Here is a 72089-nt window from a genome sequence, read left to right as displayed (position 1 = left end):
AGAAAAAGGAACGCACAGAAAAAGGAACGCACAGAAAAAGGAACGCACAGAAAAAGGAACGCACAGAAAAAGGAACGCACAGAAAAAGGAACGCACAGAAAAAGGAACGCACAGAAAAAGGAACGCACAGAAAAAGGAACACACAGAAAAAGGAACACATGCGGTGACGGGACGAAGACGGACAGCGAACAAGGAGAACGGCTAAAAGACACAGACCTGTCGCAGTTCCAAATTCTCACATACAGATGCAAAACAACAGGAGAAGAAACGCACTAAAAAAGGAAAGGAAACACATGGAAAAGAGAACAGAAATCGAAGTGAAACAAGTAGGTAATCGTGACTGGCGGACTTCTGACCTAAAACCTAGGTGAGCCAGTCACCCAGCAGCACATGTTACAGTTGGAAGGGTGAAGTATGGTTATCAATTGCAAAACTGCTACATTTTATGGCAACCGCTTTTGAAATTCCTCGGAAAATTCTATTTGAAATTTCTTGCCTGTTTCATGGACATCAGAACGTTCTTCTGGTTTAAGAACTCGTGCCATAAACTGAATTTCATAACCAAAATACAAGGCTGACGTATGCATTAGGTGATTTTTAAAACGAAAATTAGCGAGTTCGTCATTATACAGTTTTTCTGACTGTATGGTAACAACAACCTTTCTGAGTAGAGATCTGAAGAACGGAAAGACGTCCTTCAAAGACTCTTAACATCAATAACCTCACTCTGAAAAGCAAATTAAATATGCATATCTATTTTCATTCATTTCCGAGAAACGTCTGATACGATTTTGTATGCTGGAGAATCCACTATCTAAAAATTGTTCGGCCATGTATTTATCGTCGCTTCTGGTGAGAGAAAATAAGAATTTAAATTCTTCCCATTGTTTCAAAATTTTATCGATAGCAGAATACGTATTTAGCCAACGTGTACCAGAGTGTTCTTTGATTTTTTAGGATTGCAGCTATCACTTTTCGTTTTATACAACTGTGTGTACTGGTTCAATCTCTCAGGACTGTAAGAAAACCAATAGTGCTTCTCTAATACGGAATTACAGTTGGCGTGAAACGACTGCAGCAGCTTTTTCTGCGTAGATATGAGAATGACAAACGCACACAACAGTTAAGTCAGGAACTATTTCTATCATAAGAGCAGTTAGATAACTGGAGTCCTACCACTAAACTAGCACCATGCACCCGAATTCTTGTTAACTTTCCAATTTTGAATTTAGGACATTTTAAATGGTGTCAGCATTAGAAGCAGTTAGGCTAATTGTAGAATGCAATAAAATTTAGTTATAATGCATTTCTTCAGAACAAAAGCATCTAAGCAAAATGCAAAGCTGCTTCTGAGTCTTTACATCTGTGCTTTCAGAAATTACTAAAGAATACGGAGACATTCCTATTTATAGGTTTAAATCCTCTTACACACTAACTTAACGAGTAAGTTGTTGAGCGGTCGGGGACGTACGTACAATAGACGACTGTATCCTAAAGTATCTTGGGAGAATCCCGAGACTGCAGTGAAACAGATTAAGTGGTTTTGAGTGAGTAAATAGGAGCAGCAAGCTAGAAACTTTGAAATGGTTTCATCTAAGCAGGAATGGAGAGGGCCTACGGACAGTGACAAGAGTAGCGCGTGCGAGCCACCGGGTTTTACCGCCAGGGTAGTTGCAGGTGATAGCAGGACAGCTGCTACGGCAGACAGGTAGTTGGACCCTGAAGTATACGTCTCGCTAACGGCAGACGCGGTACACACCTTAATAACATGAAATGGCAACAAATTTGTCACATTTCTGTTAAATTTGCTTCTGTTTCTAGAACGTAGATAGATAATAAAAAGATAATTATAACTACAGTAGATCGTATAGCGCAATAACATACATAAAAAAGCAGTGACAGCGCAGGAAAGTGTTTAAGTCTCCAATGACATTACATAGAAAAGCAGTGCTAAACATAGCCTGATGTTACCTTTCAGATCAGAGGCTTGACACCCTCCTTTTTTAGGTAAATTTAATTCTCTGTTCCATGTGAAAGTAATAATATGCCATAACGTGTAACTCAGAACTTACAAAGCATGAGAAATACGTACTTCTAACCAAGTGAGACAACACCGTGGGGTTATCACTGGCTCAACACACATTTTGTAAACCATGTTTCGTCAGTTACACTGGTTTGCATCCAGGATATACATATTTATTACTTCAAAATATTGGTTAACTTTCCGTTTTAGTTCTCATGTGAGACACTCTGAGAAATAGCTGAAACATTTTCTGTCAAGGTTTTGGTATTATCAGCAGGAGAGATTCTTCCGAACCAGTCACAAAATGTTCTTTTTGATGACACAGGATAGCGGTAAAGCCACTGGATTTGTCGTCGACACAGATCAGATTGCTAATGATTACAAAACTTCAAAAATTTTATTGAGTTTGAAAATCAAATGTACAATAAAATTATCTAAACCTTTGAAACGGCTGAATAGGTCACTGGAAAGATTTTATCAAATGGTTCAAATGGCTCTGAGCACTATGGGACTTAACTTCTGAGGTCATCAGTCCCCTAGAACTCAGAACTACTTAAACCTAACTAACCTAAGGACATCACACACATCCATCCCCGAGGCAGGATTCGAACCTGCGAAAGTAGCGGTCGCGCGGTTCCAGACAGAAGCGCCTAGAACCGCTCGGCCACTCCGGCCGGCAAGATTTTATCACTTTGTGGTCAGTAATTCTTATTGATTGACGCACTTCGAGCTTAACTCATCAGAATATCTGTCAAAAGATGACAAAAGTCACAAGGTATAGAGTAATAAAGACACAGGCAAACCTTTGAACATACCTAAGAAGCTAAGGAGGAAGGTCGAATTCTTCACACACAGTACGGTGTCATGTGTAATCTAATTACTCCAGACTGCAGTTGAGGTTAAATGCATTACAAGGTAGCAAGGTAACAGGAATGACCTCCAGATAGTGTTACTACACGAGTAAAGCGGCGCTACGAGTGACAAATGGAGGTCTGACGAAACAAGTGTGCTAATCGCTATGAAATGTCAATGATAACTATACTGAGTTCATTATCAGAACAAACCTAATATAAATGTTACACCACGTTCCACGTTCGCTGGAATTTCACTGGGCTTCGTTTCACGTAGAGCGGAAGCCAAGCTGTGTCTCGTACAGTCGAGTACGAGTGTAAGGTCACGCTTTATGCTACGCGTTACGCGCATGAGTCGTAGCACCGGAAAACCACCCTACCGCCGCATTTAACTTTTGACAGCACTGTTCAGCGAGCTGGTCCAACTAACCTGCAGTGATGTGGGAAGTTGAAATTAAGACGTAAAAAGTGACAAGCAGAGAAACATAGTTTTGATTTTCATTTTCAAGGAGAGTGAAATAATGTTCGGCCAAACTCCAGCAATACCGCACGCTTCTTAGGGGACCAGACGTGCTTCATAACATGAAATATTCTCAGCTAACGTAGGAATTTTCATCTCTCTTTTTAATTACAATACTAACTTAAACACAGGGTAATTTTTCTGAGTGATCTGCGTGTGATGCAAAAGCGTGTTGCAGGGATTTTACCGTATTGATTAATACTGAAGCCACTGAACGTGTTATTCACAGTCAGTTGTCTGGCAATCTCTGAACTCACGTATTTGAATCCGAGAAATACTTTTCAATACTGGAACTGCCATCTACGACGTTGATAACGAGTCGATCAACAACAGAATCCCCGAAGCCACCCAAGCGCCACATTTTGTCTCCCCTTTCGACGTAGCCTACGATTTTGTACTTCGCCAGCGTTCGGCAGTGACGTGACAAAGCTGCTTCCATTAGCTTCAGTATCTGGCAGCTAAAATGTCTTCTGTCGAGCAGCAAATCCCTTAACTTGGTTCCAGGTCAGTTCTGTTTGGTTCATATTGCAGTGGTACACTGGCAGTTGCGACGTGCAGCGTTTGCATGGTGTGCTCGATGCTGTGAAAATTTTTTTTCATGTTTCTACAACGTTTATCACTGGCCTGAATGAGACCAAATATGCGGTATAAAATAATGGAAATAGTACAAATGAAGAGTAATTGATTTTTCATTTTTGTTGTAAGAAATTAGCTGCATTTTCTTTATTTAAATAATCTTAATCTTTTTATAAATGTCGTTAATTAAGAATTCTGCTATGAAAACTGGAATTTTGTATGCATTAATTAGAAACGAAAAGACGAGCATTTTTCGTAAAAATGAGTAGATGTGTAAATTAACCAACATTTGATGAATTTTATATTTATGAGACGTAGGTATTCCACACTGAACGAAAAAAGATAAAGACTAACGTGAGATTGGAACCACTGACTCATGGACTGTACCAGGTTACCTTAGTACGTCGCTACCGATTCAGTTGTGCATCCCATAAGAAAAAATAAAAGAAAACCGCTTTAACCGCACTAAATGCAGTTTCTCGGAAAACTTCCAAGTCAATTTCTGTAAACTTGTGAAAAAACATTCAAAACAACCTGTCTGCCACGTTTTAACGTTGTTACAGGCGCGTGTTTCACTTTGTAGCAGCTAGCAACATCAGCCACTTTCACACTACCTATTAACAGCGCGACAATGAGAACAACCCCACAGAGACTGCTACTGTACACTAATTTTTAAATAAAAATTACATAGCCCAGGTGCCATTAAGAAAAACTTAGAGGCTGTTAGTACATTAGAGTATTTTTAAGTTTCATTAACCGTCACATAGTAATAAGATATCTACACTGAAGTGCCAAAGAAACTGGTAAAGGCATGCGTATTTAAGTACAGAGATATGTAAGCAGGTAGAATACGGCCCTCGGCAACAAGTGTGTGGCGCAGTTGTTAGATCTGTTACTGCTCCTACAATGGCAAGTTATCAAGATTTAAAGGAGTTTGAACGTAGTATTACACTCTGCGTACGAGCGATGGGGCACAGCATCTCCGAGGTAGCGATGAAGTGGGGACTTTCCCATACGATCATTTCGTGAGTGTACCGTGAATATCAGGAATCAAGTAAAACATCAAATCTCCGGCAGCGCTGCGGCCGGGAAAAGATCCTACAAGAACGGGACCAACGACAACTGAAGGGAATCGTTCAACGTGACAGAAGTGCAGACCTTCCGGAAATTGCTGCAGAATTCAATACTGGACCATCAATAAGTGTCACCGTGCGAATCATTCAACGAAAGATCATCGATATCGGCTTTCGGAGCAGAAGACTCACTCGTGTACCCTTGATGACCGCACGACACAAAGCTCTATGCCTCGCCTGGATCCGTCAACACCGACTTTGCACTGTTTATGACTGGAAACCTGTTGCCTAGTTGAACGAGTTTCGTTTAAAATTGTATCGAGCGGATGGACATGTACGGGTATGCAGACAACCCGTAGTAGAGTCCATGGAGCCTGCATGTAAATAGGGAACTATACAAGCTGGTGGAGGCTCTGTAATGGTGTGGGGCGTGTGCAGTTTGAGTCATAGGGGACCCCTGATACTTCTAGACACGAATGTGACTGGTGACACGTACGTGAGCATCCTGCCTGATCCACCTGCATCCATTCATGTTCATTGTGCACTCCGACGGACTTTAGCAATTCCACCAGGACAATGCGACACCCGACACGTCCAGAATTGCTACAGGATGGCTTCAGTAACACTTCTGAGTTCAAACACATCCGCTGGCCATTAAACTCCGCAGGCATGGACATTACTGAGCATATCTGGGATGGCTGGCAACGTGCTGTTCAGAAGAGATTTCCACGCCCTCGTACTCTTACGGATTTATGGGCAGCCCTGCAGGATTCATAGTGTCAGTTACCTCCGGAACTACTTCAGGCATTAGTCGAGTCCATGCCACGTCATGTTGCGGCACTTCTGCGTGCTCGCGGGGGCCTTACACAATATTAGGGAGGTGTGTCAGCTTCTTTGGCTCTTCAGTTAATACATAAGTAGGACCTACTTTCAAGAGCGTAACGCCAGTGTACATGAGCTACGGCTACTGGCTGATCATCGCGTTTGTGTTTGTTTACACCTGGCTTATTCTTATGATAAAATATAGACATGTTTCCGAAGGTGTACTTCTTGCATCCTTCGATAGCACAAATTTGGGCACTAGCATTCCGTGTGATGAGTCTCTTGAGCTTATATGTAGGAACCTCTTGCTATTTAAAAAACTGAATGCGGATGAGGCTACCTATCTTGACTATTTCAATTTTAATGCTATGATATACCATCAAAATGATGGTTTGGCCATACGAAGCAATTTTTCAGGTACGATTGCAAACATTACCGAGCACGAGGAAAAAAATTTCAGTTCTCTTACTGATATAAAAAGTAACTTGTTTATAACAGATATGTTGTGCAACGTTTTAGTGCTTTATAGGTTTAATGAGAAAATGACATGAACTTTGCGCTCACTCTCAAACGTATGCACGATAAAATCAAACTTTTTGTGGAAATGGAAGAACAAGGATGCTTAAATTTTTTGAATTTGCAGATAACCAGGCAAGGTTGAAGTCTGCCCAGCTACCACTGGTATTGTTATCGATATGGGATCTTGTTACCCCCGTTCATAAGCAAGCACACTTTTGCTCTATGTTCAGCAGACTCGCTAAACTGCATCTTAGCTGAGACGCTGTCAAACGAAGATCGATATAGTTCAGGCTGGACTAGCTAATGGTTACAATGAAGAAAACCATCCGTGCAATGGGCAGAAAAATATCGCACAGACAGCGGTACCAAGCCTACCTACCGACCTGTATTATTTTGGTCCCTGTTGTAATACAATATGTTAAGTCTCTAAGAATGCTAATGTGAAAATAGGTTTTCACACATGTGACCAACTGTTCGCTGTTGCGTCGTTACCACGACGGTACGCCAGATAAATTTAAAAAATCTGGGTGTATAAAATTCATTGTGACTCGTGCAGTAGTGTCTACATAGGACCAATATTTACATCTACATCTAGATAATTACTCCAATTCTGGAAGAGGATTTATAGAACCACCTTCAAGCTACTTCTCTAACGTTCCTCTCCCTAACGGCGCGCGGGAGAAACGATCGCTTTCCGTGCGAGCTTGTTTTATTATTATGATAATTCCTCCCTATGTAAGTGGGTGCCAACAAAATATTTTCACACTCTGAAGAGAAAATTTTCGTGATAAGGTCCAACCGTAGCGGAAAACGCATTTGTTTTATTGACTGCCACCGCAAATCACATAGGATATACGTGGCACTCTCCCCCCTGTTTGGCGATAACTGAAAAGGAACTGCCCTTCTTTCACATTTTCGATGTCATCTGTCAGTCTCACTTGATGCAGATCCCACACCACACAGCAATACTCCAGAATAAGGCGGATAAGCGTGGTGTGAGCAGTCTCTCTAGTAGACGTGTTACATTTGCTAAGTGTTCCGCCAATAAATCACTGTCTTGGACTAGCTTTTCTCATATTATCTACATGACAGTACCAACTTAAGGTATTTCTAATCCCTAGGTATTTAGTTGAATTTACAGCCTTAAATAATTGTGTGATTATCGAGGAACTGAAATTTTGATTTTGCGGATTCCTTTTAGCATTCTTGAGGACAACTTCACGCTTTTCGTCAATGAAAGTCAATGGCTGGTTCTTGCACCATACAGGGATCTTGTGTAAATCATTTTACATTTGTTTTGATCGTCTGATGACTTTGCAGGCCGATAAATGACAGGATCATCTGCAGATAATCTACGAGGGCTGCCAGGATTCTCTCTTAAATCGTTTATGTAGATCAGGAACAGCAGAGCGCCTGTAACACTTCCTTGGGGGAGTGCCAGATATTACTTTTGTTTTACTCGATGTACGAACTGTGACATTTCTGACAGGAAATCACGAACCCATGCACGCAATTGAGATGGTACTCCATGGGCACGCAATCTGATTAGAAGTCGCTGCTGAGAAACGCTGCCAAAACCTTCCAGAAATTTAAAAATATGGGATCAGTTTGACATTCCCTGTCGTTAGCACTCATTACTTCATGTTTATGAAGAGCTAGTTGTGTTTCACAAGAACGATATTTCCTGTGTTCATGTTGGCTATTTGTCAAAGTGTTTTCTTCGCGGTGATTTATAACGTTCGAGCACAGTAAATGTTCCAAAATCCTAAAGCAAATCAACGTTAGGGTCTGTAATTTAGCGCATTACCACTGTTTCCTTTCTTGAGTATTTGTGTTAGTTATGTAACTTTCCATATTTAGGAACAGATTTTTTAACGAGCAAACAGTTCTATATGTTTGCAAAGTATGGAGCTATTGTGTCAGCGTACACTGAAAAAAAAAATATAAATAAAACCTGACATAACATGAACTGGAAGCCTTGCCTTAGGTGTTTCAAGCTGCTTCACTACGCCGAGGGTATCTACTAAGTTACTCATGTTGGCAGTTCTTTATTCAAATTCTGGAATATTTACTTCGTCGTCTTTTGTGGAGGAATTTTGGAAACCCGTGTTTAATAACTGCTTTAGTGGCACTCATCAGTAACACCGTTGTTCGACATAAAAGCTTTCTGGATGTGGTACCGCGTCCTAATGTATAAAACTACTGCTGCTGAAGAAAAACCAACGTTTCGGCCACGGTTGCAACGGCCTCCTCCTGGGTCTACTGGTGCGTTCCAACTATGCAGTGTCCTTTAAACTTTGTTGTTACTGTTCACTGTGCATGCCATTACATCATGATTTTAAAAAGATAGTTCGTTTCATTGGTGACTTAAGGAAGAAGGAGAGCGAACTTTATTTTAATAGGTTGTTGCTGTGGAGGGAGAACGTAGCCTCTGTTGTCTATTGACTCTTGCGTTATGTGCCGTGACTGGTGGTCACCGTCGAATGAGAAGTTGGCTGCTGTTTACCAAATGCTGGACGTGGGCCGCGCAGCGGCTGTTACTCGCCAGTAGTGCTCGTGCCTCGTGTTCACAGTGCGGTCTGTTGGGCTCTGATTGCTGGCAGCCAAGAAGGAGCAAGCCTCAGTCCATACTCCCTATTCATGTTATTAGGGTGTTTAAGTATTTCGATAGCCCCTCTGATTTTGCGTTTCGACATAACCGGCTGCTTGGCCAACACAGGCTTCGCTGAATTTTCTCTCTTTTCTGCAGTATTGCTGATATTCTGAAACTGCAGTTTTATTGTGTTATCTGCATCCTTAGGGAGCATGTCCCACCAGACATATACGAACTGGTTGAGTTGTGCCTGACTTCAACATGCTTCAAATGCCAAGGAAACACTATGAGCAGACAGATGGCGTAGCAATGGGTCTCCCCTATCTCCACTGGCAGCCGACATGTTCATGTAAGCCTTTGAAGAAACGGTCCTTGTTTCAGCTCCTTTACATCCATGTTGCTGGTTCAGATATGTGGACGACATGTTCACTATGTGGCCTCATGTTGAAACAGAGCTACACACGTGTCATGAATATTTGAACAACATGCATGGGAAGATACAATTCACACTCAAAATAGAGATGAATGGTACAACTCAATTTCAAGACTTGGAAGTATACAGGACAAAGGAGGGCACACTGGGGCACAGAGTATATCTCAAGCCCACACATACAGACAGGTACCCGCATGCCCAATCCTACCATCACCCAGCACAGAACAACTCTGTCATCCTTTCTTTGGCAATATGTGCTCAGTGCCTAAGTGATGCTCAAAACATGCCGAGCGAGCCAGAAAGCCGAGCGAGCCAGAAAGCCGAGCGAGCCAGAAAGCCGAGCGAGCCAGAAAGCCGAGCGAGCCAGAAAGCCGAGCGAGCCAGAAAGCCGAGCGAGCCAGAAAGCCGAGCGAGCCAGAAAGCCGAGCGAGCCAGAAAGCCGAGCGAGCCAGAAAGCCGAGCGAGCCAGAAAGCCGAGCGAGCCAGAAAGCCGAGCGAGCCAGAAAGCCGAGCGAGCCAGAAAGCCGAGCGAGCCAGAAAGCCGAGCGAGCCAGAAAGCCGAGCGAGCCAGAAAGCCGAGCGAGCCAGAAAGCCGAGCGAGCCAGAAAGCCGAGCGAGCCAGAAAGCCGAGCGAGCCAGAAAGCCGAGCGAGCCAGAAAGCCGAGCGAGCCAGAAAGCCGAGCGAGCCAGAAAGCCGAGCGAGCCAGAAAGCCGAGCGAGCCAGAAAGCCGAGCGAGCCAGAAAGCCGAGCGAGCCAGAAAGCCGAGCGAGCCAGAAAGCCGAGCGAGCCAGAAAGCCGAGCGAGCCAGAAAGCCGAGCGAGCCAGAAAGCCGAGCGAGCCAGAAAGCCGAGCGAGCCAGAAAGCCGAGCGAGCCAGAAAGCCGAGCGAGCCAGAAAGCCGAGCGAGCCAGAAAGCCGAGCGAGCCAGAAAGCCGAGCGAGCCAGAAAGCCGAGCGAGCCAGAAAGCCGAGCGAGCCAGAAAGCCGAGCGAGCCAGAAAGCCGAGCGAGCCAGAAAGCCGAGCGAGCCAGAAAGCCGAGCGAGCCAGAAAGCCGAGCGAGCCAGAAAGCCGAGCGAGCCAGAAAGCCGAGCGAGCCAGAAAGCCGAGCGAGCCAGAAAGCCGAGCGAGCCAGAAAGCCGAGCGAGCCAGAAAGCCGAGCGAGCCAGAAAGCCGAGCGAGCCAGAAAGCCGAGCGAGCCAGAAAGCCGAGCGAGCCAGAAAGCCGAGCGAGCCAGAAAGCCGAGCGAGCCAGAAAGCCGAGCGAGCCAGAAAGCCGAGCGAGCCAGAAAGCCGAGCGAGCCAGAAAGCCGAGCGAGCCAGAAAGCCGAGCGAGCCAGAAAGCCGAGCGAGCCAGAAAGCCGAGCGAGCCAGAAAGCCGAGCGAGCCAGAAAGCCGAGCGAGCCAGAAAGCCGAGCGAGCCAGAAAGCCGAGCGAGCCAGAAAGCCGAGCGAGCCAGAAAGCCGAGCGAGCCAGAAAGCCGAGCGAGCCAGAAAGCCGAGCGAGCCAGAAAGCCGAGCGAGCCAGAAAGCCGAGCGAGCCAGAAAGCCGAGCGAGCCAGAAAGCCGAGCGAGCCAGAAAGCCGAGCGAGCCAGAAAGCCGAGCGAGCCAGAAAGCCGAGCGAGCCAGAAAGCCGAGCGAGCCAGAAAGCCGAGCGAGCCAGAAAGCCGAGCGAGCCAGAAAGCCGAGCGAGCCAGAAAGCCGAGCGAGCCAGAAAGCCGAGCGAGCCAGAAAGCCGAGCGAGCCAGAAAGCCGAGCGAGCCAGAAAGCCGAGCGAGCCAGAAAGCCGAGCGAGCCAGAAAGCCGAGCGAGCCAGAAAGCCGAGCGAGCCAGAAAGCCGAGCGAGCCAGAAAGCCGAGCGAGCCAGAAAGCCGAGCGAGCCAGAAAGCCGAGCGAGCCAGAAAGCCGAGCGAGCCAGAAAGCCGAGCGAGCCAGAAAGCCGAGCGAGCCAGAAAGCCGAGCGAGCCAGAAAGCCGAGCGAGCCAGAAAGCCGAGCGAGCCAGAAAGCCGAGCGAGCCAGAAAGCCGAGCGAGCCAGAAAGCCGAGCGAGCCAGAAAGCCGAGCGAGCCAGAAAGCCGAGCGAGCCAGAAAGCCGAGCGAGCCAGAAAGCCGAGCGAGCCAGAAAGCCGAGCGAGCCAGAAAGCCGAGCGAGCCAGAAAGCCGAGCGAGCCAGAAAGCCGAGCGAGCCAGAAAGCCGAGCGAGCCAGAAAGCCGAGCGAGCCAGAAAGCCGAGCGAGCCAGAAAGCCGAGCGAGCCAGAAAGCCGAGCGAGCCAGAAAGCCGAGCTTGTTTCACCGTACCTCCATTTGTCACTGGTAGCGCCACTTCACTCAGCTATTTGGGCGTCATTACTGTTAAAGCACTACCCTGTAATGTAGGTGTGTGCAAGGTATTATGCGAATGTGGAGAGGCATACATCAGCGAGACTGGCAGGCCATTAGCAACGCGCATTCGGGAACATGAGCTCTATATTCGTCTAGGGCAACACAATAAATCTGCAGTGGCAGAACGTGAGCACGACTTTGGAAAAGTACTAAAATTCAGCGAAGCCTGTGTGTTGGCCAAGCAGCCGTTATGACGAAACGCAAAATCAGAGGGGCTATCGAAATACTTAAACACCCTAATAACATGAATAGGGAGGATGAACTGAGGCTTGCTCCTTCTTAGCTGCCAGAAATCAGAGCCCAACAGACCGCACTGTCAACACGAGGCACGAGCACTACCAGAAAGGAACTGCCGCCGCGCGGCCGACGTCCAGCATTTGATCAAAAACAGCCAACTTCTCATTCGACGGTGACCAATCATGGCACATAACCCAAGAGCCAATAGACAACAACCTATTAAAATGAAGTTTCCTCTCCTTCCTTAAGTGACCAATGAAACGAACTATCTTTTTAAAATTATGTCGTAATTTGCATGCGAAGTGAACAGCAACAACAAAGTACAAGGGACACTGCATAGCTAAAGCGCACCAGTAGACGCAGAAGAAGGCTGCTGCGACCGTGGCCGAAACGTTGGTTTTTCTCCAGCAGCAGTAGTTTTATACATTATGACGCGGTATCACACCCAGAAAACTTACGTCGACTGACTGCTCAGTGAAAGCATTGTGTCTTTCCGCTGGCGAACTTTTTGTACTACAACAAACTCTTGGGGTTTCCTGTCAGACTTCGAGGCAGTTTCGTTGTGAAAACTATTAACAGCATGTCACACTGAAGTTCATGCTAAACTTCGAGCTTCAGTAAAAATTCGCCAGTCTTGGGGGGTTTTGCTTTTTTCCATTTGGCATGCCCTTTTCGTTGCTTCTGCAACTGTGTTCTCACGTATTTTGTGTACCATGGAGCACTAGTACCATTTCTTATTAATTTATTTGGTATATATCTCAATTGCCGTCGAAACTGTTCGAGTTTAAGCCACATCTGGTCTACGCTTAGGTAGACTGGGAGGAATGGAGATGTCTCTTAGGAAGGGGTCAACAGAATTTTTTTTGCTTTTTTAAATAGATGTATTTTGAGTTTATTTTAGGTAAGTTTGGATTTCACAGATTCAGTCTAGCTGCAACAACCTTGACACTAATCGATATCAGTCAGGATGCTCCCTATTTGTTTACGATTATTGGTTGCTAAAAGGTGAAGTATGTTTTCGCAACAGATTACACTTTAAATGTGCTCCTGAACCAAGTGTTCAAAATAATTTCCTGAGAAGGCTCTCATTACAATTTGGACGACGGTTTATACGTACCACCGACTTTAGACGTGTCTTTTTGCCAACATATACACTCCTGGAAATTGAAATAAGAACACCGTGAATTAATTGTCCCAGGAAGGGGAAACTTTATTGACACATTCCTGGGGTCAGATACATCACATGATCACAGTGACAGAACCACAGGAACATCGACACAGGCAACAGAGAATGCACAATGTCGGTACTAGTACAGTGTATATCCACCTTTCGCAGCAATGCAGGCTGCTATTCTCCCATGGAGACGATCGTAGAGATGCTGGATGTAGTCCTGTGGAACGGCTTGCCATGCCATTTCCACCTGGCGCCTCAGTTGGACCAGCGTTCGTGCTGGACGTGCAGACCGCGTGAGACGACGCTTCATCCAGTCCCAAACATGCTCAATGGGGGACAGATCCGGAGATCTTGCTGGCCAGGGTAGTTGACTTACACCTTCTAGAGCACGTTGGGTGGCACGGGATACATGCGGACGTGCATTGTCCTGTTGGAACAGCAAGTTCCCTTGCCGGTCTAGGAATGGTAGAACGATGGGTTCGATGACGGTTTGGATGTACCGTGCACTATTCAGTGTCCCCTCGACGATCACCAGTGGTGTACGGCCAGTGTAGGAGATCGCTCCCCACACCATGATGCCGGGTGTTGGCCCTGTGTGCCTCGGTCGTATGCAGTCCTGATTGTGGCGCTCACCTGCACGGCGCCAAACACGCATACGACCATCATTGGCACCAAGGCAGAAGCGACTCTCATCGCTGAAGACGACACGTCTCCATTCGTCCCTCCATTCACGCCTGTCGCGACACCACTGGAGGCGGGCTGCACGATGTTGGGGCGTGAGCGGAAGACGGCCTAACGGTGTGCGGGACCGTAGCCCAGCTTCATGGAGACGGTTGCGAATGGTCCTCGCCGATACCCCAGGAGCAACAGTGTCCCTAATTTGCTGGGAAGTGGCGGTGCGGTCCCCTACGGCACTGCGTAGGATCCTACGGTCTTGGCGTGCATCCGTGCGTCGCTGCGGTCCGGTCCCAGGTCGACGGGCACGTGCACATTCCGCCGACCACTGGCGACAACATCGATGTACTGTGGAGACCTCACGCCCCACGTGTTGAGCAATTCGGCGGTACGTCCACCCGGCCTCCCGCATGCCCACTATACGCCCTCGCTCAAAGTCCGTAAACTGCACATACGGTTCACGTCCACGCTGTCGCGGCATGCTACCAGTGTTAAAGACTGCGATGCAGCTCCGTATGCCACGGCAAACTGGCTGACACAGACGGCGGCGGTGCACAAATGCTGCGCAGCTAGCGCCATTCGACGGCCAACACAGCGGTTCCTGGTGTGTCCGCTGTGCCGTGCGTGTGATCATTGCTTGTACAGCCCTCTCGCAGTGTCCGGATCAAGTATGGTGGGTCTGACACACCGGTGTCAATGTGTTCTTTTTTCCACTTCCAGGAGTGTAGATAGGTTGAATTTCCAACCAACGATAAGTGTGATTGGGGTGTCCTGTTTGAAATGAACCGTTCAGAGGGTGTATCGTCTGGGTCAGAGGGTCGGATAAGGAACAAATTGTTAATGTATTTCGGTTGTTAAGTATAGCCTTTACTCATACTAACTCACAGGAACTATCTGCTTCGATTTCACTTCAAGGTAAACTACTACTAACAGTAATAAACACACCACCACCACCACCACCACCACCACCACCTAAACGATCTTATCTGAACACGGTTAGTCTTTGTAAAAAGTTCGGTTGAACTTTTTTCCGGCCTTAGCCAGCTTTCCGTACCCGTGACGATTTTGGATTCAGTACTTCCTGCTAGCGTTTGGAGCTCTCGTTCTTTTACGGCACAGCTACGATAGATCACAACTGTAATACTGATTGTTGTGTCTACCCTCATCCTGTGTTCGTCGTGCGCTCTTTGAAATTGAAGCCCTTTCTGCACTTCCCCGAGACACACTGACCTAAAACAACCGCCCAGTCCCCTTCACACAGCTCCTGGTATCCGTGTAGCCGCTTCCTGTGTGTAGTGGACTCCTTACCTACTTAGCAGAACCCGGAAACCCACCATGCCATAGAGCAAGTCGAGGTATCTGCAACCTACACGGTCGCAGAACCATACATAGCCTCTGATTTGGACCCTCCACTCCGCTCTGTACCAAAGGAATACAGTCCGTTTTGTCGACGATGCTACAGATGGTGAGTTCCGCCTTAATCTCGCAAGCAAGACTGGCAGTCTTTACTACTTCAGCTAGCCGCCCGAAACCAGAGAGAAGCTCTTCCGATCCAAAGCAACACACTTCGTTACTATCAACGTGGCAACCACATGCAGCTGCCTGCACCCTGTGCTCTTCATGGCGTCCAGAAGCACCCGTTCCACATCTGGAATGGCTCCTCCTGGTGTGCGTACAGAGTGCATAATGGATTCCTCCCCCTCCCTTGCAGCCACATACCTAAGAGGACCTATTACGCACCTAACGTTGGAGCTCCCAACTACCAGCCATCCCACCGTTTGCGACTAGATATATGTAACAATCACAGAAACATTAGTGCTCTTGCTGTCATCTGAAAAATGAAGGCCACACTACCTCCTACAAAAATGGGCACGAAAATATTGCGTGTTGAACGTAAAGGACGAGAACACTATATTCGTGAGGTGCTGGAAATTTATATTGAGCTAACCCTTCTATCGTGATTAATGGAGAGTGTTTCCGCTTGCCTATAGTTTGATATTTTCGACAGATTGTTGATGGCATAGCCTTTGGCTGTTCAGACTGATGCGATGGCTGCATACGCATTTGTTATTCGTTTCATTTATGCGCCTTGTCATAATTTTATGCCTCACTTGCTCTTTCATTCCGCACCCTGCGATTTCCTTATGCGTGGTACGTTGTCATTCCTTCTTATCGTCTGAATCTTCCTTTTGTCTTTTCCCATTCTCTTACATTTATTGTAACAAAGTAAATTTAAAAAGTTATTTTTGGTCTACTGTTCTACGGTCATACGGCACAGATTTTTAAAATGTGTGTACTATTATATTGGTTCACGTTGTTTGTTATTCTCGTTGACCCCCTTATTGTTTTCGTTTGGCATATATCTGTAGGATATCCATCATAGCTATAATTCTTTTTTAATTTTACAATTTCTCATTTATACAGTTTTTCATTTTTACCACCTCTTATGCTCTTCAGTTTGCCTTTTATAATTTTTCAAGACGACTTGTGATATTTTTAACATTTTGTGCTCTAACGTTTTGTGAACTTTAGTATTTATTCTTTTATATCTTGTTTTCATTATTAGCACACTTGTGTCATCGTTCCTCCATTTGTCACTCGTAGCGCCACTTCACTCATGTGCTCATGCTATTTGGATGTCATTACTGTTAACACTACCCTGCAATGCACTTCATGCTTAACTGAAAACTGCAGCAGTTCGCTCACACGAGACCGTACTGTGTATGAATAATTCAACCTTTATTCTTAGGTATGTTCATAAGTTTGCCCTTTTAGAAAATCTCTATTAATCTGTTGCTTTTGACTTCTGTAGTCTTTTGACAGATGAATTAGGCTCGAAACGCGTCAATGTGAATTACTGAATACCAAGTGACAATTTTTATTGTGACCTAATTATCAGTATTACAAGTTTCAAAAAATTTTGTTAGATAATGGTCGCAATTTTCGTACGTGACTTAATATCGCTAATCAAAAACACATAAAAAATACAATATTACATGCTTGATGTGTTTCAAACATGTCAGTTGATTCACTGGGAAGAGCATTAATCTTTACACAGGGTAATAGCAAACTCTGAAAACCCAACTTAAAATGTAGAGCTTACAAACCCGGTTGCTAGTGTCTAGATTTGAACGTGCAGTACTAATTTTAAGATATCGAGCTACACATTAATACTGGCGTTGCTGCTTCGGATTTTGCGTCAATAGATGTCACAATAGACAAAAGAAGAATAGTGTTCATTACTGCAGCGTATTTCTTTACCGAAGCAAACTTTTGTCGTGAAAACAGTAATACAAATTCAGCTGCGAAAGAGCCTACTATTTATTCTTAAAACAGCAAACATAACTAGTACCAACTAATGGAGAACGGTTTCACACATTAACATTTTGTAATTTTTACCTCGTACCTTAAGGAGAGATGTTTCAAAAGCAATAGTAGGGTTACAATTTGTTGAAATTGGGTTTCTTATTTCTTACTTTTCAACGGAAGAGTACTGAGTAAACATTACATCTGACAATAAGTTATATGAACTGTGATCGCAGCGCTGAGGAGTTGTTTTTTTTGTTTCAAGACAGTGCTTAATGAATGAATGTGAGTGCTCACGACCGTTACAGTTTCGTCAAATTCGTAAAACTTGGAAAAGAAAACTGAGTGTCGTTAACTTAAAACCCAAGACAAACGGCACGTAACTGTCAGTATATACACAACTGCAGCAGTAAGCAGCCACGTCGTTTTTAGAGTCTGATCAGCAGTGCAGTCAAACACCTATAGTTGAAACTATACGACTTCATTCCAGTTAAATTGTTCTGTTCCACCGTGACTGCATACATGACATAGCAACGCCGCAGTATTTCTGCAAGGAAGCCTTCCTTCTTCTCATCTGGCAATCTGTGCACGAAAGGATTCACCGCTCGTAAGTACCCTGCACAAAAACGTTTCATTTGAAGCACCTTAAAATTATAAATGAAACACACACGAATGAAATGAAATGCGCATGTAGCCCTTGACACAAACGTAACTCAGAATATTCATTATCAGAAATGCACACCTAGCAGGTGGTGTGACCAACTGCAGCGTGCATTCAGAAAATATATAGAATTTTATTTCATAGATGGACTACAAGAAAACTATGTAATTGTTTCAAATTTCGGCAGTAATTAAAAATTAGGCGTTCTTATATACTGTAGTGAAGACAACAATGCCGAACCTCAACTATCAAAAACATCATGAATGACATAATACACAGAGAAAACCGCACTTGAAAATGGGACTCATTTCCCTCAAGGCGTAGTGCAAAATACATTAGATCTACAACTCTGCTTCCGCCGTTTTGCAATAGATGGCAGTAGCTGCAAGTGGTTGTGCAGCTGGAAAGTCTTCAGTGTCATACATTAAGCTTAGACTTTTATAAACAAGTTTTTGTTGTTTTCAGTGCAGAGACTGATTTGATGCAGCTCTCCTTGTTACTCTATCCTGTGCAAGCTGCTTCATCTCCCAGTACCTACTGCAACCACCTCCATCCTCCTGAATCTCCTTAGTGTATTCATCTCTTGGCTTCCCTCTACGATTTTTCCCCTCCACGCTGCCCTCCAATACTAGATTGGTGATCCCTTTATGCCTCAGAACATGTCCTACCAACTTATCCCTTCTGCTAGTCAAGTTGTGCCACTAATTTCTCTTCTCACCAATTCTAATCAGTACCTCATTGGTTATGTGCTCTACCCATCTAATCTTCAGCATTCTTCTGTAGCACCATATTTCGAAAGCTTCTGTTCTCTTCTTGTCTAAACTATTTATCGTCCATGTTTCATTTCCGTTTACGTTTCCACTATGTTCATAAACATATTTGTCGATTTGTGATTCTATCATACAATTATTTTTGATTGAATGTGTCATCTTAAGAGCCCAGTTCTCGTCATCTGCGGAAGTTTTAATTTTGTACTTTAAGATGAAGAATCTACGGCTGAGGTCCAAAACGCTGGGTAACACCTGTGGTGAAGCACGTATTAGTAAAAAAAAACGTACCGAGAATGGTTTCAACGATTCAAGACCGGTGGTTTTGACGTCTAAATCCGGCGTGGCGGTGAAAGAGTGACGGTTTTCGAAGCTACTAAAACCGACGGAAACAATCACAGGAGATAGTTATAGAAAGCAGCTGAAGTGTCTGCCAAGCACTGAAAGACAAGTAGCCACAGTACAGTGATAGACATGAAAAGTCGATTTTCAGCATGACATTTCATAAAATCCGTTAAAAACTTTGACAGGAAGTGATACCCCATCCGTTGTGTTCTCTGGACATTGCTTTCCCTGACTACCATCTCCTTCGATCAATGGCACACGGCCTAGCTGACCATCACTTCTGGTCATGTGAACAACTGCAGAATTGGATCTCGTCAAAAGACGTGCAGTTCTTCCGCCGCGAGATTCGTATGCTGCCGGGAGAAATTAGTGGCCAGCGGTGGCCAATATTTTGAATCGTAAATGTTATGGAATTTTTTCACAAAGCCTGCAACCTCGATAGAAAACGGCGGAAGGAAGTTTGTAGACCCAACATACACTAGTTGCAAAAAATTATTTACAAATAAACCCACTGTTTCACAGTCGCAGGCTTTCACAAGCCATTTATAATGGACCAAATCAAGATATCGTCACTCCAGTGTCAAAATATCGTTACTTCAGTGCCGACCAACCTTAGACTGGATAAGGCTTATTGAATTGTTTTGAACAACAATGCTGTAGTTTAAGCCATAACCACGGGGAACACACAGCGTGAAAAGCGAGCATCATTATATTCTATGAATTGACAACTAGATGGCAGCATCGCAAATGTCAGACCCAGTAGCCAATATCTGTGAATGCTTTGTTTGTGAATGTCAACTGTGTTCGTCGGGTTTAATCGTCGCGAAGCTGAAAAACTAAACTCTTTGACCGATGTTTGTTTTGTTTTAGGCCGCAAAAACAACTGGGGTAAACGCGCCCATGTCAAAACTGTAGAACATGAAGACAAAGAGGAATTAAAAATGACTACACGTCAATCCCAATGGACGGAAGAGAAGACGGCTAAAAAGAAGGATATGGAGAAAGGTCTATAAAATACGCCATAGAGAATTGGAGGTCCAGAACTAAAAATTAAATGGCCTTCACTATATTGCTACGACGGATGAAAAGTAAGAACTGGTCGACAGTCCGCGCGTCGTTCGCTTAAAAAGCCAATAACTCAGATGACAAACACAAACGGGAACGTAAGCGATTAAATAAGTGCATTCGGTCAGGATATGGCGAACCGTCAAAAGCTGGGCGCAATGTGCACGAAGTGATAGGGGAGCACTACTAACAAATGGCGATGGCTAAAGAGATAGTACCCAATACGCAACGTAGTTAAAATAATGATCTTGCGGCGAAAGGGCAGAGAGGAGGTCGTCCAAGCCGCTGGGAGCGGCTTAATAGCCCAGAGCTTGTTCCTATGAAGGGAGGGCCAGAGGTGATGCAAAAGTGACACCACCTGCTAACAGACAGTAACACAGCGGTCATCCGAGGGAATATAAGAACTAGTGGGCAGAGGTAGGAGGATTGCAGCCTTGGCAGTAGCCTCAGCTGCCCCAGGAACTCTCAAACATCACAGTAGCTCCGCCTAGAGTGAGCAAGTGACAGCTTTCCTGCACCCCCTGGACTAAGGAATGGACGGTGTGCACCACACAGAGGGTTTGAAAGACGCAGAGAGAGAGAGAGAGAGAGAGAGAGAGAGAGAGAGAGCGCAGATGGCGCAATTGGAAAGCCTGTGTCGCCGGATGGACTGCGTGGTCTGATACAGGACGATGAGCTCTGCTGCAAATACTGAGCAGTGTTCCGGAAGCAGATACCGAAAAAAGTCTGCGCTAATGAAGGAGGCACACCCGACACCACGGACAATCCGAGAGCTACCAGTGTACACAAAGTTACTATCCCGAAATTCAATGTGGAGGTCGTGAATCTGAAAGCGATAGAACGAGGCTGGAGAAGAGTCCTTAGGAAGTGAATGAAGGCCAAGGTGAACGTGGGCCAAGGTGAACGAGGGCCGCCACACGAAGCTAACAAGGGAACCTCCCCATCGCACCCCCCTCAGATTTAGTTATAAGTTGGCATAGTGGATAGGCCTTGAAAAACTGAACACAGATCGATCGAGAAAATAGGAAGAAGTTGTGTGGAACTATGAAAAAATAAGCAAACTGAGTAGTCCATGCGCAAGATAGGCAATATTAAGGAGAGTGTGAGCTCAGGAGCGCCGTGGTCCCGTGGTTAGCGTGACCAGCTGCGGAACGAGAAGTCATTGGTTCAAGTCTTCCTTCGAGTGAAAAGTTTAACTTTTTATTTTCAGTTTATGTGACAAACTCTTATGTTTTCATCACTTTTTGGGAGTGATCATCACATCCACAAGAAAAACTAAATCGGGCAAGGTAGAAGAATCTTTTTACCCATTCGCCAAGTGTACTAATTAGGTGGGTCGACAACATATTCCTGTCATGTGACACACATGCTGTAACCAGACTAGTATAGAATATATCAGACGTGTTTTCCTGTGGAGGAATCAGTTGACCTATGACCTTGTGATCAAATGTTTTCGGTTCCCATTGGAGATGCTCGTCCTTTCGCCAACTAATCGCACGGTTTTGCGGTGCGGTCGCAAAACACAGACACTAAACTTATTACAGTGAACGGAGACGTCAATGAACGAACGGACGGATCATAACTTTGCGAAAATAAAGAAAGTAAAATTTTCAGTCGAGGGAAGATTTGACCTAAACGCCTCTCGTTTCGCAGCTGCTCACGCTAACCACGGGACCACGGCGGTCTTTACTTCATACTGTCCTTCATATTGCCTATCTTGCACATTGACTACTCAGTATATTTTGTTTATTTTTTCATAGTTCCACACAACTTCTTCCTGTTTTCTCGATTGATCTGTGTTCAGTTTTTCAAGGCCTATCCACTGTGCCAACTTATAACTAAATCTGATGGGGGTGCCATGGGGATGTTCCCGTGTAAGATGGTGACGAGTTCACACCTACTGGAAAAGTTGAAGATTGCTTGAAGTTAAACTGCCGCAGCAAGAGCAGAAAGCAAACTCCAGGAGGTAACAGAAGAGGGACGCCTCCCATACTGGTGATCAAAGGAGTCATCGAAAAAGGAGACAGGATGGGTGGCCACGCATGGCAGACAAACTGCATGCATATCTGCTAAGGAGAAAGTCAGGCAGTAGTGGCAGTAGTAGTTCGGCAGCATCTGCATAGACACACTCAACCGGGCTAGTGTACAAGGCGTCAGTGGCCAACCGGATGGTACGGTGGATAGTATCGAGACGGCATAAGAGGGACGGACGTGCAGATGCATAAACAAAACATCCATAGTCTAGTTTCGAATGGACAAGGGACCGGTACAAACTGAGGAGGGTGGTTCGATCTGCAATCCAGGATGTACCAGTGAGGAAACACAGGACACTCAAGGACTGCATACAGTGGGCTGCCACGTATGACACGTGGGGAGACCAAGAGTGTTTCCTATCGAGCATAAGCCCCCAGGAATTTCGTAGCTTCAACGAAAGGAAGAGCAACAGGTTCAAGATGTTAAGACGGTGGAAGAAACCAATTGCGCCGCCAGAAATTCGTACAAACAGTTTTCTCAGTGGAAAAACGAAAGCCATTGTCGGTGGTAAAGACGATTGAGACACCGCTGAAGACGCCGCTCAATGACATGTCCATGGAGATCTGCAATAGATGGCAAAATAGTCAACGAAAAGGCAGCCTCGGATGTCCAGCATGAGAAACCATGACAGGGTTAATGGTGATAGCAAAGAGGACAGTGCTCAGAACGGAACTCTGTGGCAAACCGTTTTCCTGAATAGCGGTGTCCGACAAGGCAGGACCCACACGTACCTTGAAAACTTGGTCTTTTAAAAATGCCTGAAGGAAACTGGGCACGCGGCCACAGAAGCCCTACACGTAGAGTGTATGGAGGATACCAGTCCTCCGGTAGGTGTCTTAGGCTTTCTCCAAATCGAAAAACACGGTCACATTCTAGTAGTTCCGCAGAAAACCATTCATGACATGGGTGAACAAAGTGACGAGATGGTCAACTGCAGAACGCCGAGCTCGAAACTCACACTGTGCAGTTGTTAGTAAATTTCGGAACTCTAACCACAATAACAGCTGGGCATGAATCATATTTTCCATCACCTTGCAAACACAGCTGGCGAGAGAAATGGAGCGGAAGGTAGAAGAAAAGTGTTTGTCCTTACCGGCTTCGATATGAGTATGACAGTGGCTTTACGTCAGCGTTTGGGAAACGTGTCCTCTGCCCAGATGCGGTTGTATATTTTAAGCAGAAAGTGCTTTCCCCACAAGAGAGAGGTACTGCAACATCTGAATGTTAACAGTGTCTGTCCTTGGGGCGGAGGATCGGCATGAAGTGAGAGCATGATCTAACTCCCTCACAGTAAAGGCTGCATTATAGCACTCACGATTCTGAAAAGAAAAAGTTATCGCCCGAGCCACCTCCGCTCATTTCCGATAGAGAAAGGCAGGGTGTTAGTGGGAGAAATCCTAAATCTCCGAAAAATGGTGGCCCAAGATGTTGAAGATAGCAATAGGGTCCACGATGACTTAGTCCACTACTGTCAGCCTGGAAATTGGGGAACGGATCTTGGTCCCAGAGAGCTGGTCGGAGGTTGGCCCACAAGACAGAAGAGGGAGTGGAACAGTTAAAAGATCTAGTAAAGCAATCCAGCTAGCTTTCTTGCCATCCCGAAGAACACGACGACACTGTGCACACATCTGTTTATAATGAATGCACGTTGCCATCGTAGGATGACGGTTAAAAACGTGGAGAGCACGTCTCGGTGCGGAAATTGCGTCGTGGCACGTCTCAGTCCACCAAGGGACCGGGACACGGCGTGGTAAAGAGGAAGTGCGAGGAATGGGACGTTCTGCGGCGGTAAGGGTAATGTTTGTAAGATATTCCACCTGGTCATCACAACTGAGGAAATGTCGTTGGTCGAAGGTCGCCAGGAGGAGAAAAGCCTCCAGTTGGCCTTAGTAAGCCGTCATTTGGGTGTGCACAGAGGTTGCTTAGGAGTCACCAGACGGACAGCACCAGGGAAATGGTCGCTCGAGTATATGTCAGAAAGAACAGACCACTCGAGATGATGGGCAAGCTGGGCAGTGTAGCAGGGTAGGTCCTAACGGGAATAGGTGAGTGGCGTCTGAATTGAACGTGGGTGCTCCTGTGTTAAGACAAAACAGGTTAAGTTGATTAAGAATGTCAGCCAAGAGGGCGCCTCTGACAGGTTCTGCGAGAAACCGTAAGGGGATGGTGGGCATTAAAATCACCGAGTGGAAGTAAGGGGTGAGTTAACAGCCTAGTAAGCCGGAGGAAGTCTGGCCTGGTGACATCTTATGATGGAGGAATGTAAATGGAACAAAGGGAAAAGGTAAAGTGTGAAAGGAAGAAGCGAACTGCAACAGCTTGGAAGTGGGTAGTCAGGGAGATGGGTGGACTGTGAACGTAATCCTGTATGAGCAACACGATCACCCATGAGACGGAATGTCAACCTCGGGGGAAAGTCAAAACGGACCAGGAAGAAATGTGTGAGCACAAAGCAGTCGTGAGGACGCAATTTCATTTCCTGAAGGCGGAGAACATATGCGATGCTAAGAGCAGCTGTAAATCCTCTTTGTTGGATCGAAGGCCGTGAACATCCCATTGGAGTCATGACAAGGAAAAATAAAGGTGTGTCACGTCGGCGGCTAACGAGTGCTAACCTTCGAAGAATTACTGCTACAAAGGACAGAGGCAGGACCACCCTGCTCCATGAGGTCCTCTGGAACGTCCGCGTTATTTTGCCGTCTGCCTGCGAAGTCCAGTAGAGCAAAACGGTTGGTTGTGCGGACTGGCGACATAGAGGTTGGCCGGGCGAGTATCATCAGGAGACACCGTTTGTCTTTGTTTCTCTTAGAGCTTTTGTGGTTAGCAGAAGAAGACTCAGATGTTCGCTGGCTGGAGGGACGTAGGAAGTCTTCACGAGACTTCACTTCTGTTCTTTCCGTCCTGCCGATATGTAGCTGGCGACTTCGCCCCATGAGGCGAAAGTCTGGTTGCTTATTGCCCAGCTGAAGGAGACAGGGATGCTATCATGACGGTGGGCGATTTCACAACCTCAGAGCTAAATTTGAGGACGCATGTCTGCATGGCCATGTACTTCGTGGAGCGAGAGGTGGCAAGAAGAGTATTGTAGGTGCCAGAGGGTAGAATGCAGAATTTTCAACTCTGCCAACAACTTGGCGAGCGACCAAGTAAGGCAGTTTTTCCGCCACTCTGATGTACTGGACAGCACGCTCATCGAGATACACGGGAAATTCGCGGGAGGGGGCGACATGGTCGCCATTGCAGTTGATGCAGTGAGGATGAGGAGGACAAGGACAATCGCCCTGTTGAGCATCCCTACTACAGGTTACACATTTGGGTGGGTGTAACAGGACTCTCGAGTGTGGTTGAAACGATAGTAAGGTAGCAGCGCATCAGATTCGGAATATACGGTCTGACTGAATAACTTCGTAACCTGCTTTGATCTTTGACGGAAGAACCACTCTACCAAAAGTGAGAAAAAGAGTGTGTGGGCACTAAAGAGGCATCTACATTTTTCATCACCCGACAGACAGCAATGACACCCTGATCAGAGAGGTACTTTTGGATTTCTGCCTCAGTCAAACGACAGAGCAGCCTCGTGTAAATACCGCCACAGGAAGAATTCAGCATTCGATGGGCCTCAAAACGAACAGGATAGCCATGAAGGAGCGAAGCTCCAAGCAGAAGTTGTGCTTGAGAATCAAAAATAGTATCCAAAAGCAAAGTGCTATTGTATAAACGAGAGCAGTGTTTCACAGGGCCAACAACTGCGCCAGTACCTTTCTGAATAATAAACGGATTTACCGTAGCGATGGCTGACTCTTCAGTATGCGAAACAACAAGGATCCTTGGTGCAGCTAGGGGGTCTTTGAATTGTCAGCCTCATTCCGCTTACATTTCGTAGCTATTGACTGTGAAGATGATTGGCTCACTGCGAGAAAATCCCCATGATTGCCAGCGTCTCCAGTGGCGAGTGGCGCGGTCCTCCTCCCAACTGGGGGCCCCCTTCAGAAGGGGGCGCAACAGCCTTAGTTGATTGTTCACCCCCCCCCCCCCCCCCCGAACACCTGACAGACGTACCAATTAGTAATTTTGGAAGGTAGCAGCTCAGGCAATCACACCTCCCTGGGCCTGGCCTGTACCAGGGTGTACGTGCGAATCCTACCTCTCGACCCGGGGCTGGGAATTATGCGTTATCCAGTCACCTGTTACGCGTTAGACGCGTGGGCCGGTCCTCAGGAGCTCACAGGACGGATGAAAAAAAGGAACTTCAGCCTCAAACGCCGAAGCGGAGGAAGGATAGGAGAAGGTGAATATAGAAAGAAAAAAGGCACAGTGGAGAGTGTTCTGATATTGACTAACGAAAATGCAGAATACATTTCCGAAAACAGACCAGACATGAGAGGAAAAACAGCAAGAGAATAGACACACAGCATGGAAGGGAAAAGATGCTGCAACGACGTGGTAGCCAAGCACGAACCCGCCAATGAGCAGTGTGCTCCCTGGGGGGTTTTGACCAGATGAGTACACACAATGTTGCGCTGTCGATTCTTAAGGTTTGGCGACGAATTAATTAAATTAAACGTGATAATGCTGAGATTTTTGTGTCGTGCACATCATGGGGAGCACGTGCTAGCATTAAAAACCAGGCGAAAGGCGCAAAGAAAGAAGACATCGTTGTGACATCTTTTCCCACTGCGTGGGATGAGATGCGACTTACTAAAGAGATGCAGTTTCATGAATGATGGCTCATTCATGATAACATAATTGTTTAAGTCGCTGAATTAACATGAAACAAATCGACACTAAATATGGCATTTTGAATGACAGGAACATTGGTGATCTGTAGAAGTCGCCAGTTTAGTGTAAACAATGCCATAAACTGAACGTAACATGATTAATAACCGTATTAGGAAATCATGGGTTTTATTAGTTATTCATCGTGTAGTAAAACAGATCATGGGGACAACGTGTGACCATAAAACTCAACGTGTAGCTTGGTCAGAAGATTATGTGCAAAAGCCTTGTGAAGCAGTAAACAGAGGCTCAATGAAATCACGGAACGCAGAAAAAACATTTGGAATACCATGCAAGACATTGGAGTCTTGAGACAATTTTTGTGAAAGGACTGCCCGAACCCTCAGGTCAGTGATGTTTATTCTTTAATAAATTTTTGTGTGATTTAAATGAAGTCTCTTTTACAATATTCTTTACCTTTCTTTGTAGGATATTTCGGAATAGAAAATGAGAAAAGTCTTGTTAAATATATTCAGTATCTTCAGAAGACGTTTCCCACCTATTGGAGCAGACATCCCATGTTTGGCCTTTTCATTTGCCGGGAAGAATATAGCCCAATGCTTCAACAAAGAAACGAAAATTACAGGTTACGACTGGCTGCACTTATTTTGGAGAAGACATCTTGATGTAACTATGCGAAAGTCGCAGGGAATTTCGATGGCAAGGATGTTGGGAATGAACCGCACTGAAGTTGGGAACTGCTTCACTCTTACCACTGCAAGTATGTGATGAAAATGGCTTGATAGGGCATCCAGGCAAGGTTTACAGTGTAAATGAATGTAGTCTGCAGTTGAATAATGGTCCAGGGACTGTCCTTTCAGTGAGGGGTTCCCATGATGTCCATCACATCATGTCAGGAGAGAAGGGTGAAACCACCACCGGTAGTGGCATGTGCAATGTGGAAGTGAGATTTCTATCATACTGCATTTTTAAAGGTCAAAGAAAGAAGGCCGAGTTTGAAGATGGGATGCCATTGGGTTCGCCGTTCGGATGAACAAGGAATCATCGTAAGCAAGCTCAAATGGCTTCACTGGCCGAGGACCCACGGAAAGAGCCTGGGAGGGTGCTAATTTTAGATCGTCACAGATCACATTGTTCTGATGTTTCTGTGCTGGATTCCGCATCTGAATATGAAGTGATGCTACTACGCCTCTCAAGTCACACAACTCACTGTTTGCTGCCCCTGGACAGATCGTTCAAGTCATTTAAGACATTTTAGCAGCAGACTGTATACAACTGGATCTATCCGAAAGCAGGCCGCAGAACCACCACACTTCATTTTGGGTCTTCGCTGAACGCTGCTTGGAATACGGCAGCCACTGTAGGAAATGGCAGCGTGGGATTTTCTGAATGTAGAATTTATCCTTACGATCCACAAAAAGTTCCAGAACTTTTTTTTTACAATTTCTGACAATATGAATGATACTTTGACTTACAACCACGAAATCAAGGCCCCTCCGGCAGTAGTTACAATAATCAGCAACGGTGCGGTAACTTCCTTTGCGGATGTTAGTCCTAATCTCAGGCCGCACACGCCCAAGGAAACTGCAAGAAAGAAGCAAACAACGAACTCCTTACGATGGTGGAGAAACGGTAGCTGTTGAGACGAGGGGCTGCTCCGAAGTTAACGAAAGGAGGAATAATTCGGCAGAAGAGGAAGGACAGTTCATCTTCAGCATCCTCCACTCCTGAGGACGATGTCGATAGTTGTGTGTAAGGGATATTTTTACAACAAAAAGACCCCAAAATGCTAGTGGCTTCAATGTATGACACGGAAGAGATAGCTACATGAAATTTGCAGCAAAGACAGTTTTCAATGCAATAAATGCTACAAAGAAACTACAAAAATGTATTGTTCAATGTTTTCCTTCCCTCCCTCCCCCCCTTGCGCCCTCCAACCCCCTCCTATCCCATATTTCTCCTGATGGCCTCCCACACATCGGAACTTCTGATGGAACGATTAATGGTGTTCAGGAACTGTTGCCACGACCTGTTCTTGCTCTCTCGAATAATTTGGCTACACTTTGCCCTCGCCACTCGAAAGGCTGCAAGATTCTCTGCAGTTTGCCAACACTTGAACCTACGCAGAGCCGCACGCCTGGATCTGATTGCAGAGTGGTATTTGGCAGTCCACCAAGGGACAGGTTGCCTCTTTGTTGTCCTGTGGACTGCGGAAGGGATGGTGCAGCGGTGTGGTGGATTATTTCGGTAATATGATCCACCCATGTCTCGACATTCGCACAATGTTCGAATTGGGCCAACTGGCTATAAAGTGTCCAGTCTGCTGCACCGAGCACCCATCACGGCAGTTTCCTTTCGGGTTCCACCCCACCTGCAATTCATTATCGATTTTCCATTGAGCTATGTGAGCATGGGCTGGAGAGCAAAGCGAGAGATCAGTAACAGAAAACGACCCAGTTGCTGTGCAAAAGTGAGTGCTCTGTCCCGCAATTAGCAAGTATGTGCACGACGACACGACAACCATCTCAATTGCTCTACCCCTGGGGTAGTTGCAGAGCGCGAAAGCACATTGTGAGCTTTAAAATCGCCACAGGGGATAAAGGGGTGGGGAAGCTGTGTAATAAGGTCGGTTACAGCCTCTTCATCAAGTGCATCATGTGGGGGAAATTAAATGGAACGTTATCAATGGATGACCGCACGTGCAGTTATACAGCAACGGCTTGTGAAGTAGTTTTAAGTGAGAGGCGAGGAATGATAGTTGGTTCTGACGAAAACACCTTCGCCTCTTCTAGCTCTCTCTCCACTCACGTTCTTTTTGTGGAGTACATAGCCTCGGAGCTCAGGGGTGTACGATTGAGGGAAATGAGTCTCCTAGAGAGAGACCCTGAGATAAGAGACTGTGTTCCTCCACATGCGTCCTGAATCCCTGCAAGTTCCACTCTAGGATGGGAGCCATTTCATCGATGTAGACTTCATTTACCGTATCTTTGCAATACGAAAATGAAGCACTTGTAGAGCGAGAGGGAGTGGAGGGTCTGCCAAGGCATCTAACTCCATGATGCTCTTATCTGTCAGACGTGAAAGAATGTTGTCTGACGGCGCTCGGGACAGCTTTTGACCGGAACGTCGTGAACCTTCCCCGCACCCTGTCCCTTCGAAGACGAGGAGGAAAGGGGGCGTTGAGAGGCACTGTGCTTGCCGCGAGCCTTCTTCACACTCACTACGGAACCGTTGCTGGTCTTTTCTGTGGTGGCTGCTCGTATAGCTGTATCCTTACTCGTTTTGCCTTGGCATATACACATGCAAGTACATGTGCTGGTAGAGGATGGTTGTACACTGGACGTCGTCTGCCTCGAGGCGTCGACCTTAGGAACAGGTTTCTGCGCCATGGAAGCGTAAGTGGTAAAGACGGGAGGTTTCGTCGCCTTGCATTCCTTTTTGGCTTCAGCATAGGGGATCCGCTTGGTGACTTATTCCCTGAATTTTTCGTTCCTCTGCAAAAAAGGGCAGACTCGGCTCCAGACTGAGTTGCTCCCAGAGCAGTTAATGCAGACTGCTGGAGATGGACACTCAATCCCAGCTTCATTGGCAGTCTTTCCACATTTCCCACAGATTGCTTACCCCCGAAACTCAATTGTGTGACCAAAACGCTGGCATTTATAGCACCACATAGTGTGCATGTGACCACACCCGTACTAGAGTTAAGGGAGTTATGCAGTTCAACAGTTACATTCATATTCACCCAATTTTTCTGTCTTCGTAAGTACTTCCACCTCCCTTGCCCTGTTAGTCTCGACCAGTAGGGAACTATTCCGCAGCCACTTAGACTTCAGCCTTCCAACAAGTCCTTCCAAGCCTTTATGGATATAGAAGAGGGACACTTAAACGTCGCCTCCTTCCTCTTAATGATCAAAAACACGTTTTAATTTAGGACTCCTTGAGCCCTGTTAGTATAATTCAACTGATGCAGGTTACCAGGACGGCTGGTCTCCCTTATTCTTTTGGAGCATTGGATGTGATTACTCCCAGGCGGTACGGCCTTCCCACTGGGAGGAGATGATGATTTCGAGGGTTCCATCTCGGTTCCACGAGCAGCTAGGGAAACAATGAGCCACTTAGAGCCCCCGTGTGCCTGAGTAGCCCTTAAACAATTGAGTCGCTGCAGGTTTCGCAGAGGCTGCCCGCTAACGACTGTTCCACCTCAAAAGCCACGCATCTCATCAGCTCGCAGCACACCCTGAGATTGAGGTTTTTTTATAGAGGTTTTTACCATCCTCGCGATCCGGGCGGTCAAACCAAGATCCCATTCCCTGCTACGCACAACGTATCACTGCCGCGCCATACAGCGGTCGTTGAAGCATGCCCAGAGCTTACGGTAACAGGAGACTGGAGGCGCTTACCAGTCCCCAGTTCAGGACACCGGGGTTGACAAGCCCGTACTCGGCAAACGAATGCTGAGCCCCTGAGGGCATTAATGTCTTCAAGTCTATGTCCTGCCCCTCTCACACAACACCCGCGTTAGAGATCCATCCTCAGCGGGTCTGGTAACTCGACACAGATTCTAGTCATGTTCTATCTCTCCTCACTGTTCGTCAGATTCGCTGTTGCCTTCTTCCACTGCCAACTATTGAGAGGTGTGGGGGTGGAAAGGGAGAGGGGGCGGGAGGGAGAGAGAGAGGGAGAAGAGAGAGAGAGAGAGAGAGAGAGAGAGAGAGAGAGAGAGAGAGAGAGAGATCTCCCTGAAAGTCCCTACGTAAAGGCATATTTCTGCAGCTACACTAGTTAGCTGTATCAGGTTTCACTGCTTTCCCAGTAGGAGAAGTCATGTCTTTTTTATACTTGCGCCTTGTTATTTTAAGAAAATGTCACTGTCAAACAAAAAAGGTCTGCTGGCGACGCGGTAATTATCTTTCGCCATGCTCCCAATGAGTTAGGCGAATTGCCAATTCCACTGAACTCTCTTCGGTTTTATCCCAAATTCCGTGGCCACACTTAGCATTTATAGCGCTTAATGAGAATTTTTGAACCATCCGCCTTAGGCGCTGAGCACTAAGCCACACACTGTTGTATCATTATTTCTACTTTGGTCACTTAAGATTTTATGAGACGAGTAACTGAATGCTCTAAAAGCGCTGCTTCGCTAGCGGAAATTTCCTGAATATTCCCGTTATTGCAGTTCACAAGCCGCATACTATAGTTATGTAACAGGTGGAACACTATGCTACTTAGATTTGTGAAAAGAATAACGAAGGATGTACTCATCTGCTAGCCACCGAGCTACATTTGAACAGAAATTAGGAAGTTTTGTAACTTTTTCGGGAAACATTGCAGTCCATCATGTCACTGCCTTCGAAGTTTTCTGAGACAGTGTCTTGCACTAAGATACTAGTGAACAGCTGAGGAATCTTTACTGGAGAAACGGAAACCAATAGAAGTACGTCAAGTTACCTTCTGGAATGACTTCTACGTACATATAGTTGGGCAGCATTACCACTGGATGTATTATCAGTCTTAAATTCAGCAGCGGAGTGAAAGCTGTAGTGAAACTTGCTGATGCTACGGAACGACAGGGTTAACAGAACATTGTCTGCTAATGGCTGTCGTGCATTAGATTTCTGGTGTGATACACTGCTAGGGGATTTCTGGTCAATGATTTCTCCAATATCCTCTATCAATAAAGCACAATAATAGCTAAACTATCAGTTTAACACATTGATAGATTTACCACTGTACAGGGTGTGCCAGAAATGTTGAGATCAGTTTCATGGGAATTAGAGGGTGTCTTCAGTAACAAATCGAGGTAAGGAATCCATTTCCGCAAAGTGTCACCCAACGGTGCTATAGAGCGTGCAAGTTATAGGTGCCAGAGCTTGCCGTTCGGCCACCCGCTTCGGCAGAAAACATGACATCGTACGCTGACTGACAAGACGGAACGTCTCGCAATGTTTGTTGTTATTCAGTGATCTTGACTGATTGCCAGTGGAGAAGATGAAGCTAGCAACTGCGTAGACAGGCCTTGTCTCCTATGAATGCGATGCTCTGATGCCTCTGGGGATGGCTTTTTCCACACAGTGGTTTCCATCTGCAGTTTATTTTTCCTCTTGTGCACCGAAAAATATTGGAGATCTTAGAGCTCCGCTAGAGAAATAAACTGCGGATACAAACCCACGTCCGAAACAGTCCACTAAGGCAACGGAACATCGTATTCATAGGATCGTGGCAATCAGTCCCGATCACTGAATGACAACATTGCGAGACGTTCCAACTGTTGTCTATCAGCGTACAAAGTAACGTTTACTGAGAACGGGTGGCTGAAGGGCAAGCACCTGCGCTTGTAACTTCGATGCTCTGCAGCGTCGTTACATGACATTTTCCAGACACTAGTTTCTATCCTCGATTTGTTACTCAAGACGCCGTCTACAATTCCTCGAAGATTCTTGCAGCATTTCTGGCTCACCCAGTATGCTGAAAAACTGGAAATAGTTTTTATGTAATCACAATGTTTTTTATATTTTAAAATTGGAATGTTGTGTCAGCGATACTCCAAAAGTGAATGGAGGAAAGTCCAGACGAATTCTGTACCAGTATCTGGTGGGTGCCTCACCTTTGAGCTGCTCCTCCGTATTGTACGTAAACTTCTTTTGATCCGCCCAACACCGCTGTACGTGGAAACCCGCTTCGTTCAACAGCGACACCAGCTCTTGTAAGTCGTTTTGAGACTTATAGAACGGAGATACGTAAACGTCCACATCCTGGAAACAAGACGCCATCCATCGTCCAAACCTCTTTGCTCATACACAGGACATAGGACCACTTATAAATTAATCATAAAAATCCGATAGTTTTTATTAATTTAGAGTTGCGTAAAATATATAAAGCATTAACATGAAACGCTGCCCTGTTAATGGGTTTTCGTGTCACTTGTGGCATTCATTCGTCTAAGAATTAACATGGGATATTTCTGTGAGAATATCCAACATTAAAAGACCAGATGTCCCTGCTAATTATGATAAAGTTAATATCAATGCATTGTCTCTTTCGAAGAGTAACTGATGTCACGGTTTCAATGTTAACATCACACAAAAACTTCAGGCATCAGTGAAAAAGTAAATTGCGGGGAATTTGCTGGTTATCAGTTACTATAGTGATAATGAATATTACAAAATTGAAACAAGTCTTTGTTTTAAAAAGTTTTCATTCATGAAGGAAAATTAACGAAATTGACATACGTACAAATATGGAAACAATAATAATGTTATTCAGCACTCAGGATATATCACTTTAATACATTACTCCAGTTAGTACTCTAGGTAGTAGCGATAATTTTTCCTTATGTTTTTTCTAATGTTATTTTTTATAATTTATGAAAATTTTTATAAAGAAAAAATCACGAGGGTCAAGCCGTGAAGCACTTTACGGAAAGTTCCCGCAATTTGGCGAATTAAAAGTCAAAGAGCGTATGTTCTTTGGCCCACTGGTTCTTATGTTTTCCAGAGATATGGAATTTGATTATATCCTACATGACGATGAGAAGACTGCCTGGGAAAGTATTAAAATGTTTCGATTTCTTATGGAATGAGAATACAAAATTTTAGACCGTGGGTAAACTGTGGTGTTATGAAAAACTTGGGTATAACACACCTCAAACATTTATTTGATGTTCACCTCGACTGCTTTCCTGAAAATTGCGGAGCCGCATCTGATGAACATGGCGAGCGACTTTATCAGGATACTGAAGTCATGGGGAACAGCGATGGAGGGCAATGGGCTCCTAATTCGACAAACTACTGCCTGACTGTTGCTAGGGATGGTTTAGATGAAAATTTACCTTCGGAATTGCAATTATAAAAATTTTCTGCACTAAATATTCTAAGAATATATTGCTATTGAATTAAATAGTATGTTGTTGATATTAAATAGAAAATGAGTATCTGAATCTGAATCTAAGTATTTCATTTAACGGCTAATTTTCATCACATACCTTAATAAATGTTACCACCCTATTCAGTCCCGCCTTCACCCCTATGGGAGATAGGTGAATGTTAACCTCTGTCTGGAATATCAGTTCACTCCGTTTTGCTATTAGATGAAATAATTTATCTGCTCGTTATTGAAGTTCACCTAAATTCCCCTGCTGGTCTAGAGCGCTGATCTAGATTAGTGGTGGTCTCATTAATTTTACTTCTGTTAGCTTCCTTCTATCCAAGAACAAAAATCTAGTACTGTGTTTAACTGAGCGACCAAAGAAGAGGATCAGAAAGATCCAAACTGATAAGTAGAGAGAGACCAAGTAGAGAGATTATTCCTTTCATGGCTACAGCAGGAAGTATCTTCGCACGTTTGTTTACGGACTCCTTTCTGGTGAGGCTGGTTCCCCCTGTCATGTACACCCACAGAAAACGCGCTATTATGCGTCATAAAAGTCATCGGTGCGTTGCATACTGGTTGCCCGTTGCATATTGTTAAAATTGGTGCTTAGAGCGCAGTTTCAAGACTGGTTTAACTTTGGCCATTCTGTATTACCTTCGTCAAGTGAAGCATATAATATAAGAGTTTGCTGAAAAGAATGTTGTAAGGAACTATTTCTCTCAATAACCCTCAGTTTTAACTGTTATTGTAATATAATTAAATGTTTCCCTGAGACATTTAAGTCTCTTCATTATCTACGATAATGATCGAAGCAGAAGAAATGAATTAAAATTTGTTCCGCGGCCGGGAATAACCTTTTTGTAACCATATATAAATTTTTAACAACGATACATTTTCAAAACATTTTTCTATTAAGATATATTCCTACAGTTGGTTAACATTTGTCGTTTTTTATAGGTTTTCGTTCGTATATTTTCTTTTGCATTTTTCTCGTCTTGTTGTTCCATGGCCAATTGTATTTTTGTGGATAAACCATTGCAGAACAGGCATAATGCTTTATATCTGCCGTAAAAAAAATTATTATGAGTTCAGATTTAGGTATGTGATGCACTTTGTGGTGCTACAGGCTCTATGTGCCTGCATGTTTGATATCTACCTCGAGTCAGCACTGTTAGGTGGGACAGTATGAGAGGAAACATCAGCATGACAGATGGAGCAGAAGTGGGAGAAATTTTTACGTATACTACAAACTAAAGGTAAACTGAAGAAAGCAAAAATAATGTCATATTATAGAAGCAGAGAGGAGAGTATAAATTTTATAAAGCACATAGTAAAGGAAACTATTTCTTTATATGAGTAGTTGGTTCTTTTCACTAAGTAATGCTAGTATTCTAAACAATATAGTACAAATAATGAAGTATATCTGGATACAATGCAACACCGCAGAACCGAAATAGCTGTTGTCCGGGTCTTCTTGCTAGCTAGGCAAAAATTCTAACCATTACACCACCACAGCACGATGGTCAACATTGGTGCACGAACTATCCAAGTTTAGTGCCCTCCCCAACACAAACTACAATCCATATCTTCTGTTTATTTTCCCTCACATTGTCATTACTGCCAGGGCACTCTGATATTGGAATAGCACCCTAGCGTTGGATGTAATGGGAAAGATAACGAAGAGGCTTTAATGTCTCAGGGAAACAATTATAAGATCTATAAGATCTTCTATGGTACAGGACTTTAGCACTACGTCCAACGCTGGGGTGCTATTCCAATATCGGAGTGCCCTGGCAGTAGTGACAATGTAAGGGAAAACAAGCAGAAGATATGAATTGAAGTTTGTTTTGGGGAGGGCACTGAACTTGGGTATAGTTCGTGCAGCAATGTTGACCATCGTTCTGTGGCGGTGTAATGCTTAGCATTTCTGCCTAGCAAGCAAGAAGATCCGGGTTCGAGTTCCGGCCAGTGCCCAAACTAATTCATTTCTTCTGCTTCGATCATTATCGTATTGTTGTAATGTTTCATCCTCGTGTAATATGTTTTTATAACTTCAAGAGCAGTTTAAACAAATTTTTCTATTACCAGCATCGAGTCTTTCCAGTCAGATTCCTGCGCCATCTGGTAGTAAACCGTGTAGAGGTGAGTGTGCGCAATGAGCGTGAACAGAGCATCGCCGCTGGGCGCCATTAGCTTATAAATGTTTCCAAGGGAACGCCTGTGAAACAGAGGCATTACATTATGATTGTCGTGATTAGATGTCCTAGCTCATTCGACGTTCGCAACAGCACTTCAGTAATTGGTTACATAATACTGCTATAGACGCCACAAAATCACATGTGAATATTTTTTCGGCAATTTTACATCCTATATTTCCTCGATTTGCAGAGTGCTAAATATGATTGAAGTAGTCACTGCGTGGACGAGAATTCTTTAATACCGAGACAATCTTTAGATCTGAAACAAAGTTAACTGGTTCAGCTGTAACTGGAAATTAACTGGTTCTTGGTGAAACTTTTGTACGAAGCAAACGAAATTGTTGTTTAGTATATCTTCTTGAGCTGATTACCTTACTATGAATATAGGTGAACGTTTTCTTTACTAAGTCTGATGCATTTATATCGTCTGCACTACATGGTCTTATTCCATTGCATACTTTTCCTGTTATTGTTAATTGCAGAGTGCCTTCTTTCATACAAGAAATAAAATTTGATAAACTGTTTTGCCTTTATTACAGTCGACCAGTTACGGACCCTGGAATACAATTATGTACTGAGGTAAGGTCTTATTTTTCTCCACGTCAATCTGTAACAACAACAACTGTACATATAATAATTTTTTTCTTCTGATTTTCGTTAAATTAGTGTAATCGATGTTCTGATTTCATTTCTTTTTCTTTTCATGCCATGATGTTAAAGGAACTGTAACCAATTTTCGATGTGAATATTAATGTTTATGTCAAATTGCAAGCAATATTATAACAAAATGGAAATGTAAGAAATGTTGAAACTGTTGTAAGATGTTAAAGTTGTATTTATGCGCCTGGTCCATACGTAGGCAATGTATTAGGATATGTGGAATGCAAAACCTTTGGTGAATACCCTGTCTGTAGGGGAGCGGTAAAAGGTGGATGGCAGGCGAGCGCGGGAAAATGCACACGGGCGCGGCACGGCAGAACGGGCTCGGCAGTCGTAGTAGTCGGAGTTGAGCATCGGTCTGAGAAACACGCTCTGGATCGAGGAGGCTCTCCTGGAAAACGTGATTTCATTGAGCCTCGGATGTGCCGTTTCCGACGACTATACAGCATGGCTATATTCCATAGGCACTAAATGGAAAAGTATTGCGACGCTAAGAAGAAGCAAAGTGCCGATACATCAAGAGCCATAACCGTGATTGTATGTGTGCTTTGCGCCTCGCCATCTCGCCGCCCGCCAACCACCGCATCGATACGAACAGGTTGAATCTTTTAGTACTGTATTCGTGTGGACCAGTGTTACTTTTGTTCCTGACTGTTCAATAACAACTTAACTTTTACCAGAACTGTCCTATCATTTAATTATCCTCATCACTAACCTAGACATGGTCCTTTCCACATGTTGTGAAATCCGAGTGTCCCGAGATGAAGATTTAGAGTTTATGTTAATAATAATTACCTGCAGACCTAGCGGTGTTAGTATGATGTTTAAAGAACTTTATTGTTAATGAATATATAAGTAAAGAACAAAGGTCTGATAAAGTTGGAAGATAATGTTGAAATTGGTTTAGTAATGAAGTTTAATTTATTTGAGGCAGATAAAATGATAATTAAATGAGCAGGAAATAAGACAAAAAGAGTAGGAAATCATATATTGGAAATCTTGAGTGCTTCATGATCTCAATAATTAAAATTTCAGTACAGTGATCATAACAGTTTCAGGGTCCCCCCCCCCTTTTTTTCTTTTCTATTCATCTAAATTCTGAAGTGTACTGAACTGATTTGACCAGCAAAGTTAAAGTCAATATAAAACCAAAATTTATTAGTGTTTTACCTTTTTCAAAATTGACATTGTATGTGTGTTTCGAAAGTGCTATTTCTAGGGTAACCTATGCCCGATTTCAATTAGATCAATGGGCAGTAAGAAGTTTGTAGTAAACATTATAGTGTATTATTGTGTATTTTTGGCTTGTCCATATTAGTACAGAAAGTGAAATTATTAGTTCAGTAGATTTTCTGGTTCTAAAAGTTACCATATTATGAAGTGTTATTACGTGTTGTTTTGTATGAAAGTACAGCAACTTGTACAGGGAAGAAACTCAGCTAATGCCTAATTAGGCTGGCGACCGTTTTATTAACAAATTGGTAGCATCTGTTGTGTTGTTTCTTGTCCGTCTTAACGTGTAGTTGCACTGCAGAATTGCTTGACGTATCAATGTTGTTACTGAGTGGGTGAACGTCTGATTTTGCCTCCATTCAGGTACACGCGGTCAATATCTACCCCAAAATCCTTTCTTATAAGGTGAAGCCCGTCAACTTACCATAGTACAGGCTTTAATAAGTATCGTACGCAGTAGCGTAGGGTTACAAATCTAGTCTTTTGAAGTGAGTTAAATTACATCTAACCTTTTCACTTGGAAAGTGAAAATCTAAAAGATGTAACTAACTTTTTCAGAATCCAGAAATTAGATGGAGGTAATTTTCAATTATGGAACTATTAAGGGGAAATTATCTTCTGCGCTGAGAAATTGCTGGACATTGTTTGATCAAGTAAAGTAAGGCTAGTTGAAGGCAGAAACGCACGGAACTTGAGACATGCTTATTTCGTCTGCTATGGAATCCGACCACCTACAAGCTCATGTCGTGGGCTACAGAAAATGTTATGTGGAGTCAACTTAAGATAATTATTCACGAACAAACACCTGTAATAAATAAAGTAACATGACGTTACAGATAGAAAAACATTCAGACAAAAGATATTTGTTTGGGAAGTTGGTCAGAGGGAAATTAGAAAACCGGCTGGAACATTGTGGTCTGATGAAAGAAAGACTTCATTCTGGAAGGATGAGACAAATTTGACACAAAGGCAAACCATCAAAAGCAACATTGACGGATTGTACCTCACGTGGTCCTATGGGATCCATACGCGAATAATAATAATAATAATAATAATAATAATAATAAAAGAAATAACCCCCGTGGAGGCCCGGGAAAAGAATAGGCCTCCGGTATGTTCTGCCAGTCGTAAAAGGCGACGAAAAGAACAAACCACTAATAGGGCTAACCCCCCTTTTAGTGTGATTACTTGGTTCAGGACAGAACTAAAGAAGCCTCGGACAAGCGCCGTCATGGTCGGGGACGACGCTTGAACCCTATGCCCGCCCACAATGGTAACGACACTGCTAGCCAACTGGAAAATGATTTAAATCCAAATAGAGGTGTTTTGCAGGATATGCTTCCTGCAACCACCCTAGAAGGAAAACAAAGACAGAGGATGAGATGGTCAGATGAAGTTAATCGACACCTCATGTTCTGTTATTACCAAGCAACAAACCTAGGAACCAACACAACTGGATACAGATCACAAGTATACACAACATTTATTACCAGATACCCGGAATTAAAATTTTTAACACAACAGCGACTAGCTGATCAGATCCGTGTAATAATAAAAAATAACAGGATACCCCAGTCAGAATTAGAAAACATCAAACAACAAGTACAACAAATACCAGAACAAAATAATGTGCAATCAGAAGAAGAAAATACAGTAATGGACTCAAACATCCCAGAGCAAACAAACAAAGAACAACACGCATCAATTAAACAATCAGAGGAAAACGAAATCTTAAGACAGCCACCAGAACAAGCACAAATAGAACACGAAGTGACACACATGTTAGATATAGAAGAGAAATTTCAGCTGACATATATAGAATACAAAGACAAATACAGACATTAGACCATTCTTGCATAGACCACCAAATAACCCACAAGTCGAAACAACAATAAAAACTATCAACACAATCATACACAACAAAATAAATGAAAACACAACTATGGAAGAGTTACAACTACTGGTTTATATAGGAGCACTCACTACACTAAATATACACACTAGACAGAGATCAGAACCAACCAACACACAGAAGAAACCCACAAAACCAGCATGGCAACACAGGCTACAGATCAGAATAGAAAAACTGAGAAAAGACATTGGACAGCTAACACAATTTATAAGAAATGAAATCTCGGAAAAAAAACGAAAAAGGTTAGGTAAAATCTCACAACAAGAAGCGACAGAGCAATTAGACGAAAAGAAGCAGAAATTACAAGCATTAGCCAAACGACTTAGAAGATACAAAAAAAGTGAAAATAGAAGGAAACAAAACCAAACATTCAACACAAACCAAAAGAAATTTTACCAGACAATAGATAACACACGCATTAAAATAAACAATCCACCAAACATAACAGACATGGAACACTTCTGGAGCAACATATGGTCAAACCCGGTACAACATAACAGGCATGCACGGTGGATACAAACAGAAACAGACACATACAAGATGATACCACAAATGCCTGAAGTGATAATTTTGCAACATGAAGTCACCCAAGCAATTAATTCTACTCACAATTGGAAAGCCCCTGGAAATGATAAAATAGCAAATTTCTGGCTAAAGAAGTTCACCTCAACACATTCACATCTAACTAAATTATTTAACAGTTACATTGCAGACCCATACACATTCCCTGATACACTTACACATGGAATAACTTATGTGAAACCTAAAGATCAAGCAGACACAGCGAACCCAGCTAAATATCGCCCCATAACATGCCTACCAACAATATACAAAATATTAACTTCAATCATCAAACAGAAATTAATGACACATACAACACAGAACAAAATTATAAATGAAGAAGAAAAAGGCTGTTGCAAAGGAGCACGAGGATGTAAAGAGCAACTGATAATAGATGCAGAGGTGACATATCAAGCTAAAACCAAACAAAGGTCGCTACACTACGCATACATTGATTACCAAAAAGCTTTTGATAGTGTACCCCACTCATGGTTACTACAAATATTGGAAATATACAAAGTAGATCCTAAATTGATACAGTTCCTAAACATAGTAATGAAAAATTGGAAAACTACACTTAATATCCAAACAAATTCAAATAATATCACATCACAGCCAATACAGATTAAGTGTGGAATATACCAAGGAGACTCATTAAGTCCTTTCTGGTTCTGCCTTGCTCTGAACCCACTATCCAACATGCTAAATAATACAAATTATGGATACAATATTACTGGAACATACCCACACAAAATCACACATTTGCTATACATGGATGATCTAAAACTACTGGCAGCAACAACTCAACCAATTACTAAAGATAACAGAAGTATTCAGCAATGATATAAGTATGGCTTTTGGAACAGACAAATGTAAGAAAAATAGCATAGTCAAGGGAAAACACACTAAACAAGAAGATTACATATTGGATAACCACAGCGACTGCATAGAAGCGATGGAAAAAACGGATGCCTATAAATATCTAGGATACAGACAAAATAGGAATAGATAATACAAATATTAAAGAAGAACTAAAAGAAAAATATAGACAAAGACTAACAAAAATACTGAAAACAGAATTGACAGCAAGATACAAGACCAAAGCTATAAATACTTATGCCATACCAATATTGACCTACTCATTTGGAGTAGTGAAATGGAGTAACACAGACCTAGAAGCACTCAATACACTTACACGATCACAATGCCACAAATATAGAATACATCACATACATTCAGGAATAGAAAGATTCACATTAAGCAGAAAGGAAGGAGGAAGGGGATTTATCGATATAAAAAACCTACATTATGGACAGATAGACAATTTAAGAAAATTCTTTATAGAACGAACAGAAACTAGCAAAATACACAAAGCAATCACTCATATAAATACATCGGCTACACCACTACAATTTCATAACCACCTCTACAACCCTTTAGACCACATAACATCAACAGATACGAAGAAAGTAATTGGAAAAAGAAAACGCTTCATGGCAAGCACTCGTATCATCTAACACAGCCACACATCGATCAAGACACATCCAACACATGGCTAAGAAAAGGCAATATATACAGTGAGACAGAAGGATTCATGATTGCAATACAGGATCAAACAAACACCAGGTATTACAGCAAGCATATTATTAAAGATCCCAATACCACAACAGATAAATGCAGACTTTGAAAACTACAAATAGAAACAGTAGATCACATCACAAGCGGATGTACAATACTAGCAAATACAGAATACCCCTGAAGACATGACAATGTACCAAAAATAATTCACCAACAACTTGCCATAAAACAAACTAATAAAACAACACGTTCCCACATACAAGTATGCACCACAAAATGTACTGGAGAATGGTGAATACAAATTATACTGGAACAGAACCATTATAACAGATAAAACAACACCACATAACAAACTTGACATGATACTCACCAATAAAAAGAAGAAATTAACACAACTAATCGAAATATCCATACCCAATACAACAAATATACAAAAGAAAACAGGAGAAAAAATTGAAAAATACATCCAACTGGCTGAGGAAGTCAAGGACATGTGGCATCTGGATAAAGTTGACATTATACCAATTATACTATCAACTACAGGAGTCATACCACACAATATCCACCAGTACATCAATGCAATACAGCTACATCCAAACTTCTATATACAACTACAGAAATCCGTAATTATTGATACATGTTCAATTAATCGAAAGTTTCTAAATGCAATATAACATATACCGTACAGTTAAAAGGAAGTGACGCTTGATCAAGGTCCGCGTCACTTTCCATTTTTAACCAGACTTAACATGTGAGAAAGAAATAATAATAATAATAATAATAATAATAATAATGAAAAATACATCCAACTGGCTGAGGAAGTCAAGCTTTTCGCAGATGATGCCGTAGTATACAGAGAAGTTGCAGCATTAGAAAATTGTAGCGAAATGCAGGAAGATCTGCAGCGGATAGACACTTGGTGCAGGGAGTGGCAACTGACCCTTAACATAGACAAATGTAATGTATTGCAAATACATAGAAGGATCCTTTATTGTATGATTATATGATAACGGAACGAACACTGGTAGCAGTTACTTCTGTAAAATATCTGGGAGTATGCGTGTGGAACGATCTGAAGTGGAATGATCATATAAAATTAATTGTTGGTAAGGCGGGTACCAGGTTGACATTCATTGGGAGAGTCCTTAGAAAATGTAGTCCATCAACAAAGGAGGTGGCTTACAAAACACTCGTTCGACCTATACTTGAGTATTGCTCATCAGTGTGGGATCCGTACCAGATCGGGTTGACGGAGGAGATAGAGAAGATCCAAAGAAGAGCGGCGCGTTTCGTCACAGGGTTATTTGGTAACCGTGATAGCGTTACGGAGATGTTTAGCAAACTCAAGTGGCGGACTCTGCAAGAGAGGCGCTCTGCATCGCGGTGTAGTTTGCTCGCCAGGTTTCGAGAGGGTGCTTTTCTGGATGAGGTATCGAATATATTGCTTCCCCCTACTTATACCTCCCGAGGAGATCACGAATGTAAAATTAGAGAGATTCGAGCGCGCACGGAGGCTTTCAGACAGTCGTTCTTCCCGCGAACCATACGCGACTGGAACAGAAAAGGGAGGTAATGACAGTGGCACGTAAAGTGCCCTCCGCCACACACCGTTGGGTGGCTTGCGGAGTATAAATGTAGATGTAGACATGTGGCATCAGGATAAAGTTAACATACCAATTTTACTATCAACTGGAGAAGTCATACCACACAATATCCACCAGTACATCAACGCAATACAGCTAAATCCAAACATACACAACTACAGAAATCTCTAATTATAGATACATGCTCAAATACCCGAAAGTTCCTAAATGCAATGTAACATATACCGTTCAGTTAAAAGGAAGTCACGCTTGATCAAGGTCCGCGTCACTTTCCATTTTTGACCAGACGTAACGATTGAGAAAAGGAAGATAATAATAATAATAATAATAATAATAATAATAATAATAATAATAATAGAGACAATATATGTTTTACTAAAGAATATCGCATTTTGATATTTTTGGGCAACATATTAAGTTTAAATATAAGTATAGTCACATTCTGATGTTGGTGAACTAGTGGGAAATCCAGACAAGACAGCTGAATATGTAGATGGACTTCAGACGAAATATGGTTCGTTTGTACCTGGTTGTGGGATTCCTGTGTCAAATATGGCAGTCTTTCGACAATTTAATAGCAAAGTTACTGAAAGAATGGCAACGTTTGTCACAGACTGAAGGAATGGCAACTGCATTCGCTGCTATTGAGGTTAATAAAGGCTAGAAGGCAGTGTTCACAAAGTACTTCAGGCAAAGCGTCCATGAACAGAAGTAATGCTCAGTGCTACTATTGTCGCAGTAAATGTCATTATAAGGCGGAGTTCAATAAAGAACTTAAAAATATGAATAGGAAGTCAATAATCTAAACATGAAGCGCTGACTGCAGAGATTAGAAACTATTTGGCTACTGTGGTAATTTTTGTACTGTACTGCATAAGAAACATTAATTCTAACAAAGGATGGTGTTCAATATTTAAATCGCTTGCGAAGTTTAAGACCTCCTATCCAGGTAGAAAAAGCGACTACGTCTGTTCATTCATATGATGCCGTCGCAGCTTCGCAAAACCCAAAGCTAAGTACAACAGCTAAGATACAGAAATCAGCGAACAAGAAAACTAGAGCACACTTTCTTAGGTCCACCGAGAACAAGGATGCCAAAGATGTAAGGAAGAAACTTACCGAAGCAACAAATCCCAAGAGAGACAAGATTAGGATCAAATCAATCCGGACAACCAATAGCGCTGTCATAGTGGAAAAGGAAAATATTTAAGTCAGAAAGCTTCAAGAGATGACGTAGCATTACGTCTCTATGACATAGGGTTCTCCTCACCTAGCGTAAGATGAATGCTACCGTTGCAATATAGCATCAGAGAATATTAAGTGAAAGAGTCTGGTGTTCGTCATACCGCTGAGCGGTCTGGCAATAACTAGCACAACATACAGATGCAAAGGCAGATGAAGTTTATTTTTAGAAATATATTTTGGTGAAGATTGAGTTTAGATACACGAGTATAATGAGATAACGTTGTCGCTGCATTACTTGCTCGTGCTTAATTTATGTGTTTGAGACGGTAAATTTTCTGTGTGATTTTTCTTTAGTGATTTGAATTGGTTAATTAGATTGTTGAGACTAGATTAACCAAAATTATCTGCTCACATGCCTTGGATTAAGAGCTATAGATTGACTACTCCTGCAGCATTTCATGAACTTGTTTATATAAGAAGTGAATTTTATAAAGATTGTTTTAACTGATGAAAGTAAGGTTTATAATATAGCTTTCAAACTATATTCTCTTCTGTATCATTCAGTGGTGCAGTTTCATCCCCCGTCTTCTTAATAAACTTTTCGTTATCAATTGAGTGTTGCCGCATTGTACTTAGCGGAACACAGTTACTCAAGGCTTTAAGTGTGATGTGCTACTTTTCCTAGCTTCCCTTTCGGGCCAAGTTTTCTTAAGCCGGTTTGCTGCTGCGCTGCGTTCTAACGTTTACAACTTTCGAGCAGTATCGAGTTTGCGCTGCACACGGTCAAGTCGTGAACGTTTGTCAGGGCCAGTTTAAAATCACTGTTACGACACATTAAGATCATTTACAGTCACTGTTCCAAATTTTCATTGGTCAGTTTAGTTCATGTCTCATTTCTTTTGTCAGGCATTCTTACTCATAGTGCATTGTTACAATCTCGCGAGTGTATTTTTTAATGTTCGGAATTTTACTTACGAGGAGAACACAGCAAGAGCCATCATCTGATTTCCCACGAACTTACAATGGAAGAGGAGTCGAAATAAGCGAACACGTGTCTCGGCTTATCTATCGATACTCTACCGTTTCTGGAAAAAGTTTTGGGGGTATTTTAGAGGTACTGTATGTGCTTTTTACCACGTGATATCCTCAGACGATATGGTGGAACAGTGATTAGCGTCGCAACATCTTAATTTTGCGTCCTGAGTTCCAAACTCCATTGTTTTTATTTTATTTTATTTTATTTTTTTTTCATTTATCTACCCCTGTGCGTAGAAGCTTACTTTATGAAACTGTGTCTTATTAAATTCTGGGGATACAAGTGAGTTATATTAATTGTTAAAACAGAACTGGATTTCAAAGTGAGTGTCACATTAACATGCATGTGTGTATGGCGTGTTGAGTACAATTTTTTTGTAAATTCTCATATTCTGATATTTCATTCTCATATCAATTCTTATATTAATTCTCAGTTTATTGATATGTTTATCTTTGAGGAAGGTTTGGTGCATTGATTTCGATGAATCGATCGTAGAAACATTCGAAAAACATATTTCGCGCACGAAGAGCATCGCGCGAAGGCAGGTTTGCCGCAATGACATTTCTTCATATGATTATCACTGAGGAAAGAAACGTCTTTAGCGCTGATGAATATTTCGCGCAAACCACGCATAATGAATCATTCTTCCGGAAACTGGTGCTTACAATTTTCTATGAATAAAGATACACTGCAGGAATTTCATCAAAAACAGTTTCTAATAATTCTCATTTTTAAAAATTCATTTATGCGACATACAATTAGTAGGTAAATAAGGACAACGTTATATCTACGCACACTGGGTAAGATTCTTGTAGTATTCTTCTACAGAGATGGGTACATGAAAACAAAAGTAATAAGCGGGTTTCGAACACAGGTTGCAAAATTAAGAAAAAATGGTTCAAATGGCTCTGAGCACTATGTGACTTAACATCTTAGGTCACCAGTCCCCTAGAACTTAGAAGTACTTAAACCTAACTAACCTAAGGACATCACACACATCCATGCCCGAGGCAGAATTCGAACCTGCGACCGTAGCAGTCGCGCGGTTCCGGACTGAAGCGCTCGGCCACCGCGGCCGGCGCAAAATTAAGTACCTCGGAAACTTCATTTTTTTTTTCAGGAACTGTCGGGTATCTACAGATAAGCCGAGACACGAGTTAGCTTATTTTGAGCTCTCTTCCCCTGAGCGAAGTCCCTGGAAAACAGATTGTGGCACATGCCGTGTTAGCCTCGTTAGTCAGCTTGGATTTGGAAATTTGCAGGGCATTTTAACAGAAGTGTTATGAGCATTTATTCTTACAAAGCTTAGTTTGTAATTTTGTATTCTGGAACTGCAAGAGACGTACTGTGACATTCATTGTAGCACTGTTCACTGAAATGCAGAATACAGAGTTTCACTTGATAGCTTCCTTAGTGTTTGAGTTTATCTAAGTCTTTTGCTGAAAGTTAATTGGAATACAGTTACACTATTTAGACGGATTTTATGACTCCATCAGATAGCGTTTACGTAAGCACAGTGCTTTGCTTGTTCAGTCGATACCGCGCGTGTGTGTGTGTGTGTGTGTGTGTGTGTGTGTGTGTGTGTGTGCGCGCGCAAACAAATTGCATACGACTGGAAACTTTATGATTGTTCGTATGTCCACTAAGCTGGTAGCCGCCTGCTTGCCTGATGTTACAGACGCGGTGCAGCAGCAGGAAGGAGAAGACGATGCCGAAGGGCGCGCACCGCCAGAGCAGGCTCAGCTCCACCTCGAAGGAGTCGGCGTCGAACAGCTCGTAGCAGACGCCGGCGCGCGAGTTGCGGAGGCGTGCGTGCTGCACGAAGCCAGGGTGCGCGTCCGCCCCCACCAGCAGCACGCGCTCCGGCAGGCGCGGCGCCAGCACCTGCCGCAAGGAGGAGGCAGAGGGTGTACACACACACACACACACACACACACACACACACACACACACACACACACACACACACACTTTGTCGACAATTCCACTCTGCAATAGCACGTGGGAAGAACCAACACCTAAGCCTTCTCGAGTTTTTCGTATTTTATTGCAACGGTCATTTCCCACTGGACGGGTTGTAGTCAATAAAAGATTTTCGTGTTCGGAGGAGACAGTGACAAACTAGGTGGAAAGAAATGCAATGAAAAACAGGTTTTGGTTTAGTGGTCGCCACTTCAACTCTCATATCTGACACTACTTCGTGGTAATACAGAATGTGATGTCTTTTGAACTTCCTCGATGTCCTCCATCAATCCTATCTGGTAAGGCCCCACACTGTGCAGCAATACCCAAGAAGAGGATGGAGAAGCCCAGTGTAGGCAGTCTAGTAGATCTGTAGCACCGCCAATGAAACAGTCTTCAGTTAGCCTTCCCATAACACTTTCTAAGCTATGTTTACGATTTCAGCTTTCGTAATTGCAATCCGTACGTAATGTCGCGAAACTACCGTACATAAGCAAAGACTACCGTAGTTTGTCCTATAGCTTTGGACGGTTACGGCAGTACCCACATTACCTGTATCTTGGATGTGTTGCATACCAGTCTGGCGCTAACTCTCAACGATCGCTTTCTTTACAAATTCGATCAGTGTTTTACTACATTCCCCTAAAACAGAAAACAGTAACCCGTCTAGAAACGCGGGATATATAAAGGTCTGGGTAACCTGCAACACATTTTTGTTCTACATACTCATCCTCCTGTCTTTTACTTAAAATAAACAATGTTTATAGCAGTACAAACAGTCTACATTTAATTCATGTTTTATTCGAAAATCATTGATTCTTGACGTGAAACAGAGGGATGCTGTTGTAAAAAAGAAAACAATGCAATTTCCTCCACAAGAAGGCAAAATAAAAGACGGATCAAACAGCGCTTCAGTACTTCGAACTTACACAAAACATGGTCCTGTTTTTATGATCAACTTTGCATATATCAATAACAAAGCTCTTGCCTTTGATTATGATGAACAAGATTTAACTGAGTACAAAATAAAAATTGTATATATTTTTTGTTTTTGTGTGAAAATTATACTTACAGACGTATGAAGTACAATTGATACTCAAAAGTAATTCGTTTTGTCACAAAAGTGCGAAAGCTACCCAATGAAATAACTATTCTTACTTATAAAATGCAATTTATATTCTCTAAGGATATAAAATACGCAACGGACTAACGTCGAATCATGTGCGGTTCCAATTATATGCAAAACAACCAAACAAAAGTGAAAGAAGTAGTCGGCTTTTTCCTCTTGCACATCCATTTGTTTCTTTCCCTACGAATTCTACCAGTACTACCGAGAGACAACCATTTACTACATTTATTTTGTGTACCAAAACTACGAAGCCGTACTTTTGGTAGAGTGCAGCTCTATCCCAAAGTACTTAGTTGAGGTGTGTGCTTTTAAAATTCTTATATATCTATAACGGAAATTCAATGAATGTTTTTAGTACTCATGTGCAGAACATTACAATTTTCACTGTTTATGACTGTGACAAAACTCGTTGAATCCCGCCATCGTATTTTGTATGCCTCCTATTTCAGGTATTAAGGTCTATACAAAATTTTCGCTGACCTTTACAAAATTCCGATATTAAAGTTTCTACATTCAGTATGTTATGCAAATTATCAAAATTGTAGAAAACGTCCCCTACATAACTTAGAGCATCTAGTTTGTTGTCGTGATTGCAATGAGAATTACTTTCATCAGAAATGGCATTAAAAGTTATTGCAACTAGAAAAATTCTCACCTCTAGGCTTAGGGGATAACTTACAAATTAACAGATATATGCAGAAGGAAAGACCACTTTCAAATTAAAAGTCTAGTTATACTCAATTCAATAACATTTGCATTAGCCCAAACCTAATTAGTTTAAAATATGTGTTGTTGTTGTTGTTGTGGTCCTCAGTCTTGAGACTGGTTTGATGCAGCTCTCCATGCTACCCTATCTGTGCAAGCTTCATTTCCCAGTACTTACTGAACCCTACATCCTTCTGAATCTGCTTAGTGTATTCATCTCTGTCTCCCTCTACGATTTTTACCCTCCACGCCACGCTGCCCTCCAATACTACACTGGTGATCCCTTGATGCCTCAGAACATGTCCTACCAACCGGTCCCTTCAAACTCCTCTCCTCCCCAATTCTATTCAATACCTCATTAGTTATGTGATCTACCCATCTAATCTTCAGCATTCTTCTGTAGCACCACATTTCGAAAGCTTCTATTCTCTTCCTGTCCAAACTATTTATCGTCCATGTTTCACTTCCATACATGGCTACACTCCATACAAATAGATTCAGAAATGACTTCCTGACAAATCTATACCCTATGTTAAATTTCTCTTCTTCAGAAACGCTTTCCTTGCCATTGCCAGTCTACATTTTATATCTTCTCTACTTCTACCATCATCAGTTATTGTGCTCCCCAAATAGCAAAACTCCTTTACTACTTTAAGTGTCATTTCCTAATCTAATTCCCTCAGCATCACCCGATTTAATTTGACTACATTCCATTATCCTCGTTTTGCTTTTGTTGATGTTCATCTTATACCCTCCTTTCAAGACATTGTCCATTCCGTTCAGCTGCTCTTCCAAGTCCTTTGCTGTCTCTGACAGAATTACAATGTCATCGGCGAACTTCAAAGTTTTTACTACTTCTCCATGAATTTTAATACCTACTCCAAATTTTTCTTTTTGAATAGCATCGGGGAGAGGCTACAACCCTGTCTCACTCCCTTCCCAACCACTGCTCCCTTTCATAACCCTCGACTCTTGTAACTGCCATCTGGTTTCTGTACAAATTGTAAATAGCCTTTCGCTCCCTGTAATTCACCCCTGCCACCTTTAGAATTTGTAAGAGTATTCCAGTCAACATTGTCAAAAGCTTTCTCTAAGTCTACAAATGCTAGAAACGTGGGTTTGCCTTTCCTTAATCTTTCTTCTAAGATGAGTCGTAGGGTCAGTATTGCCCCACGTGTTCCAACATTTCTACGGAATCCAAACTGATCGTCCCCGAGGTCGGCTTCTACCAGTTTTTCCATTGGTCTGTAAAGAATTCGCGTTAGTATTTTGCAGCTGTGACTTATTAAACTGATAGTTCGGTAATTTTCACATCTGTCAACACCTGCTTTCTTTGGGATTGGAATTATTATATTCTTCTTGAAGTCTGAGGGTATTTCGCCCGTCTCATACATCTTGCTCACCAGATGGTAGAGTTTTGTCATGACTGGCTCTCCCAAGGCCGTCAGTAGTTCTAATGGAATGTTGTCTACTCCCGGGGCCTTGTTTCGACTCAGGTCTTTCAGTGCTCTGTCAAGCTCTTCACGCAGTATCGTACGTCCCATTTCATCTTCATCTACATTCTCTCCCATTTCCAAAGATTTAAATGATACTGTTAAAGACTTCACCTGGTCGAGATTTTCGGTACAATTTATAGGAAAATTACTGTATATATCCGGAGTCTGGTGATACGCTTTTGATCGCATGATTTTCCTGAAGCCAGTATTCACGAGCAACAAAAACTAATTAAAAATTACTAAATTTTAATAGCTTTCAATGTGCAAGATTATTCCCATAGTCACAAACCCATGATTCCAAAATGCGTAAGCAAAAATTGCTGATGATTAATAGAGGTTGCTCGTAAGGAATAGTATATAAACACAGTAAAATCAGTCTCGTCAGCCAGTGAAAGGCATATAAAAACGCTTAAGAACATGCTGGAACGACGTCTTTATAAGGCCAACACTCGCACCGTTTCAGTCTTCATTCTGCTCGGTCTACCATTAATATTCATTCATTCTGCTCGCAGTCTGTTCATTCTGCTCCTAGTCTTCTTTTGCTATAGCTTCAGGCTATCTGGTCTGTACTTTAACCCAGGCTCGAGAACACTCCGTTTAATTTAGGTTGAGAACATTTTATAATTATGAGTAAGACATCAAAAATTCGTATTTTCGTTCGAATAATATTTCTAATTACAATAAGGTGACAAACGTCATGGGACATTCCTCCTAATATGGTGTCTGGCCTTTTTCTGCCAGGTGTAGTGCAAAATATCTATGTGGCATGGACTCAAGTCGTTTGAAGTTCCCTGTCTACAGCCTCCATAATTTTGAAGGTGTTGCTGGTGCAGGATTTTTTTTGCACGAACTGACCTCCCGATTGTGTCCCATAAGTGTTCGATGGTTGGCCATATCATTTTCTCGAATTGTCTCAAATGTTCTTTAAACCAGTCGGGAACAACTGTGGCCTGTAGACATGGCGTCGTCGTTTAGGAACATTAGGACCATGAACAGCTACAGATGGACTGAAACACCCGAGCATAATAAATTCCAGTCTACGATCACTTCAGCTAGAACAGAGCACCCAGTCCACTTAATGTAAACACACCCACACCATTATGGGGCCAACACCAGTTTGTACGGTGCCTTGTTCACAACTTGGGTCTATGGCTCAGTCGGGTCTGCGCCACACACTGGCATTACCATCAGTTCTTACCAACTGAAATCGGGACTCATTGGACCAGGCCATGGATTCCAGTCGTGTAGGGCCCAACCGATATGGTCATGAGCCTAGGAGAAGCGCTGCAGGTGATGTCGTGCTCCTAGCAAAGGCACTTGCCTCGGTCGTCTGCTGCCATAATACATGAACACCAAATTTCGTCGCGCTGTCCTAACGGATACGTTCGTCGTACGTCCCACATTGATTTCTGTGGTTATTTCACGCAGTGCTGGTTCTCTGTTAGCCTTGACAACTCTACAGAAACGCCGCTGCTGTTGGTCGTGTAATGAAGGTCGTCGACCACTGCGTTATCCGTGGTGAGAGGTAATACCTTAAGTTTCTTCTACTGGGCACACTCTTGATAATGACTCTCGAAATACTGAAATCCCTAACGATTTCCGAAATGGAATATCACACGCATCGAGCACCAACTACCATTCCGCTTTCAGAGTCTTAATTCCCGTCGTGCGGGCATAATGACGCCGGAAATCTTTTCACATGAAGCACCTGATTACAAATGACAGTTCCGCCAACGCACTGCCCTTTTATACCTTGTGTACGCGATAATATCGCCATCTATGTACGTATATATCGCTGTCCCTTGAGTTGTCGCCTCAGTGCACAGTAACTGTTCTGTGACTCTTTACGTAACTACTACGTGTGAAGAAATGATACTTCGTCTTTACTGAGTGTACTTTCAGTAGTGAAAACTGCTAAGCTCCGCATATGTCCGTACTAAATATCTTTGAGCGAACATTATTATATAGTGAAAGACCTGTTCATTATCGGTAGGATCTGAAGGACGTGATTAAAGATAGGTGAACTCACCATCTTGAACTTAAGCTTCTGGCTATTCATTGTAAAGGTAGATGCACTGAAACCGCGAAACTGCCGAAAGGCTTTTGTCACGACCGGTAGATTTAGTTGCATGACAGGCTCAACTCTCACTCGACACAATACAGAAATCTCAATTTTCTAATTTGTTTCCTTTTTCGGATGCCTTTACTAGAAAACTTCATTTCAAAGCAATTTAAGAGGGTTGGTCTCATGGTAGCATACATATTTCCTCTACATTGTGTGACAAAGTGAAACACCCAAAAGATAAGTCCAATGTCAGTGATACTTTCTACGAGTACACTCCATAGGCGGGTATGGAATTCTGTTGGATACAGAACGGCCGACAGATTGCGTTTCTGTTCTTCGTGTTTAGTGTTGCTACCAAGCATGATAAAGAGTGTGTCCAGTGATCAATGAAGGATACGGAGATGTGACGTACTCGTCAGAGACAGCATTATACGCAACTGCCAGTTTAAAAGTGGCTTCGTTGGGTATCTCCATGTGGGGCGGCTGGTAAATCGCGCAGTATTCATATTTGTGGGGCGTTCGGATATGACAGTGGTCTAATGTTGACTGCATATGAACCTGGGGCGGGGGGGGGGGGGGGGGGGGCAGGAATGTTGTTTATTTTCAGTAATGGTCCATATAGTTTTAAGTGGAAACATTCCAAATTGGGGTACCGCAGAAGTATTATGGGCTAGCAGTATTCGCTAGGGTTGTATCGTTCGCTGTATTCTAGCTTAGGTTACGTCCGTCAGATTTTCCGATTGTGGTATTGGTTGGTTGGTTGGTTTGGGGTATAAAGGGGCCAAACTACGTTGTCATCAGTCTCTCTTTCTGACGCAAGCAAGGCTCAAGGTACAAAAACACCAAACACCCCACCTAAAAAGAACACGAATGGAACGAACAAGGAACGGGGAAAACACACACCACAGGGAATAGTGGAAAAGTGGAAAAAGGTATTAAAACATGGAGCATATGGTCTGGGCTGGCTGATCACAATAATAAAAGAGGATGAGCCAGCCACTCTCCAACACATTAAAGTGTCCGCCTCAAAAACACAAGGCCAGATGAACACATGTAGCGAAAAAACGAGCACCAAGACAAACAAATGCAAAGAGATTGCGATACAATTACAATGGAGGGAGGGTGGCAGCCTCTGAGAGAAGGCTAAATGCCCGCCCTTAGATGGTCCGATAAAAACCCCCCTCATGACTAAATCTGCTGTTGAGGCGTTGTCGCCCAACAGCGAAGGTAGCCACAGAGCGGCTAAATGTGCTCAGTCTAGCAAGATGTGGACGACAGTCATATGTGAGCAACAGTGACACCGAGGTGGATCCTCGGGACGGAGGAGGCAGCCATGTGTTAGCCATGTATGGCCAATGTGGAACCGGTAGGGAACCACAGAGTCACAGAGAGGCCCGCATGGACGTCTTCCACACATTCATAGTCTCCTTAAGGGTACGCAGTTGTGCGTACTGAGATTATGCCATTCCGTCTCCTAAAGCTGGAAAACCTTGCGGTGTAATAATGATCGCAGGTCAGTTACAGCGATGCCGATCTCCAGAAGCGGTTTCTGTGTAGCCTGTTTGTCCAGCCTGTCAAGTTCATTTCCTGGGATTGCGACGTGGCCTGGGGTCCACACAACCACCACTGAACGACAGGACCGTTCCAGGGCATAGATGGACTTCTGCATGGACGCTACCAAAGGATGGCGAGGGTAGCACTGATAGCTTGTAGGCTGCTCAAGGAGTCAGTACAGAGAAGAAATGACTCCACCGAGCATGAACGGATGTGCTCAAGAGCACGAGATATAGCTACCAGCTCGTCAGTGGGAACTTGCAGCCATTGGGCAACGATTGCTGTTCAATATGTGCTCCATGGACATACTCTAAGCCGACGTGATCGTCAGCCTTCGAGCAGTCGGTGTAAAACACTTCGTGGCCTCAGTACATGTCAAGAATCGAGAGGCAGTGACAGCAGAGCCACGGGGTTAACCGAGTCCTAAGCGCCATGTGAAAGGTCCAGGTAAAGCCGCGGCCTAAGTGTACTCCATGGAGGTGTACGTGATTGGACCTCAAGTATAGGTGGTAGAGGCAAGGACTGCAGTTCAGAAAGAAGGGGTCGGACATAAACTGCTTTCGGAAGCCCTAACCTGGGCCGCTGATGTGGGAGATGAACCACCGTGGGTGGGAAAAGGAGACGGTAATTCGGATGCGCAGGAGAACTACGGACGTGTGCAACATAAATGGCGAGCAGATGAGCAAGCCTAACCTTCAATGGAAGGACTCCGGCCTCCACCAGGACGCTGGTCAGCGTACTAGTCCTAAAAGCTCCTGTCGCTAGGCGAACGCCACTATGGTGCACTGCGTCTAGCAAACGCAACGCTGAGGGCGCCGCCGAACCGTAAACCAGACTCCCGTAGTCAAAGCAGGATTGAACAGGGGCTCTGTAGAGCTGCAGCAGCGTATAGCGTTGTGCACACCAGTTGGTGTTGCTCAGGCAGCGGAGGGCATTGAGGTGCTGCCAGCACTTCCGCTTCAGCTGACAAAGGTGAGGAAGCCAAGTCAATCTGGCCAATCTGGCGTCGAAAACCAGTCCTGAGAATCGATATGACTCCAAAACAGTGAATGAATCGTCATTAAGGTAAAGTTCTTGTTCTGGATGAACGTTACGACGCCGACAGAAGTGCATAACACGCGAATTTGCTGCCGAAACCTGGAAACCGTGATCTATAGCGCATGACTGCACCTTGTGGATGGCTCCCTGTAGGAGCCGCTCAGCAACACCAGTACTGGTGGAGCAGTACGAAGTGCAGAAGTCTTCTACATACACAGAAGTTGAGACGGATGGCCCTACAGCTACTGATCATTAATGGCTACAACAAATAGAAATACAATACAGAGCCCTACAGGACACCATTCTCCTCGATATGAAGTGAACTATGGGAAGCACCAATTTGGAAATGGAAAGTACGGAGAGACAGTAAATTTGGGTAAAAATCTGGAGCAGGCTCGGAGACCTCACTCATGCAATGTGGCAAGGATATGATGTCAGCAGGTCGTGTCACACGCTTTTCCTGAATCAAAAAGACTGCAACCAGATGTATGAGTCTGGAAAAGACTGTTCGGATGGAAGACTCGAGGGTCACAAGATTGTCAGTGGTAGAGCGACCCTGGCGGAAGCTGCGCTGACATGGAGCCAGTAGTCCACGCTACTCCAAGACCCAACCCCACCACCGACACACCACACGTTCCAGCAGCTTACAAAGAATGTTGGTGAGGCTGATGGGCCGGTAGCTATCCGCATCATGTGGGTTCTTTCCGGGTTTGAGCACTGAAATGATGCTCTCCCGCCATTGCGATGGAAAGACGCCATCACACCAGTCCAGTTGAAGAAGACGAGGAGATGTCGGTTGTAGTCAGATGAGAGATGTTTAATCATCTGACTGTGGATCCGATCTGGGCCAGGAGCAGTGTCGGGGCAAGGTGCAAGGGCACTGAGGAGCTCCCACTCTGTAAATGAGGCGTTATAGGATTCACTGTGGCGTTTAGTGAACGAGAGGATTTTTCCCTTTCAGCCACCATTTGAGAGTGTGAAAGGCTGGGTGGTAATTCTCCGACACAGAGGCTAGAGCACAGTGTTCAGCAAGGTGCTCGGCAATCGCGATTGTGTCGGTAGATAACACGCCATTTATGTTAACACCAGAAGCACCTGTTGGGGTCTGGTACCCGAAAGCAAGTTATATCCTTGCCCAGACCTGGGAAGGTTGATGTATGGCACCCAATGGACAAGATATCTCTCCCAACACTCCTGCTTCCGTCGTTTGATAAGTTGGCGAACGCGAGCAGGGAGCCATTTAAAGGCTAAGAGGTTCTCCACGGAAGGGTGCCGGTTATGCTGCTGTAGAGCTCGCCGACGCTCCTTAATTGCTTCAGCGACTTCCAGCGACCACCAAGGGACTGCCTTTCGCTGGGGCATCCTAAAGAGCGAGGGATCGTGTTTTCTGCCACAAAAGATTGTTGTCACCTGCTCAACAATCACATCGATGCTCCCAAGTGAGGAGATTCAACAGTTACAGCAGAGGGTTTCTCAGTCCGCATTGTTTAAAGCCATCTGGGCAGGCGTCCGTGTGCCTGACGCCAGGGCAGTGACAGGAAGATGGGGAAGTGGTCACTACCACACAGGTCATCATGTGCTCTCCAGTGAATAGATGGGAGAAGTCCTGGGCTGCAAATTGATAAATCAATGGCCTAGAAACTACCATGAGCCACCCTGAAATGTGTGGTGGCCCCAGTATCTAAGAGGGAGCGGTCAAATTGCGTCAGTAAAGTTTCGGCATCTCTGCCTCAGCCAGTACGCATGGTACCACCCCACAAGGGGTTATGGGCATTAAAATCTCCCAGGAGTAGGAAAGGTTTAGGGAGTTGATCAATCAGTGCAGCTAATACATTCAGGGGTACTGCACCATCTGGAGGAAGATATATATTGCAGACAGTTATTTCCTGCATTGTCATTCTGACAGCCACAGCTTTAAGAGGTGTTAGAAGGGGCACATGTTCACTACAGACTGAGTTTAGGACATAAACGCAAACTCCACCTGACACTTATAGGCACTACAGTTCCTGTAATATCCCTCATAGCTGCAGAGGGCAGGGATATGCATTGGCAGAAACCAGGTTTCCTGGATGTAAATGCAAAAAGCAGGTGTAAAGCTTAACAGTTGCCATGGCGCAGCCAGGTGGTGGGAAAAACCGCCGCATTTCCACTGGAAGACGATGTCATCGTGAGACTGGGGAGGCATGGAACATTCAATGAGAGAGGTTACGCCTCAGTCACCTGCTGCCACCGCTTATTGGCTGAGCAGGCTGTATCCATTGTGTCTGAGGATCTGGCGAGATCTATGTCCTCAGCGGACGTCAGAATCTCCACCTCCTCAGAGAAAGAGCTTGGAGGTTGTGGCGGTGGCGGTGCCACTGCAGTGCCTTGGTTCTTGGGGGTCTTTTACTTTTTAGTTTTCTCTCACTGCTCCTTTGGTTTGGCTGGCTGGGAGGGCTTCACTGATTCAGTCTCAGGGACTGAGGATGACAGTGAAGCCCTAAGACCAGCTACCTGTGGTTGCTTCAGCCACTGGCAGGTATCTGCTTTGCCACTGGTAGGAACCTGGAAAGGGAGTGTGACCCAAGGGATCCCTTCCTGGCGAGAGGAGCCAAAGAAGACTTACACTTCTCTGGCTGAGGAGTGGGAATTGATGTCCCCAATGGTTGGGGGCGGGTTCTTGATGCTGAAGTAGGTTGTGCAGGACCAACAGGGAGGCAAGTGCCCCCCACCATCAAGGGGCCAGCTGGAGTCTGACAGCTCTGAGAGCCAACTGTGTGCGATGGAACGAAAGATAGTAGAACCGTTGTAGCAGCAGCGTAGGTTGATGTGATATATGCAAGATGTAACCTCTCACGTTTTCTCTTAGCCTCAGTGTAGGTCAGTCGGTGCAGGGTCTTTTATTCCATTATTTTTCTTTCTTTCTGGAGACTCCTGTAGTTTGGCGAGCAAGGCGAGTGGTGCTCTCCACAGTTGACACAGATGGGAGGCGGGGCACAGGGCGTATTGTGATGTCAATGGCGTCCACAATCCCGAAAATTGATTCTAGATGTACAGTGGGAAGACGTATGGTCGAACTTCCAGCACTTAAGGCACAGAATTGGGGGGAGGGATATATGGCTTTACATCACAGCGGTAGACCATCATCTTGACCTTCTCGGGTAATGTGTCTCCCTCAAACGCCAAGATGAAGGCACTAGTGGCAACCTGGTTCTCTCAGAGCCCGTTGGACCCGCTGGACGAAATGGACACCTCGCCGCTTTAAATTCGCATGCAGTTCATCGTTAGACTGCAAAAGAAAGTCCCTGTGAAATAAGATTCCCTGGACAATATTTACCAAAACATCACTATCTTGTCACAGGCGAGCAGTGGCCGTGACTGGGCAGAGGATGCTATTTTGATGAAGGCCAACCCTGAATGCATTTTTGAGAAGCCCTCCACCTCCCCAAACTTGTCCTCCAAATGATCCACAGAAAACTGAGGCTTCATGAACATGAAAGATTTCCATAAACTCTTTTACATATGAGGCACTAGGGCGAATAAGCTTCACTGCCATCCTTAGCCTGGTGTTCCTCCCATGGTGTGGCCAGGGAGGGGAACGATTTGGGATCATATTTATTGGCATTGAAGTTAGACTTTGCTCGCTGAGAGACTGCTGGCGGCGGACCCCTAGCAAGAGGTCACGTACTACGCTTCATGGTATGTTATCCGCCCTGATGCCACCCACTCCAACCAGGGGTCCTTTCCACAGGTGCCACCCAGCCGCAGCAGGTTGACCATTGCCAGGGGTTCCGATGCCCCAGGGTGATGGGCATCTGCTCCTTGGCATACATGGGGAATTTACGGCGCAGGTCTTAGCAGAGCGATCCCTGTGTGGTCAGGGGGCTCCAACGAACAGGGTACATGGCGGCGCCACCACGACGGACTGGCTACCGTGCTGGATATCAGGCACCAACGAGCTAAATACTCCATTACCGTCGACAGTGCAGAAAGCGATACCGCACAGAGGATGGAGGAAAACGCACCCAGGGGGTGTCCTCGCCCTACAGTTGGAGAATGAGCGGAAGTGCAGATCGACGTCGGCGAAGGATGCGATAGGTCTCAGAATGATGGACACGATGCACAGCGTAAGACGCCCTTCCCTAACTGGCTCGCTCTTAGCGGCGAAAATTTTGTAAAATTGAGTTAAAACCCTACAGGGGACCATCACAAAGGCTGAAACGTGTAGGACTCCTTTTAGTCTCCTCTTACGACAGGCCTATTCTAACCCCCAGACTCGCAGACAGAGCTTGTGGTATTTAGCTCATCGTCATTCGCAGATGGCTTTGGACAATCTGGATATGACCTAAAACTGTCCCTTTTTGTCAGTATTTCTATTGCATGCGGCCTGACTAGCTGAAGAATAACGGACGACGACGACGAATACGACGACGAATACGACGACGAATACGATGTCATTACATCAGAAGATATTAACAACTGTAACACCAATAGTTATCGATATACTTTGTCTCTTGTAATAAATAGGACATATGGAGCTATAAGCGGTGCATTTCTAATATTCTTTCAGGAGTGCTAGTTCTGCAAGGTTCGCAGGAAAGCTTCTGTAAAGTTTGGAAGGTAGGAGACGAGATACTGGCAGAAGCAAAGCTGTGAGGACCGGGCGTGAGTCGTGCTTCAGTAGCTCAGATGGTAGAGCACTTGCCCACGAAAGGCAAAGGTCCCAAGTTCGATTCTCGGTCGGGCACACAGTTTTAATCTGCCAGGAAGTTTCAAAATAATAGATGTTTCTTTTACATTTATTTCGATTGCGAGACAGTAGATTAACTAACAAGATTTTATAATATTTTTGGGATAAGTAGTCCACAATAAGCTGTTTCAACGAAGTAAAAAAGGATTTAAACGATTTAGGAAGAAACAATATAAAAACAGAAGATGTAAACAGAAGCCTTTCTGGGAAAGTATCGAAAATGGAAGGATTCCAAGGCAGGATAACTAAAAAGACGAGTTCGAAATGTTCTGAAGACAGGAAGAAGAAACTTAACAGATGAAACCATACTGGTAGGAAATAAAAGAACGAAGAACTAATGTTGGAATGTGGTCCTCAGATGACCTATTCGCAGTAAGAAATATAGTTGCATTACGAGGTACAAAATTATCTACAGCTGTAGGAGAGGGATTTTATGAGATAGTAAGTTCTGAAAGAGAGAAATTTAGACAGACTGCGCCATCCAGGAGCTTTGGAAATGAGATACTTTTGGTAAAGAAGTGTGGTTAGTTTTAATGTGTTGACAGGTGCATACATAACAAAACCAGACACTGTTTTAGTAAATGTATCATTACCGGTCTTCAAGTTTTAGACATGAATTCTCTAATACAGTGAGGCAGAGCAACCCAGAGTCCTGCTGCTTAAAAGGGCAGAAGGTGGCTGATGGCTGTAATGGGGCACAAGTGTTTTCTCTCGAGGGATCTATTGTTTCTGCTTAGTTTGTTCTTTCTTGTGTCTTCTTTACAGATGGGCCTCTATCACAGGATATCCCCACCACCCTTAGCCACTGCTACCCCGCCCCCTGCCCCGTCAGCCCCCTATCAACCGCCAACAGATTGACAAGTGCAGGGTGAGGCTGGAGGAGTAGGATCAACAGCAGGTTGTAAGCACTCACCCAGGCAGTGGTGTCCCCCGGGCCGCAGCCCAGGTCGAGCACGGTGAGTCTGCGGCGGAGGGACCCCGCCCTCAGGACTGCCTCCGCCTGCGGCCAACGCAGCAGCGGCCAGACGGCGTCCACCGCCTCCAGGGCCGCCAGCCGCTGTGGCGCGCAGTGCGCCGCGTACAGCTCCGCGTCCAGCATCGCGCCGCCCCGCACCCTGACCACCAACAGGATGCGGCACAAAGTCGTCGTCAACGTACAGAATTACAGAATGCGTGACAAGGCGTATACAGGGTTCGGCTTTTGTGGTCGAGGGAGGATATCAGCTGTGTATCCTCCGCCCCTCCAGTCCCTCAAAGATAACTTGCCATCATCTCCACTTTTAACGTGCTACTGATGCGTCAGATGATGATGTAGCAATAATAATAATAATAATAATAATAATAATAATAATAATAATAATAATCACACATCAACAACTTACCATACAACATAAAATAATAAAACAACACGTTCCCACATACAAGTATGCACCACAAAATGTCCTGGAGAGTGATGAATACAAATTATACTGGAACAGAACCATTATAACAGATAAAACAACACCACATAACAAACCTGACATCATACTCACCAATAAAAAGAAGAAATTAACACAACTAATCGAAATATCCATACCAAACAACAAATATACAGAAGAAAACAGGAGAAAAAATTGAAAAATACATCCAACTGGCTGAGGAAGTCAAGGACATGTGGCATCAGGATAAAGTTGACATTATACCGATTATACTATCAACTACAGGAGTGATACCACACAATGTCCACCAGTACATCAAAGCAATACAGCTACATCCAAACTTATATATACAACTACAGAAATCTGTAATTATTGACACTTGTTCAATTACCCGAAAGTTCGTAAATGCAAGATAACATATACCGTACAGTTAAAAGGAAGTCATGCTTGATCAAGGTCCGCGTCACTTTCCATTTTTAACCAGACAGTCTGAGAAAGGAATATAGGAATATAGTAATAGTAATAATAATAATAATAATAAATAGAGGTGTTTTGCAGGATATGCTTCCTGCAACCACCCTAGAAGGAAAACAAAGACAGAGGATGAGATGGTCAGATGAAGTTAATCGACACCTCATGTTCTGTTATTACCAAGCAACAAACCTAGGAACCAACACAACTGGATACAGATCACAAGTATACACAACATTTATTACCAGATACCCAGAATTAAAATTTTTAACAGAACAACGTCTAGCTGATCAGATTCGTGTAATAATAAAAAATAACAGGATACCCCAGTCAGAATTAGAAAACATCAAACAACAAGTACAACAAATACTGGAACAAAATAATGTGCAATTAGAAGAAGAAGAAGAAAATACAGTAACGGACTCAAACATCCCACAGCAAACAAACAAAGAACAACACGCATCAATTAAACAATCAGAGGAAAATGAAATTTTAAGACAGCCACCAGCACAAGCACAAATAGAACACGAAGTGACACACATGTTAGATATAGAAGAAAAATTTCAGTTGACATATATAGAATACAAAGACACAAATACAGACATTAGACCATTCTTGCATAGACCACCAAATAGCCCACAAGTCGAAACAACAATAAAAACTATCAACACAATCATACACAACAAAATAAATGAATACACAACTATGGAAGAGTTACAACTACTGGTTTATGTAGGAGCACTCACTACACTAAATATACACACTAGGCAGAGATCAGAACCAACCAACACACAGAAGAAACCCACAAAACCAGCATGGCAACACAGGCTACAGATCAGAATAGAAAAACTGAGAAAAGACGTTGGACAGCTAACACAATTTATAAGAAATGAAATATCAGACAAAAAACGAAAAAGGTTAGGTAAAATCTCACAACAAGAAGCAATAGAGCAATTAGATGAAAAGAAGCAAAAATTACAAGCTTTGGCGAAACGACTTAGAAGATACAAAAAAAGTGAAAATAGAAGGAAACAAAACCAAACATTCAACACAAACCAAAAGAAATTTTACCAAACAATAGATAACACACACACAAAAATAGACAATCCACCAAACATAAGAGACATGGAACACTTCTGGAGCAGCATATGGTCGAACCCGGTACAACATAACAGGCATGCACGGTGGATACAAGCAGAAACAGACACATACAAGATGATACCACAAATGCCTGAAGTGATAATTTTGCAACATGAAGTCACCCGAGCAATTAATTCTACGCACAATTGGAAAGCCCCTGGAAATGATAAAATAGCAAATTTCTGGCTAAAGAAGTTCACCTCAACACATTCATATCTAACTAAATTATTTAACAGTTACATTGCAGACCCATACATATTCCCTGATACACTTACACATGGAATAACTTATCTGAAACCTAAAGATCAAGCAGACACAGCAAACCCAGCTAAATATCGCCCCATAACATGCCTACCAACAATCTACAAAATATTAACTTCAGTCATTACACAGAAATTAATGACACATACAACACAGAACAAAATTATAAATGAAGAACAAAAAGGCTGCTGCAAAGGAGCACGAGGATGTAAAGAGCAACTGATAATAGATGCAGAGGTGACATATCAAGCTAAAACTAAACAAAGGTCTCTACACTACGCATACATTGATTACCAAAAAGCTTTTGATAGTGTACCCCACTCATGGTTACTACAAATATTGGAAATATACAAAGTAGATCCTAAATTGATACAGTTCCTAAACATAGTAATGAAAAACTGGAAAACCACACTTAATATCCAAACAAATTCAAATAATATCACATCACAGCCAATACAGATTAAGCGTGGAATATACCAAGGAGACTCATTAAGTCCTTTCTGGTTCTGCCTTGCTCTGAACCCACTATCCAACATGCTAAATAATACAAATTATGGATACAATATTACTGGAACATACCCACACAAAATCACACATTTGCTATACATGGATGATCTAAAACTACTGGCAGCAACAAATCAACAACTCAACCAATTACTAAAGATAACAGAAGTATTCAGCAATGATATAAGTATGGCGTTTGGGACAGACAAATGTAAGAAAAATAGCATAGTCAAGGGAAAACACACTAAACAAGAAGATTACATATTGGTTAACCACAGCGACTGCATAGAAGCGATGGAAAAAACAGATGTCTATAAATATCTAGGATACAGACAAAAAATAGGAATAGATAATACAAATATTAAAGAAGAACTAAAAGAAAAATATAGACAAAGACTAACAAAAATACTGAAAACAGAATTGACAGCAAGAAACAAGACAAAAGCTATAAATACCTATGCTATACCAATATTGACCTACTGATTTGGAGTAGTGAAATGGAGTACCACAGACCTAGAAGCACTCAATACGCTTACACGATCACAATGCCACAAATATAGAATACATCACATACATTCAGCAACAGAAAGATTCACATTAAGCAGAAAGGAAGGAGGAAGGGGATTTATCGACATAAAAAACCTACACTATGGACAGGTAGACAATTTAAGAAAATTCTTTATAGAACGAGCAGAAACTAGCAAAATACACAAGGCAATCACCCATATAAATACATCGGCTACACCACTGCAACTTCATAACCACTTCTACAACCCTTTAGATCACATAACATCAACAAATACGAAGAAAGTAAATTGGAAAAAGAAAACACTACATGGCAAGCACCCGTATCATCTAACACAGCCACACATCGATCAAGACGCATCCAACACATGGCTAAGAAAAGGCAATATATACAGTGAGACAGAAGGATTCATGATTGCAATACAGTATCAAACAATAAACACCAGGTATTACAGCAAGCATATTATTAAAGATCCCAATACCACAACAGATAAATGCAGACTTTGTAAACAACAAATAGAAACAGTAGATCACATCACAAGCGGATGTACAATACTAGCAAATACAGAATACCCCAGAAGACATGACAATGTCGCAAAAATAATACATCAACAGCTTGCCTTACAACATAAACTTATAAAACAACACGTTCCTACATACAAGTATGCACCACAAAATGTACTGGAGAATGATGAATACAAATTATACTGGAACAGAACCATTATAACAGATAAAAGAACGCCACATAACAAACCTGACATCATACTCACCAATAAAAAGAAGAAATTAACACAATTAATCGAAATATCCATACCCAATACAACAAATATACAAAAGAAAACAGGAGAAAAAATTGAAAAATACATCCAACTGGCTGAGGAAGTCAAAGACATGTGGCATCAGGATAAAGTTGACATACCAATTATACTATCAACTACAGGAGTCATACCACACAATATCCACCAATACATCAATGCAATACAGCTACATCCAAACATATATATACAATTACAGAAATCCGTAATTATTGATACATGTTCAATTACCCGAAAGTTCCTAAATGCAATATAACATGTACCGTACAGCAAAAAGGAAGTGACGCTTGATAAAGGTCCGCGTCACTCCATTCTTAACCAGACTTCTAAAAAGTCTGAGAAAGTAAAGAAATAATAATAATAATAACAGGCCCGGGAAAAGAATAGGCCTCCGGTATGTTCTGCCAGTCGTAAAAGGCGAGGAAAGGAACAAACCACTAATAGGGCTAACCCCCCCTCTTAGTGTGATGAGTTGGTTCATGACAGAACTAAAGAAGCCTCGGACAAGCGCCGTCATGGTCGGGGACGACGCTTGAACCCTATGCCCGCCCACAATGGTAACGACACTGCTAGCCAACTGGAAAATGATTTAAATCCAAAGAGGTGTTTTGCAGGATATGCTTCCTGCAACCACCCTAGAAGGAAAACAAAGACAGAGGATGAGATGGTCAGATGAAGTTAATCGACACCTCATGTTCTGTTATTACCAAGCAACAAACTTAGGAACCAACACAACTGGATACAGATCACAAGTATACACAACATTTATTACCAGATACCCGGAATTAAAATTTTTAACACAACAGCGACTAGCTGATCAGATCCGTGTAATAATAAAAAATAACAGGCTACCCCAGTCAGAATTAGAAAACATCAAACAACAAGTACAACAAATACTGGAACAAAATAATGTGCAATTAGAAGAAGAAAATACAGTAATGGACTCAAACATCCCAGAACAAACAAGCAAAGAACACGCATCATTTAAACAATCAGAGGAAAACGAAATCTTAAGACAGCCACCAGCACAAGCACAAATAGAACATTAAGTGACACACATGTTAGATATGGAAGAAAAATTTCTGCTGACATATATAGAATACAAAGACACGAATACAGACATTAGACCATTCTTGCATAGACTGCCAAGTAACCCACAAGTCGAAACAACAATAAAAACTATCAACACAATCATATACAACAAAATAAATGAATATACAACTATGGAAGAGTTACAACTACTGGTTCATATAGGAGCACTCACTACACTAAATATACACACTAGGCAGAAATCAGAACCAACCAACACAGAAGAAACCCACAAAACCAGCATGGCAACACAGGCTACAGATCAGAATAGAAAAACTGAGGACATCAGACAGCTAACACAATTTATAAGAAATGAAATGTCAGGAAAAAAAACGAAAAAGGTTAGGTAAAATCTCACAAGAAGCAGCGATAGAGAAATTAGATGAGAAGCAGAAATTACAAGCATTGGCCAAACGACTTAGAAGATACAAAAAAGTGAAAATAGAAGGAAACAAAACCAAACATTCAACGCAAACCAAAAGAAATTTTACCAGACAATAGATAACACACACATTAAAATAGACAATCCACCAAACATAACTGACATGGAACACTTCTGGAGCAACATATGGTCAAACCCAGTACAACATAACAGGCATGCACGGTGGATACAAGCAGAAACAGACACATACAAGATGATACCACAAATACCTGAGGTGGTAATTTTGCAACATGAAGTCACCCAAGCTATTAATACTACTCACAATTGGAAAGCCCCTGGAAAAGATAAAATAGCAAATTTCTGGCTAAAGAAGTTCACCTCAACACATTCACATCTAACTAAATTATTTAACAGTTACATTGCAGACCCATACACATTCCCTGATAGGCTTACACATGGAATAACTTATCTGAAACCTAAAGATCAAGCAGACACAGCTAAATATCGCCCCATAACATGCCTACCAACAATCTACAAAATATTAACTTCAGTCATTACACAGAAATTAATGACACATACAACACAGAACAAAATTATAAATGAAGAACAAAAAGGCTGTTGCAAAGGAGCACGAGGATGTACAAGAGCAACTGATAATAGATGCAGAGGTGACATATCAAGCTAAAACTAAACAAAGGTCGCTACACTACGCATACATTGATTACCAAAAAGCTTTTGATAGTGTACCCTACTCATGGTTACTAAAAATATTGGAAATATACAAAGTAGATCCTAAATTGATACAGTTCCTAAACATAGTAATGAAAAATTGGAAAACCACACTTAATATCCAAACAAATTCAAATAATATCACATCACAGCCAATACAGATTAAGTGTGGAATATACCAAGGAGATTCATTAAGTCCTTTCTGGTTCTGTCTTGCTCTGAACCCACTATCCAACATGCTAAATAATACAAATTATGGATACAATATTACTGGAACATACCCACACAAAATCACACATTTGCTATACATGGATGATCTAAAACTACTCGCAGCAACAAATCAACAACTCAACCAATTACTAAAGCTAACAGAAGTATTCAGCAATGGTATAAATATGGCTTTTGGAACAGACAAATGTAAGAAAAATAGCATAGTCAAGGGAAAACACACTAAACAAGAAGATTACATATTGGATAACCACAGCGACTGCATAGAAGCGATGGAAAAATCAGATGCCTATAAATATCTCGGATACAGACAAAAAATAAGAATAGATAATACAAATATTAAAGAAGAACTAAAAGAAAAATATAGACAAAGACTAACAAAAATACTGAAAACAGGATTGACAGCAAGAAACAAGACAAAAGCTATAAATACCTATGCTATACCAATATTGACCTACTCATTTGGAGTAGTGAAATGGAGTACCACAGATCTAGCAGCACTAAATACACTTACACGTTCACAATGCCACAAATATAGAATACATCACATACATTCAGCAACAAAAAGATTCACATTAAGCAGAAAGGAAGGAGGAAGGGGATTCATCGACATAAAAAACCTACATTATGGACAGGGAGACAATTTAAGAAAATTCTTTATAGAACGAGCAGAAACTAGCAAAACACACAAAGAAATCACTCATAAATACATCGGCTACGCCACTGCAATTTCATAACCACTTCTACAACCCTTTAGATCACATAACATCAACAAATACGAAGAAAGGAAACTGGAAGGGGAAGGCACTACATGGCAAGCACCCGTATCATCTAACACAGCCACGCATCGATCAAGACGCATCCAACACATGGCTAAGAAAAGGCAATATATACAGTGAGATAGAAGGATTTATGATTGCAATACAGGATCAAACAATAAACACCAGGTATTACAGCAAGCATATTATTAAAGATCCCAATGCCACAACAGATAAATGCAGACTTTGCAAACTACAAATAGAAACAGTAGATCACATCACAAGCGGATGTACAATACTAGCAAATACAGAATACCCCAGAAGACATGACAATGTAGCAAAAATAATACATCAACAACTTGCCATAAAACAAACTAATAAAACAACACGTTCCCACATACAAGTATGCACCACAAAATGTACTGGAGAATGATGAATACAAATTATACTGGAACAGAACCATTATAACAGATAAAACACCACATAACAAACTTGACATGATACCAATAAAAAGAAGAAATTAACACAACTAATCGAAATATCCATACCGAATACAACAAATATACAAAAGAAAACAGGAGAAAAAATTGAAAAATACATCCAACTGGCTGAGGAAGTCAAGTACATGTGGCATCAGGATAAAGTTGATATACCAATTATACTATCAACTACAGGAGTCATACCACACAATATCCACCAGTACATCAATGCAATACAGCTGCATCCGAACTTATATATACAACTACAGAAATCCGCAATTATTGATACATGTTCAATGACCCGAAAGTTCCTAAATGCAAACATATACCGTACAGTTAAAAGGAATTCACGCTTGATGAAGGTCCGTGTCACTTTCCATTTTTAACCAGACCTAAGGTCTGAGAAAGGAAAGAAGTTAATTATTATAATTAATATAGTAGTAGTAGTAGTAGTAGTAGTAGTAGTAGTTTTCTATAGAAATCCTAAGGGAATAGGTAATGTCGTTAGGTGACAGCCAAACTACCACCACTTCCAGCATTTAAAGCACCTCTCATTGGGGGGAGGGATATAGGGCTTTACATCACAGTGGTATACCATCACCTTGACCTCCTCGGGTATTTTATCATCCTCGAAGGCGAAGATAAAGGCACCAGTGGCAACCTGATTATCCCTCAGATCCCCAGGGGAAGCGCCGAACTAAATGTACACCTCGCCTTTTCAATTGGCGTGCAGCTCATCGTCAGACTGCAAAAAATAAGGTCCCTGTGAAATGATACCTTGGAGCATACTTAAGCTCTTATGGGGTGTGATGGTTACAGAAACATCCCAGCTTGTCACAAGCGTGTATCGCCTGGCACTAGACAAAGGACTTGATTTTGATCAAGGCTGACCCAGATCTCATTTTGGGAAAGCCCTTCATCTCCCTAAACTTGTCCTCTTAAATATTCAACAAAAAACTGAGGCTTCATCGTCATGAAAGATTCCCCATCAGCTCGCTAACATGCAAGATGCTGGGGGGGGGGGGGGGGGGGGAGATCGCTGCCATCCTCAGCCTGACATTTCTCCCATGGTATAGCCAGGGAGGGGAACGATGTGAGGTCATTCTGTGTGTTGAATTGAGCCCATGAATGCTTAGAGACTGCTGGAGTTTAACTACCAGCAAGATGTGATGTACCACGCTTCATCGCGTGTCATCCGCCCTGATGCCATTCACTCCGACCAGGGGCCCTCCCCACCGGCGCCACCCAGCCGCAGTGAAAGCTACATGGCGGGAGGGCCATTTCCGGCAGTCCCGAAACCCCAGGGCGACAGGCATCTATTCCTTGGCATACGTGAGGAGTTAACGGCGCAGGCATCAGCAGAGCGATATCTGTGTGATCGGGGGCTACAAGCAACAGGGTACGTGGAGGCCCCACCACAACGGGCTGGCTACCGTGCTGTATATCAGATGCCACCAAGCAAAGAAGTCCATTATCTTTGTCAGCGTATAAAACGATATTGCACAGTTGATGAAAAAATACGAACCCAGGAGGGTGACTTCGCTCAACAGTTGGAGAATGAGCAGAAGTGCAGGTCCACGTCGACGAAGGGTGAGATAGGTCTCAGTGCGTGATGGACATGGTGCACCATGTAATGCGTCCTTCCCCAATTGGCGCGTTCTTCGGGATAATTTTGAAAATGGAGGTCAGATCCTACAGTGGACCATCACATAAAGATCGAAACGCGTGAGACTCCTTTAAGTCGCCTCTTACGACAGGCAGGAACACCCTGGGCCTATTGTAACCCCTGGACCCGCAAGGGGGGGGGGGGGTATAAACAGGTGCTCGCCGTGTTGTACGATGCAGTCGCCATTCCCGAATTGCTCTTCAACCACGGGAAGCAAGAATGTGCTTAAAACATCAATGTAGGACTGTGCTGTGATAGTACCAGTCAAAACAAGGGGTGCAAGCCCCTCCATGAAAAACACAACCACACCATAACACCAC

General features: G+C 43.2%; 1 protein-coding gene across 1 annotated transcript; it reads right to left on the bottom strand.

The window, feature by feature from the left end:
* Positions 1–36723: 36723 nt before the first annotated feature.
* Positions 36724–62403, bottom strand: LOC126234969 (trans-aconitate 2-methyltransferase-like). Its single transcript, XM_049943708.1, has 3 exons — positions 62218–62403; positions 48293–48510; positions 36724–36877 (listed from the first exon to the last, which is right to left on the bottom strand). Exons 1-3 carry the CDS (start codon positions 62401–62403, stop codon positions 36724–36726), a joined length of 558 nt encoding a protein of 185 aa, XP_049799665.1.
* Between the last annotated feature and the right edge of the window lie 9686 nt (positions 62404–72089).

Source organism: Schistocerca nitens, chromosome 2, assembly GCF_023898315.1.
Source record: "Schistocerca nitens isolate TAMUIC-IGC-003100 chromosome 2, iqSchNite1.1, whole genome shotgun sequence".
Classification (NCBI taxonomy): domain Eukaryota; kingdom Metazoa; phylum Arthropoda; class Insecta; order Orthoptera; family Acrididae; genus Schistocerca; species Schistocerca nitens.
Note: the sequence above shows the minus strand (reverse complement) of the source record. Positions and strands in the feature narration are given on the sequence as shown.

Bases quoted from the DNA above. Each gene is read 5' to 3' on its own strand.
- LOC126234969 (XM_049943708.1), bottom strand. From the start codon at position 62,403: ATGCTGGACGCGGAGCTGTACGCGGCGCACTGCGCGCCACAGCGGCTG. The intron at 48,511-62,217 runs GTGAGTGCTTAC...TCCTTGCGGCAG, and splicing joins CGGGGGACACCACTGCCTGG to GTGCTGGCGCCGCGCCTGCC. The intron at 36,878-48,292 runs GCAAGCAGGCGG...TCTGTTTCACAG, and splicing joins CACCGCGTCTGTAACATCAG to GCGTTCCCTTGGAAACATTT.